This window comes from Xiphophorus hellerii, chromosome 7 (assembly GCF_003331165.1).
Source record: "Xiphophorus hellerii strain 12219 chromosome 7, Xiphophorus_hellerii-4.1, whole genome shotgun sequence".
NCBI classification, from domain to species: domain Eukaryota; kingdom Metazoa; phylum Chordata; class Actinopteri; order Cyprinodontiformes; family Poeciliidae; genus Xiphophorus; species Xiphophorus hellerii.
This window is the reverse complement of record NC_045678.1, coordinates 9,529,585-9,592,865: the sequence shown is the minus strand read 5'-3', so window position 1 is coordinate 9,592,865 and position 63,281 is coordinate 9,529,585. Positions and strand designations below refer to the sequence as shown.

Here is a 63,281-nt window from a genome sequence, read left to right as displayed (position 1 = left end):
ATGAATAAATACTTAATTCAAGTAATCTTCTATTGAATTGGTTTCTATGTGATGAATCTGTGAATTACTAAACAGATTTTAAGCAAGCCGCAGCTTAACCTAACAATTAAGCTGTTAAATATCTGAAGAGAGTTTCAAACTGCTTCTTTTCTAACTTTCCGCAGCAGCTGAGTAGGTTGTAAATGTAAATTTGTAATAGATGTACAGATTTTTTCTTAGTACCTACATTTAAATAATATTATTTTACTACTTGTTTTAAGCTATTTTAGTTGAGCTGCCTTGTCCTTTAGTAGTCAACAGAATTAATTAAATTTTCTTTAGTCTGTAAGGCTTTGATCACACAGGCAGAGCAAGCCTGAATTTTTTTTTTCAGTGTTTTTAACAATGTTAAATTAATTGTAATTTCATTCTCAGCTCTGACCTTTGACTTCAGTGACACACGAAATAAAGCAATAGCAAACGTCACAGAAAGAGCTCATATCAACAAACCATTCAGTCTCCAGTTCTTGCTGTTGATTCCTGATTGACACAATACTGTGTTTTTTTTCTGCAGCATACAACATTTGAACCAGTGGTTTCTGGGAAGTAAAACACTGCCCAGGACTTCTTAGGTTTTATTTTGAAAGAAACTGCTAGCCTTACAGGGTTATAGGATCCGTTTTATTTAGTCATTATCATGCAGCCTGTTTACAGTGAATGACTTTAAAACATGAACCGATAAAGACACAGCAGGTGTAGAGGACTGGGTTTATCTACAAAGGCCAAGCATTAACTATCTTGCTCCCCTTTAGGAAATCAGACGGGCTGCATCTGCTCTCACTCTCCAGAAAGAAGGATGTGGACTTTGGAGCAAGCGGCTTTGCAGTGCAGTGGTTGTTATAGTGATGACAGAGTGGCTGCTGAGTGGTAGCCAGGCAGCTTTGGAGGACTTTTGTATCTGTGCATCAATGTGGACCTGCTGACAGCTAATGGTTAACTTAAAATCAATGTCCTGCTTGGATTTGTCAAGGTACAACTTCACGTGCTATCAGGCAGATTGCTGACATCAGTAATAAAAATGAATCAGGAGCATTTTTATTTGGCTTAAATGCATCGCCTTATCTGTAAAATATTGAACAAAAGTAAAAGAAATGTAGTTTTTTTTGCTCTATAAAGCTAAAATAAACAAATCATTCAGCACTCTGTGTTAAATAATAATTATTACTCTACACTGTTGGCTGGGTGAATGGTGGTGTGTGTGTGTGTGTGTGTGTGTGTGAGGAGAAGGTCAGATCACCCTATTCATAAGGAAAACACCCACAGTAGAGTATCCAGTCACACCTGATGCCAAAATAAGAAATCCAGAATAAACTCTTCAGTATAATTCCCCCATAATAAACATAATTTCAAAACATTAGAACCAGTTCATTCTAGCATGCTTTACTGAAATCTTTAATGTTGTGTTTGTGTCGTGTTATCAAGCTGTTTCACGGTGTCTTTTAATTCTAATAGCACTTATGGTCTCAACAGCTATAGTATATGTAAAATTCAATGAAAACAATGTTAGAACCTCTGAAATTGTATGTTGCAGAACTGTTCATCAACAGAAGTAGCAGCAATTTGCCGTTTAGCAGCGTTTGGTTTCCACCTAGTGGTAAACCAAAACTACTGCAGGTACTAGTTGTTTTTGTACTTCCTCTCAGAAACTTTGTTTTTTTTTATATCGGTTATATGTTGTAATTGTTTGCATGTGTACCTTTGGATTTGGATTTTCGTCATTGCACAGACAACAAAAAAGGAGTTAAAAGTATTACAGAAAAAGTCTCTCATAAGCAAAAACAATTTAACTGGCTACAACTCAGAATGCTTGTCCTTTTCTGGATTTAAAAAATGTATTTTTACACCACAGTGAGCACATCTAAATATTTTCGCAGAGCAGAGGTAGTTTTGCTCAGATTTTAACCAGAGCTTCAGGAAGTAACGATATTTCTTACACCTATTTGATTCTAAATAAAACCAGCTCCACTTTGGTTTCAGCATTACGAAAGCTCAGATCACCCACCCCATGCCAGCAGGGGGCGCCCAAGTGTACTTGAATTGACACAAAAGTCAGGCTGAAAAAATGTGTTTTTGTAATTCATCATTGATATATCAAAAAGTACTATTGTGTTAATATTTGAGGTCTGGGAGATCAGACTAACGCTAAAAATAAAACCCTTTATAAATGTGCTGGGGGAAAAAAACCCCAATCTCAATCCAGCATACAAATCATGTGACGTTCTTGTCACACAATGAGTTGTGCCGTCTTTTAATTGTGGGTTATTACTGTCGTTAGTTGCTCTTGATGTTCAAAATATATTAATAGCTCCTCAGAAACCTCTAAAAGGCCCTCTACTATTATTTATTTATTAATTTTAGACCTTGATGTCAGTCATCCTTTCGTAGTTTTTTTTCCTCACTAGATTATTTGTGGTTGTGTATCTTCTCAGGTCTTCAGAATGAACCAAAATAAAAATTATGCTTCAATGTAGTCAAACAGTGAAATTATCTTTTCTTTTTCTGTTTTTCTGGATGATTCATTGCATTAGAATCACAAATCTGGAATGCCTTTAACCATTGCCTTTCATTTGAACCCACTATAAAGGTGATAGATTATTATATTTGCGCTTAGCACAAACGTTCAGACATGACTTATTTAAAGAAAACATCTTAAATTTGGCGAGCGAAATTTAACACGTTTACACAAAACATGAAGGTCTTTTTAAAATCACTCTTAATGTTGTAGTAGCAGCAGTAATCCAACAGGGGTCAGTGTTTCCTCGCTGCAGCGCCCAGAGGACACACCTCCTCTCTCCCTCCTTCTTCCCCTCCTCCTCCTCCTCCTCCTCCACCTCTCTGCATGTTGCCGCTGCTTCTGTTGCTGCAGCTGGTTTCAGGAAGCGGAAGCAGGAATGTTGGAGTGTTTTTTAGAAAAGTTTGGACACTTTTGACAGTTTGGGCTCAGACTCGATTGAACTGTGGAGAAACGTGACGGTGAGTAACCGGAGCTTGTCTACATGGCTCCACGCCGGGTGTTTAGTGTTTGTGTATGTGTGGAGAGTTTTAAACTGCGGCTGCTGTCACAGCGAGTCCTTCGAGCCAGGGCTGAGCAGCTGAAACAGCAGGTTGGGCTGACACAGTTAGGAGAAAAGTTTGTTTAATATCCACAGAGGCTGTGCATGTCGTGAAAATGTGAACTGAAGAAAGATTGGTCGCTGTAAAGAGACTTTATTTCAGCGAGTTGCGGTGTTTCTGTGTTGTATATGGTTACATGTGAAGTGTTGACTAACAGGCTGGATGGCTCAACTTTAGAATGCATGCTGACACATGGGACTCTTCCTGTTAAGTGTAAACTCTGCTGCGTAGCACCGTTTTAATACATATAGACAGAGTTTGAAAAGGCTAGTTGGATAAATTTAACAGATAACATTTGTGCAAAACCCAGAAATATAACCATAGGGAAATATTGTCAAGGATTTTTAAAGAAAATGCGAGAAAAAAGTTCAAATGAATCTTGTATTTTCTACATCTCAGGTGATTTAACTCTGGAATGAAACACTTGACGTGTTATTTTCCACTGACCACTCTTTAAAAATTACTACATTTCTATGTTTTCAGTCAAATGTTTGTATTTAATGTAAGAGCTCAGCTCAGAGCTCAATCTTTATTTTGTGTAAAGATTTTTATTTGAGGCTCTCGCTGCACAAATGTAGATTGCTAGCTGAAAAGGCTGGTGAATTTTTAAGACAAGTTTTATTTTTTACATTTTCAAACTCCATATTCCTTTCCCGGCTTAAAACGTAATCACATTCTTGAACTTTAATATATCTAAAAATGTGATTGATGAATTAATTTAACAGTTGAATTGAAAAAAAATAAAACTTTTATTTTTGTACCAAAAAAAAAAACTGTCTACTTTTAAGTATCACCCATGAAAAGAAGAAACCATCCTTTTTTTTTTAAAATCATAATGGAGTTCAATCTAATAAACTCAAATATTTCTGATACATTTCTGTTCTTAAGTTTGCTCATCTGTATTTTTAAAGGACTTTTTTGATTTGGTATGCAACCCCCTACCCAACGTTCTCATTGAAAGCAAATATCCCTGTACTGCAAATCTTTTCGAACCGTGGGCCGAGTGTGGCGCTAGGCTAACATTGGCTTGCTTCATCTCTGTTTTGATATTTTTTGTTGATAACTTGGCTTGTAGTTTCTTTTGTCATTCCAACTAAGCCTGGTGGAGAAAACTTACAAGTCTTCTGTTTCCAAAACCCAACCGCTTTGTGCGGCACTTTACTCAGGTCTCTCTCAAACTAGATCGTCTTTGTTTCTGTCCTGGATCCAGATTGGAGTCCGCACTGTGAGAATGATTTTCATCAACAATAACTAGACACAAGTCATGGACGTGGCAGCAATTTTGTGTTGGGTTCAGGAGAAAGCATGTATATCCTTTGGTTTATTTATTTATAATAAACCAAATCTTAACTCTAGGGAAAAAGCATAATTGCACAATTTAACCTTTATGACTTCTTGGATATTCTTCAGACTATAAAAGGTGACAAATTACACACCTCGGGGGCTGCCTCCATTTACCTGTGATGACAGGTGTGAGTAGGATTTTATTTTCTTTACAAACAGAAATAGTTGAACACATACCTTGAGACCGGTACCTCAATCAATTCCTGGCCAGCAAAGTAGTGAATGGTGAATGTGTGCTTCCGTCAGGTGACCGGATTTGTCCACATTGCTCCGCTGTCGATCAATACTAATCAACAGTGTTTAAAACTGCATCTTAGTCGGCTTCCTAGATGTGCTATTCAGCTTATCAGCGCTATTGATTATATTATATATATTTTTTAAAGTAGATTTTTCAGCTGGGAGCTTCCGTTAAACCGAAAGCTCAAGAATGCTTTGAATCACAAAGTTAACATGCAGGACGTATCTCCAAAGACAATTGGAGCTATTTGTATGTGCGCTCTGACGGGTAGTTTTAATTACTTTTTTAAAAAAATCATTGTAATTACTTTGCTCATAATGTTACAGTGAGGTTGTTTGATTAGTGTCTCCTGATAGCCACAGCTATAAGATCCACAAACTGGGTGCAGGAAATAATTTAGTACGACTTTTCTTTTGCTGCCGCACAGGAAAAAAGCAGACCACGGAAAACCTCTGAAAAAATACCTGCTTTAAAGTAAAGAACTGAAGGAAATGAGCCAGTGCATAGTTGCGGTTGTGGCAATGTACTGCTGGCTGGTTGTTTTTTTTTATTTCTTTTATTGAAGTAACTTCCTTTTCCACTGCTAGGATTGATCTGTACCTGAATGTTTATTAAACTTATACAGTATTTGTATTGTCTGTGTATTGGAGACAGCTGTCACATGATGCCTTATCGATGGAGCTGTATTTGTTTAGCAACGTTTCTGAAGGTCACAGCAGCTGGAACAGTTTTTATGGGAATCGACTAACAGTAAAACTGTCTGAGATAAACATACGGAAGAAGTAAGCTCAATACTGTTTGCGTTTGTTTGTTTTTTCAACATTTCTATTTTAATTTTATTCATTATGTGTAGATTAAGTGCATTTTAACCAAATGTCATTGTACATTTAAAGTAAATTTTAATAAAGTCAATTTGGATGTGAAAGGAAAACAAAACGTTATTTTTAACAATTAAAATATTTTTAGCTTTTGTGCCGAGATGCTGCTCCTATTTAATTTATTTCTACTAATTATTTATATGTTACACAAATTGGTGCCATTTGAGCTTAGTTTTCACTTTCAAAGTACAACCGAAAGTCAATATAAACACCACTCTATTATCAGATCGGTAAGTATACACATTTCTGAAGCAGTGAGTGATATGCAGCTGATGCTCACAGGATGTTCAGCTCAGTGAAAAACCGAATTGGTATGACATCGTTACTAACCCATAGAATGTTTTTGCTACTAATATCTATTTTATAGGTGTATAAAACTTGTCCACAGGCCAAAAAGTTGTCTCTCTCCAGTCAGTGCGCACACGGTGCTTTTTCAAGTAAACTGTTATCAGTAACACTTAGTAGTTTATTTGAAATGTCTGAGTACATAAATTCGACTGCTATGAAATGTCACCTCGATTACAATGTTCCTTAATTTCAGACACTAATCAAACAGTCTTTCTGCACTGGTGAAGGTTTATTCACCTCTGTATGCTGAAACCTTTTAGCAGTTGACATGATAGGGACGTTGAACTTGTGTTAGGATTAATTTAGCAAATAGCTATTTGGCGAAATATTTTATGTACAGGACTGAACTTTCAGCCCAAGATGGTCAAGCATGGAAAAAGAGAAAATGTAATTCAGTCTATGGTGTAAAATACTTTAATCTGAACACTGTAAATCTGTGTCATTTATCCCAATACATAACCACCATTTATGACAAAGACACAGCAAACTATCCATAGACCTCATATACATGACTGAAGTTAATATGTGGCAAAATATGGCTTTTTGCTTCACGTTCAAATCATATACATATGAGATAAACAGTGTGACAGCAGCTTGAAACTGTTCGTTTCTTTATGCATTTATTGATTTATTATAAAATTTGAAAAAAGGTTCAAAATGCTAAAAGAAATACCTAAGTTTGTTACACGCCAAACCTGCAGCCACAAATAGTTTCTTGTTTCTGCAGAAATAGTCTGGATGTGATGAATTGGTTGTCAAAATAGATCCACTTTTCTTTCGCTGATTATTGGGCCTCTTCTGAGTGTGTTTGGATTTTGTCTGCTGACTTTCAAAGCTGGATTTAAAATTCCTGCTTGTTATTTTTTGGGGGCAAAAATTTAGGCAATAGAGTGTTAACAGACCAGAACAAGAAAACTGGTGTTTGTAATTATAGTAGATATGTTCACAAGACAGATGATTACATTTCAGCCAACTTGTGTTGAAAGGAGCAACTTGTTTTGTACTTAAGATAACCGAAGGAAAATTAAAGTCACGACTAACCTGAGTTAGAAAATGTTTTCTGTAATTTTTTCTGAAATGTTACTAATGTCGGCTTGATGGTGAAAAAAGATGAAAACGACATACCTTTGTTTTTATGTGACCTGTTGAAGGATATAAATGTGGCTGACAGAGTGAAACGCCGACTTTATTCACATTCAAACTTTATGTCAAAATGAAATTTGTTGGACTGACTTGCTGTAAGTATCAGGCTTCAATAGTAGGAAAAATGTACAAAACTAAAGAAATTAAAAAAAAGAAGAACCCAATATCTATATTCAGAAATGGAAAAATAAATATATAAACTATGATGGATTTTGGAAATGGATTTAAGTAAAATAATTTAGTGTAATGTCTTTTTTTTTTTTAGCATGAATAAATCCAGCCGTAAATGTTTCCAATCAGCTGATTTGTAAGAAACAGTCGTTTTGTTTAATGAGGAAATGATTTTTCCAAAGCAATTGTACTGGCAATACTTATGCATGCCTGAAAAGTCAACAAAGTCATTGGAATAGTAAATATTTGCTTTGAATCAGACTCCGAAAGATGATCTTGACCTCGTGCTTACTTGATCAAGACGGTAAATGCAACCGTGCATGAATTTCATCTGTTTTCCCCATCGACTAAATAAATAATGTTGCATCTAGAAACTAACTGGTTTGTCGCCATCAGATTTTTATTTGTCTTTGGAGATAAGATAGAAGAGTTAAGCAGTTACACGTTTTGAGTTATTTTTTATGCTACACAATACATCTACAGTATAATACTGAGTAACAATGATCTTAAGAATGAAATGGAAAAACGTAATTTTTTGCCACCTGGGTTATTAGTCATGTCTAGTATGAGTTTTTATTGTTAAGCAGTTGCATTTGAACTTCTGTTAATAATTTCAGTCACTTTACATCCATATTTATCCATATAAATATTACCATCAATTCTTTTACTGATTTAGTTTTGAATAAATTTTATTTTAAGTTTTCAAAGTTTAGAACATACAGATAAACAAACAGGGCCCAGATGCACAGGTCAAAACATAAAACATTCCAGTTGACATATGGTGTACACACACAACACATACAGTATATACATAGTCACATTGCCATCAAATCTTAATGGAAGCTGAGTCTTTGTGCATCCTCCGGTCCTCTGCTGTAACATTGAGCTGGACTCCATTGATGGTATAACATTTGGGCAGAGCTAAACTCTTGAGCCTGGCTTCTGTCAGAGACGACGGGCTGACTTAACATCTTGGCTGGATATTCGTGCCATTAATGGGGCCCATCCTCTTCTCACAGTGACACCCAGTTTACAGTGAACTAAAACAGAGAAAGGACAGAAAATCCTCACATTTCAAATAGTTTATTGAACAAGTGTGTAACACAGATTTAGAGTTACTTAAGAACATATTTTCTCATATTTTCATGAGTAACATCTCGGGGCTAAATCTACATTTATGATCATAAATTATCTCTCTTTTTATTAATAATACCATTGTAAGATATTTGCATAAGCTGTAGTAATGTTCATAAACCAATCAGATTTTATCATCCCATAGAAATTGTTACGTGACACAGATGAGAATAATATCAGTGTAAGTTTTTCTTGTTGAACAAATACTAAAATTGATCAGTATTATTATTCAGTTTACCTACTGCTCCAATAATCAATTTGGCAAAATAAAAATAAACTAATATAATAACAAACAAAGATGAACAATACTCTGTGTACTCTGCAAATTGACTGAAAAGGGAAGTTTGACAGTGGAGTTGGAGTATAAATAAGAAAAAATTGATTAAACGCTGAAATTTGTCTTTCTTTTATTCTCGTATACACAGAAATCTGATTGCGGCAGCATTTAGTTTGTAGTATGAATCAGATTTCAACAAATAATAAATAAATAAAAATCAGATTTGAGCATCAAGACCTGCTTTGTGAAATGAGCTTTCTGAGATCAGTTCTGGAAAGTTCATGTAACCTTTTAGAATATTTTTTAATTTTTTTTTTGCTTTAACAGAAATTAATGTTTTTGTATAAATTTGAAAATTATATTTATATATATATATATATTTGTTCTTGGATATTTATGTATTGATGTTCCCTTTTGTGTTTTGTATGCAGCACTATAAAAATTTCTGGGTAGGCAGTGAATGCAGATAAAAATGCCAAAGAGATGACTATCAGTTTCAAGTGACACCAAATCAGTCTGATCTTCCAGTGAAACAGAGCAAAAATACGGGTTTTTGCTCTGCAAACGAGATTTCTGAGGTTTTAGTTACCATCAGGCTAGAAATCTACCAAAGCCATTTTCAGAGAGCTTAGTGTCCACAAAACTGTTTGTTGCTCAATCTGTATAATAAACACAAGCAGGAGGGATCAGTATTGATTCAAGATGTCACAGATTTACTACTACGCAATTGAAATGGGTGTCCACGTTCAAATTTACAGCCGTAAGGATATGGTGGTGGTTGTTGTTTGCTAAAAGAAAACCTTGATTGTTTTAAAGGTTGTTTGTTTTTACACAGAACAGTCATTTATCTTTACAAAAGGGAAATTCTGCAAAAAACAAAACAAGATGCTAAAGAATATCGAGCATGGCTGTGACAGTGCCACATTTATTACAAATGACTAGAAGGATGTCTCGCTAAAATCATTTTAGAAAATCCAGTTTAAAATGTTTACGGCAAGAACACCGTCTTAAGAGAAAAGTGGGACATGCACTAAGATGTTCACACACTCACACAAAAGAAAAAACTAAGTTAAAGAGAGGAAATCAAGTTATTGTTTTGGAATGGTCAAGTCGAAGTCCAGACCTCAATAAAATGAAAATATTATAGGAGGGACTAATTACGCAGTTCATGCGAATTTCCCGGAAGCCGAATTGTTTCAACGAGCTGAAATTCTCAGAAGCTGCAGGACTGGTCACCAGGTTCTGCAAGCATTTGGGTGTGGATTCTGTGGTGCAGGAAATTTACACCAGTAAATTCATGCGAGTGCTTATTCTAATCCCAGACACGAATTCAACTAAATCCTTGAAGTTGGATTTAGAAATAAATCCAACATCTGAAATAAAAAGTAGCGTTACCTACATTTTATTTCAGTTTTTTTTTGTTTTTCTTTGGCTCTACTTAAAACTTTTGTAAAAATCTTTAGGCAAATTGTTTGGTGCTTTGCCAAGCAACTTGAAATATGTTTTAGTGGAAAGGCGGCTGTACAGAATTTCTTGTAAATTTTCTGTCTAGTTCCTGGATTCTCTGTTTATGTGTGCAAGACAACATAAATTGAGCTGTATAAAAATATTTTAGGGTAAAAATAGACAATGGTAGCCTTTTGATACATATGTTTTCTTGAGTAATTCATTGATTACTGGTCCAGCAGACTTTCAGTGTTAATCACCAAAATGGTAAATTAATTTAGCTAATCTCTTAATTTTAGCTTATGTCTAAATTTAATAAAATGTGAGGAAGGAGACTGCTCTCCATTTCACCACTATGCTTGATTTTTAGTTGTCATGCCGAACACCTCGTTGTTTTAATGGGGTTTTTTTCAAGTGTCCCTGTGCTTTACTTTGTGATCTTGAAGTCAACTAAAGAACCTAAAGAACTTTAATTTAGTTCTTTCGTGTGAAAGCTGCTGCTGATGATGTGGAGGTAAATGGTCATGAAACTATTATTAAACATGATTCATCAGATTTCATCATGCAGCCTGTCAGACTGTTGTTGTTTTCCCCCTATCTAGTTTGTTTTGCATTTTCAGCAGAGCTCTAAAAATAAATGCATCCCTCTCTTATATCTATCTATCTCTCTCTCTTTTTCTCAGACAGGAAGTTATCCTGTTCTTTTCTCTAAACACTTGCTTCCTGTTTCACACGTTCTCATTGAGATTTGGCTGCACCCTCCTCTGGCTCTATCCATCTTCATCTCCTTTCTCTTCTTTCGTTCTTTCACTCCATCACATTTCCCTTCACCTTCCATGGTTAATGGCGGGCTGATTGAGTTCCTGTCTTATGTCCGGTGGGTTACATGAGCACATTGGCAGAACATTCACACATAATTTTCTTTTTTTTTCTTTTCTGTGCTGTGAAAAGGCTGAGCTGCAGAGCATTGGCATTGTTGGTTATTGTTCAAAAAATACAATAACTATTGCATTTTGAACAAATATAAACCTTATGAAGTAGGAACTAATCTGTCCTATAAGTTTTAACACAGTAGTTGTTACCAGTAGTTGTTTTGTTTAGTTACAAAATGAAAACCTAGAATTGGCCTCATGTTCCAGTTTATGCAAGCAAAATATATTGTTCGTAATTTCCAGAAATTAGCATTCGTAAAACCTTATTGTGTAGTAAGATGAGCTTTGAGGTTCCATCTTATGTCCTTTTTCTTTTCTCTTGTGGTTCATTTTAGAAAGAAATTGAATTCATATCAGTTGCAGCAATATTTAATTTCCCTTTGGAATCAACAAAATGTTTTTGATTTTGAATTCAGATTTTTATGTCTGGATGTTCATAAACATTCCCATGCATTGTGTCTGCAGAAAGAAATGAGCCTAAGCTACATGCTTTTTGCAAAAACTTGTATAAGTTAGAAATGGCATGGAAATATTAGACATCTCTGGCACAATGATTTATTATTCAATTAAAAAAGAAGCACATTAATTATCATCCCATTTTTCTCATGTTCTTCCTAGGGAACATTGCAGTTTTCTTTACAGTTTATGAATGAGCCTTGTGGAAAATCTTCTCGAAACTGGATTTATGCTTTGGCCTAAACCATTTTGTTGTAGCTGTGGATGGATTTTTACGGTTGTTGTATTACTGGAAGAGGAGCTTTTACTCTAAGCTCAGTTATTTCAACTGTATCTGTCCTTCCATCAACTCTGACCAGCTTCTCTGTTCTTGGTAAAGATAAAACATGGCGACAGCATGATACTGCGACCACTATGTTTACACGAAGGCCACCGTGTGTTCAGGGTGATCTGCAAGCAAGCTTTGCAGCCCATTGAAGCAGTTGGCTGCAGTGTTGCTGTGCTGCATGACTGTTGGGTCAGCTGGTCTCTTGTCCGAAGGTGTTTATGTGCATGGTTGTTTGTCCTGCATGTTTCTATATTGCTCGGCAATGGACTGGTGATCTGTGCAGAGTTTCCCCCGCCTCTCACCCAATGATTTCTAGAGCTGGGCATTGGCTCCCTGCACCCTGATGATGGTTTTAATAGCTCCTAGTTTCGCTTTAGCCCACTTTTAGTAAGACAGTGTGCGTAGTTGACAAATGACATGCAAATCAAGGAAGTTCCATATTTTTTTTCTTTTATGTAAACTCTTCCTTTGATGCTGCTTCCTTTGACGATGTCAGTCACAACATCCTCATAGTTTAAGAGCCCCGACATTGTGCCAAGTTTTTAACCGTTGGTTATTACGCTCATTCCTTTCAGAAGGTGCTTTTCCCGTCTCTCGGCGTGGCTTTACTTCCTCCAAAGCGCTACTGAGCTGTAGATATGCTGTCAGATTTCTTATGTACTGCTGCCTGTAAAATAAAGTTTCTAATGAATTACTTCTCCACTGGCATTTGAGTGTCACTTTTCAGTTTCTGTGGAATACAGTATTTGTTTTTCCACATGGTGCTGATACAAGGCACAGGTTCTTCTAGTCTAATGAGTCTCAGTTCTTGATGTTAAAAACGTTCCCATTCGCTTGAGTCTGAAGTTTGTGTACTAGCTATTTAGTGTCAGTGTGGCTAGGAAAGACTAGCCCGTTTTTATTTGCTCCTGCATTATATTGACCTATTATTGTTCCTCAGCTTATTCTGTTGTTAATGGAAATTGCGATGCAAATGATGATTTATTTCATAAAACTCATTAACAGTTGCCGCTGTGTGACAACTGTTGCCACACAGCGGCACCCACACACTGGTGCTGCTGTGTGTGGTTGTGTCTGTAATCTCAATCGACCTCCTGGTGGGTCATTTTGCCAATTCCAAGTTTAGAGCAGAGGTGACGTCACACTGTGTGAAAGGGAGAAAGCAGTCTCTGTAAAACAGTTTTCCCTCATCTTAAAGACAAAAATAACGTGGAGTGCACATTTTGAGCTGTTTTTTTATCCATTTATATTTGCAATTAACACATGTGGTACGGTTTGCATGCATCACTACGAACCTTAGTCACTATATTCACTGGAGAATGTTGACCTTTAACGCAGAGATGTCAGAAAGGTTGGCAGCATTTCCAAATCAACAACATTCCTTACCCGACAGATGAAAGCTTCAAACAATAAAGCAGAGCATCTTAAGATGTTTAGTTGTTGTTTTTTTTTGTTATCTGCTTAAGGCGGCTCTGTTTAAGTTCAGTCCTTTGCTAAGTCAATTCCTTTTAACTTCTTACAGCTTTGTGGTTCTCCTGAATTCATTTCAGCAGCTCTTTGATTACTTTAATTCCTACTTGATTACATCTGAGGGATGAAGACGGTAAGAGTGTTGTTGTCAGCATGACCTGTTAATTATTGGTTCACTAATCAGAAAAGATTGTATTTTCAAAAATTACATGTTCTGGTCCAGTCAAGGTGAAAACTGCCTGATTCTGGTCGGCAGTTGATTTCTTGGTGCTTCTCTCATAATTTCAGTTTTGTTTTCTTCCTCTAGTAAAGTAACCAGCAAGTACTTTTATTTCCCACAGCCATGCCACCTGTTGCAGATGTTGCTGCAGAGTCATCAGTCCTCTGACTGAATGACAAAAACAACACACACCAAAATGGACGTCGGCGTTCTTGACAGACAACCCACCGCTGCTCCAGGTACGTCTATCCGCTGTGCCAAACTTAAACTGCTGAAATAAGTTAACGAAGAACTGGAAAGTACTTGAAATACTTGGCTATATATTTAACAGATGTGCAGGTTAACAAAAATCTTCACACTTAATGTTGTTCAGCACATATTAGATGGACGTCCGAGCACTTTGTCATATCTCTGTTGTTTATTATCGACCTGACAGGCAGTAACGACACCAGTTAAAAAGCTATTATCATGGTGAGGAGTTATCGCTTATCCAAACTCGGAGGCTCTGCAAGCTTAAACGCACTCTGTTTTCGGTTGACTAGCTGCCAAACCTGACAGACAACATAGCATTCAGACAGGTTCTTCACTTTTCTTTGATTGATCCTCAGATCCCACTGTGGGGCACGCCACAATCGCCAATGAGCGCCGTCAAGCCTGGGCCAGAAGCAGGGACTCCTTTGGGCAAGGGTCGAAACCAGACCGCTTTGATGCCCAGCAGATCCAAAGTAATGGGACTGCACAGAGCCAAGAACCAGGTTAGACTGAGCTTAAGTGTCAGCAATGCTATGATGTGTAACAATCATATGTTTGGGGAAGAAATATTGAACCACTTGCAATTAAAATGTTAGCAAAAGAGTTATCCTCATATCTGATAATGTCATATTATCCTGTTTGTCTTAGTATTCTCTTTAATAGCTAAAAGCCAAAATACACTGTTCTAAACTGTAGGTGTATTGTGCTGGAAATAATCATATCAGTATCTTCAAATGCATGAAGTTTCTGCTGTATTGATTCACTCTGAATTGAAGTGAACGGGAAAACTTTAACATAGCCAGCAGTAAGATAAGAAAGTCGATTGCTAAATACGCCACCGTTATATCTTATTGGAACTAGTTTTTAATATATAAGTATAATATGGCAATCATTTTTTTAAAATACTGATTTTTCATTAAATTTGAGCCACATGTGAGGTGCCAAGAGTCGCATCTTCTTGGCACCCCAAACATTTCCTTTAAAGGGTAGTAAAATATTCATTTTCATTAGTTCTTTGTTTAAACCTATCAGTCTGCTAATATTTAACAGTAATCTGCTACATCCTGTTTCTCTGGTTTATGAATATGACACTGGCCAGTGTGTAGTACCTACTTTTAAAATGTGGAGAGGGTTGTAAGAGAATAAACAATAAAGTAAATGGGTGTTGATGTTCAAAAATCAGGAATTGGTTATAGGAAAGAGAGTCTCACTTAAAGGGTAAACAGGCAAAAACAAATGTTAAAGCTGCTTTAGAAAACTGCAGAAAAGATCGATATCTTGAGGTCGCTAACCCTGAAACCTGCTGGCTATTGTCTGGTGATGTAACCTCCAGCCAGTAACTCTAATGCTTGCGGCTTGAATGTCGGACCTTCCTAAGGTATGTTACACGCTTGCAGTAATATTATGGCCAATTCACATAGACAAAAAGTGTAGGAAATTGTTTTTCCTCAATGCAAATAACTAAACAGAAAAAGTCTTATCTGTGTGAATTATGCTGTGTGTAATGGATAAATTACAACCAGTGACCACTGTGATAATTTGTGATTTCAGGACTAAAACATTGTATACTGGAATTGGAGTATTGTATTTATAGAGGGTTGTAATTTCTGCAGAACATCTGCTGGATTATTGCTAACGTGCTAACATGTGTCTTTCTGCCAGGACAAGTTCCTAGCAAGATTGAAAACTGGCTGATTGACTGCAGGTACAGTATTCATTCACTAGAAGACCCTACCTGTTTTTTTTTAATTATTATTATTTTTTTTTCTGGTTTAGGTTGTTTATGAAGTGTCACACACACTTTTGACTTTATAAAGTAAAAAAAAAAATTCGCAAGCTGATTATCATAGAAGTTAATAAATAATTTGGCAATGACTTGCATAAATTTTGTGTGAAAACTGCTCAATTACTGAATCAAAATGTAAGATTTGTACTGGATGACCTTTAACATCGCAACTAACTGGTTGAGTGGCATTTCTCCTAAGTGTTTTTGTTATTCGTTAGACTATTTATTTTTTCTCACGGTGTCTAAAAACCCATGTGCGGTTTATTAGCTGCTGATGTTGGACTGACATAAAGCCAACGCCTAGGCATACAACACGCAGAACCTCTTGAAAAAAAAATGCACGTAAGGAGGAGACCAACGCCCAGAGATAAAGCACATGATCTTTAGGGAAGAGCTATGAGGCAGAGGGAGAAAGGAAGAACCCGACAGAAGACGGAAAGAGAGGCAGAAAAAGAAAGGGAGAGTAAACAGAGGAGGGGTTCCTCCTGCTGAGTCAACATTGTTATCATGCTCCCACACGGTTTCAGCCGCTGCCACTCAGAGCCCTCCACAGCGCTCTGACAGACATGACACAACATCCCTGTCTGCAGCGGAGTCTGGTTACTATAGCATTGGCTCTAGGAGCCCAAAGCTAACATGGCTGAACATGGAGAGTGGGACAAATTTCCATATTCTGCAGCTGTGCGTTGTTACACAACCCTTGGTGTGTGCGTGTGTCTGTGTGTGTTTAATGGTGACATAAAGTTTGCCCTATTGATAAGAGGTGCAGTTCGTGCAACAGCTCGGTGCTCTCAGCAACCAGCTGCTTGAAGTAACTGAATGTGTTAACTAGTTAACCCGGGTAAACTAGTTTTGCTGGCAGATGACCAAAAATGCAGCCTTTAAAAACGTCACATTTAAATTTAACCCAAGTCTTGGATATTTTCTCATCCTGACAGGCAGCTGAGGTCATTTATGGCAGACAGTAAAACTTGATTGCTTAGACACTGTGACAACCGCTTTAAATGGATTAGTTAGACATAGCATGACAGGCACTAAGCGCAGGTGAAGTGAGGCTTCCTTGCATCCACTGACCTTAGCATCGCAGCTCATTTGCCAAGTAGCTTTTTATCCTGTATCCTGTGCATTACTGGACTCTGATAAGTGTTCTGTTTAGAGTCCAGGTTTAAATTTAGATTTATACTTAACTCTGTCCTTTTTTTATGTCCAGAACTCCTCTTGGATCCTCTCTAGATGAAAGTTCTTCTCCCAGCAAAGGTAACCCATGTTTTCTCTTTTGGTTCATGATATCATAAGAAACCCAAAAAATACCCTTCTGACACAATTTTAACTCTTTCAACGTTTAATCATGTAAAAACAACTGATAATCACAACTTCTTCCTGCTCTAAAATCTGATCTAAAACCACCATTACTTTAGTAATACACTGACTTCTCATAACTACCCAAACTACCCCTGTAGGAGAGCAAAAAAGAGCAGTAGATGGCCCCTCTAAGTCGAGTTCTTGTATAGCAATGAAGCTATTCCATTACTTCACCACATCGTATTTATTCTGCAGTTATGTGTGTCTGTGTGTGAACAGGAGTGAAGATCGGCTGCAGCTTTGAAGATGACCTTTTATTGGGAGCTGACGGTCAGTTCAGATTAAAACTAACAATGCAAATCAGATTAGAAATGTTTGCATATTGTTAACAATTTCCTCCAATTCTGTATTTAAAATAGAATTAAAAAAAAATCACTTCTTATGCCAAATGGTAAGTGTAGCTGTTTTGTAACTGCTTAAAATCATAATCGCCGTTTCTTAATCTGCAGAGAGAGTTAAATGCTTGCCTCACTTTGTGTGGCTGTCTTATGTTTTGTTCAGTTTTCAGATAAAAAAAAAGTAAAACTCTACTTCAGATGTTTCCCAAGAACTTTTGGATTTCATTAGCGTTGTCCCTCAGGACTGCAGTGGGTCCAAAAAGTCAAACAATATAATTCCAGATGTAATTTAAAACATAGCCATAAACTGTTGTTTAAATAATTAGAAAGCAGAGTTGGAACAATTGTTAACATTGAGTTGTTTCAGAGCGTTGCGAGTATTTTTATTGGCTTCTTGGGCCGTCCTTCTTTTAATAAATGCAAATTTCCACTTTATTAGTTGCAGCATGTAAACATTGTGGCAAAAGCAATTACATCCTCAACTTTACACACATCGGTCCTTGGTGTGTGAAGGTGTTTAAATGAGGGTCAGATCTCTTCCAAACAAAACAGCGTCAGCAGAATAAACAGAACATCTTGTGGGACTGCACTCAGTTCCTCAGTCCTGTTTGTTCATGAAGGAAAAGTCAACAGTGGTTAGAAGTGTGGAAAGACACCACATGCATGGCTGGCCCTCCTCTGAAAGTGTGTGTACCTTCGTCATTCTTGTAATCTGCTGTGAATACATATGGTGAGGCTCCGGTGCTAAGAAGAGCAAAAGCACAATAGGCTGTAATGACCCGACTTTGATGCCGAGTGTGGGTTTATTGGCCAGCTAGGAGATTCTGGGCCTGAAAGAGTTAATTACTGGCTGGTTTGAGTTTATGCAGATTTAATCTGAAACATCCTGTAAAGAAACAACAGTTCTGAGAACTCGTATTTATTGTTCAACAACTGTTTATCTGGTCTCATATGAGTTAAAAACGATCAATTTAATCTATTTTAGAGCAATAAATGCAGCCTCAGGGTGTTTAGGTGTTGTTGATTGTACTAAATGCAGATTCTGTGGAAATGCTTTAACAGTGTTTTATTTTATTTAGTGATATTTGTGTAATCTTTATATACAATCCTCTCCAAAACGATTCTATATTAGGACTTCTACAGATTAGATATGGGTGAGTTAGTGATTGGTTGTACCTCTTGAGTAAAGATGAGCCAATCAGATTTTTTTTGTGGATTTCAAATCCAGCTTTTTTTAAAGTTTTGAGCTGCTGGTTCTTATTTGTCATTTGAAACTCTGACATGCATATAAGCGATATTACTTGTGGGTTCTTGCCATGACCCATCATTAATTATGTGTGTAGCATAGTAGCAGAGGCGATGTTACACTGCGTGAGAGAGAACAAAAACATAGACAGAATGATTGTGGAGTTGATGTTTTTGATTGTCTTTGATTTTATGTTCACCATTAATGTGACTGGTGCTATATTACATAGAGAAAAAAAAAGGCCGTCTCTGACTGGAGACCCTGATCATCTTGTTTTCTGCAAGGAGCCCTGCTCTCTCTCGCTCTTTTGCAGCCCAAATCACCAAAGAAAAGTTTTCATATGTCAAATTATTTCTCTCAGTTGCATTTTATTTTTAATACTTTTTCAGTGGTTTTGTTTTAAATTGAATGCCAAACAGAAGCGAAGTGTGACAAAAAGATTCAAACCATGTAGGAAAACAAAAGTAAATGGAGATTTTGGGCTTTTACTCAACAGTAATGTGATCTTCAAAAGTAGCTCAAGTTGAAGTTTGCCTTTTTTGTCCTTTTACTCTGTGAAACCATCTAGTGCTATTCTAGCTGTGACCATGCAGGTTGTTGTGTGGTGCATTTACTGACGGGGAAAAAGATCAAAGTGTGAGGTTTCCAACCAACCAAACTATGACTACTGGTATTTCTTTGCAACTATATATGTTTTCAAACAGCTAAAATTGTCAGTCTTGTAAGCGAGGGAAAAGTCTAGGAGTCAGCTTTCAGAAAACTGACCAGCAGAAGGCAGAAATAGATGCTGGAGGGGAAAGCACAGTTTTACTCCATCTTCCAAATGCCACTCTATTCTAGTCACTCTACAGTCTCATTAAAAAGACCTCACAACATCACAGTAGTATGATCTGTGTTTTTTTAAGGAGTTTTTTTTTTTTAACCTATAAAAAAAACACAAAACATAGAATACTGGTAACCGACCCATGCTTTCTATTCCTTGAACACATTCCTTGGAGTTTGGCTGTCTTTTATTTCTTTTATGTTCAGGCTGTGTTTTTACTTGAATAAATCAGAAGCAGTGGTCAGCTTGAGGACAAATTAAGGGATGGCAGAGCTACACATGATTTACAACATTTTACTAGCATGTGAAGGCCATGTCTTTGAGAACATCAAAAAATATCCTGCTAAGAACTGATAAGTAACCTTGTAGATGCATCATGCACATGTTGATGGTCTAATGCCAATTTTTAGTTCATTGTTCTTTGAAAATGACCGTTTTGGTGCTAAAATACAATTTTATGTCCAATTGTGACACTAGCAAAAAAAATTAAGTGCCTGGAGATTTAATATGAAATTGTCTCTTTGCCAAGTGATCTGTTATGTGTAGACACAACATTACACATTTTCCTTGTTTTGGGTGTATTTTTATACACTTGACTGATCCATTGTTCAGAGTTGAGCTACATATTAAGGCAAAAATACATTCCTCTAAAATGCCAAAACAAAATGAGTGAATATCTTTTTGGGGAAAAGGCTACTGAAGTCCAAAGAAGGAAGTTTAAAGAAATGAAGAGTAAAGAAAAAACATGTATTAGAGACCAGTGCAAATAAAATGAATGTTTTGCACTGTGTTTGGCAGTATAAAATAGAAAGAATTTTTCTATTTTATACTGCCAAAAGAAAGGATTTTGATGAAGCTCTTTGAAATTATTGCTATCAAACAGTATTGCAAAGATTTTTAGCAGATGCAATTGAAACCTAAACCAACATGGAGACCAGCTTGCGACTGAAATGAAATATTTTCAGTTTTTGTCAACACTAAGTTATGTTTTAACAGCCAGTTGGTGCAAATAAGCTAACCAAAAAACATCCAGCCAAGAACTGATACGTAACCATGCCCACTTTCATCTTAATATGTCTGTGATTTATGTTCTGTTAGTGCAGGTTTCTCTGTGCACTTCAGCTTATTAAGTCCTGGTTGCAAGTGCTGCGATTGTGCTCAGAGTGAATTCTGTTGAGGCAGCTAATGTCCAGTGTGAAGTAAAAGGTCTTTGTCGATGTCAAGTACGAACAGATCCTAATGGACCATAATGACATCAAGCAATATAAGGACGGGGTTGGAACAGATTAAAGTATTAGCGGCTGACGGGAATGGCAGTGAATTAGTAAATTAAATGGTTCGGGGTAGACGAGATGGAAGTGAATGAGCAAGTTTCCAGATGCAGCGCAACTTCGTTATCGTTTGCTCCCTTAATCCAGCCGTCTGCCAGAGAAGAAAACATGGGCTATTTAAACAGAAAGAAATGGAGAGACACTCAGGGATGGTGGCGAAGCTGCAGGTCTCAACAGGTTCTTTGGAAATGAAAATATCACTCATACTGCACTTTGGCTTTAAGTTCTCATAGACAATACAGTAAATGGTGGTTAAGCATAAAAAAACAGTTTTATATAACTCAAGTGTCACAGTAGGGAAGAAAGAATGCACTCCATATTAAATTTGATGTTGATTTGTAAGATACAGCATGGTAACACATGACAGTGCAGACGGCCAACGGTGACAGATTCTCCCGACCCGAGAACGGGTTTTTCCTCCTGCTGTACAAACAACTCTCACTAGTTCTGTTTTCAAATTGGGGCAGAGCTAAGCAGCTGCACTGCCTGTCAGCTGCCTTTTAAGGGAAGTGTTTTAGCTTTGGTGCATTCTGTAGCTATGGAGAATAATTATTTGAGAAGGTTTCAATATCCAAAAAATTACACTTGTCCAATTCCCGTTAAATCTGTAGAGAATTGTTCAAATAAGATCAGGTTTTAAGGGAAAGCAGTGCAGCAATCAGAAAATGACATTCTCTCCTGATGTATTGGGAATCTTGCATGCTTAAAACTCAATTTAACTACACTGCATGTCATCTCCAAGAACCAACCACAACCACTTGTTTACAATCTCATTTGGATTTCAAAGGGAAAGCTGCTATAGTAGTGTTTTTTGATGAGCGTTGCATTTGACCCTCTTGTTCAAAATCCAAAATACACTGACGGGTCAAATCTTAACTCATAAAACAGGTTTTCAAAGTTCAACTCAAATTTACCAAGATGTGTTCCAATAGCACTAAGGTATCTAAACCACTTCCCTCACTGCAGCAAATCATTCTGTCGGTTCTATTGACTCCTGATTCTCTTACATTTTTGTTTCTGCAGCCGATCATCTTCAGTCCAAAAATAATAAACCTGAAGCTTGGTGAGTTGTTTTTATTATTCACCCTCATCATTCAGTACGTGAGGTTTAGTTGGTCAGCCTCTCCTCTTACTCTAACAGTTCTTTGTAAGTCCTTGTTGCTCTGTGTTTTTATGTAGTTTTGATTTCGTGGCGGATCGGAAGAGGATTCAGTACAAAGAGAGGGGGAGAAGTATGAACTCCACAGGATCAGGGAAAAGCAGCACTGTCTCCAGGTCAGTTCATCCCATTACTCTTAAATCAGGATCGCTGAGGTTTTTCCAAGATGGAGACAAGTGGTTTCAAGTGGAAGAAAATAGAGACGCCGTGTGCTCTTGATGGCACTTAACATAAATGGCTCCCATTGACTCAGACACGTTAAATGAGGTTGAATACAAAATTTAGACCTGATTTATAACAAATGGATGAGTCCATGCCAAACAGAAAGTTTCTCTAATTTCTAAGCTGCAAATTGGGTCAATTCTCATGAATCCTGCAGATTTCTCAATATATTTTGGGCAATTAACTTTTTTTTACATCTCATCATTTCACAACTACAAACATTTGTGTTTTTTATTGAGATTTTAGGTGACACACAACATAGCAGATAACTAGGAATTCAAAGGATTTCAGTTCATGATTTTTAAAGTAGTTTGTAAATTGTTCTCAAAAGTGCTGTTTTTAATTTTATTCAGCCCCGTCTTTTTACTCTGAATAAACTCGATTTGCTTTCGATGTAAATCTCTAGATGTGCAAAACTGGTGGAGACATACTGCAAAGGATTTAGCAGCTTAAGATGCAGCAAAAAAATGTTTTTACAAAGCACTGACGCAGGGGTACTAAATAGAAATGCACGGTACATTCTTAAAAACTGTTTATTTTCCTTTCCACTTCAAAAGATTCTGTTCTTCATGTTGATCTATCACACTAAAACCTAAGAAAATACAATGAAGGTTGTGATCTGACAAAAATGTGCAATGTATGTGCAAGTAGTTCACCACATGGACTTAAATGCTCACTTTTGATCATTTTTAGAAATTTCCCTTTAAGTAGACCAACCAATAAACATATTAATTTGATGTCCTTCATGTTTCCACTTTAGAAATGGTATGTGAGCATGGTGGGTTCCTAACAGTCGGACTGTTAACAGTGTTTCAGAGTTGCTGGACCTGTACGAGGAAGACCCGGAGGAAATCCTTTTAAATCTGGGTTTCGGTCGAGAAGAACCTGACCTGTCCTCGAAAATTCCCCCACGGTTCTTCAACAGCACCTCTTCAGCGAGAGGCATTGACATCAAGGTAGTGCTGGTTTAAACTTAGGAGCATGTAGTGTCAAAAGAATGCATGAAACCGTGCACCTATATAGCAGTTTAAGTCTTTTCTGCATTATTAATGTTAACCGTTGATGTTGTTTTCTGTGGCTCACTCGTAGGTCTACCTAGGAGCTCAGCTGCAGCGCTTGGAAGTGGAAAACCCCAACTACGCTCTAACCAGTATGTACCTCTAACACCTTCTACACTCCTCTGTCCCCTTCGGTGTTTATGGGCTTACTGTGCACATCTCTAGCAGCTGAACGGCTCAGCTAGTGGGTGTTTGCACTGAGCGCTTCAGAGGTCTGCATCCTGAAACTGTAGACAGAGGAAGTGAAGCGCATTGACTGTGTGTGCGTGTCTTGTTCCCAATACTACTGTGGGATTTTGTGGGGGTCCTTCAGCATTTTTAGCTGTTCTGCCAACTGCCTGGACAACACTGCCAGAGAGAACAAAGATCTGTTTGTCCCAAACACACACACACGCGCACACACAGACCTGCTCCCTCTAACATCCTGGCCTCTTTTTGTTTTTAAAGTTTGGTCTACCTGGAGGTATTGGCTCCCCAATTGAGCGAACACACACACAGCTGATCCTCTTCATCTTGACAGTTTTACAGTCTAGTGCCTTAAAAAAACACACTTGGCAAGAACATTTGTCAAAACAAGAGTCTGTTTCAGTCTTCATGTTTGGGGAGATTTGAATTGCTTTGGTAACTAGAGCATAGTTAGAGCAGTTTATATCTCTTGGATCTGGTTAGTTTCAGGTAAGCAAGACCATCAGCAACTTTAGCACCTTATTGTTATGAGTGCAGTAAAAAGTGGGATTTTTTTTTGTTTTTCTAGCTGTGAATTTTTTTAGGTATGAATTATAAGTCCTGCATGTTTTCTTTGAAGCCCTTTGAACATGAACACGGATGTTTTGCAAAATATATCCGTGATTTTTCTGCTCTGTTTGCACCTCCTTGGCAGAGTTTTTGCTGAGATTTTTTTAACTCCATTTGTGATCCATCTGGCTGGACTGGACACCCATAGATGAATAGAAATGATGACCCAGAAGCCTACTTTGTACTCACCCACTGTCGTTTTTTGTGAAACCAAAACAAAGAAGCCATTTTGTGGATCACATCTTTCGGGATTTCTGCTGAATTGGTTTCCATTTAACTCCAAATGTGAGCTGTAGAAGTTAATTACATATAAAGAAAACGGTAAACATTGTGAGAGAAAACATGAGCTAATTTGTTTTTGGTATATTTTCTTTAAAATCTTTAGCCAAGTGTTGCTTTAGCCATAGCCAGAATGATCTTCTTTTGAAATATGCTGTTGCTTATCCAGCCTAGTGCCTCGGCATGGGTATTGAATTAGGCCCACAAAAAAACTCGGGTGTAACCTTACTTGAGCTAATGCTATCAAGGCTTCTAAAGAGAGAAGATTTTGGTCAAATGAGTTTTATGCATCGTCTCTCTGATATTTAATATTTGGTTGCTTTGCTGTCTGTAACTTTTAGCGTCCTAAAATAAAGGTGCCCAGATGTGAAAAAGGAAGCAGCTGGACTTAAGCTTGCTCCTAACCTAAGTGGCAGCACATGTTGCAAAAGAAAGCTGTATCCCATAATGAACAAAAATGAATAAATATACAGGTGCATCTTAATAAATTAGAATGACATCCAAATTGTAATTTAATTTAGCATTTCAAAAAGGTTCCTCAAAAAATTGGAACATTAAAGGAGAGTTTTTACTACTGAAATGTTAATGGGGAAGACTAGCGTGACATTTGTCCAGCAGACAAAGAGTTATTTCTTTAAAGGATTACAAACATGGCAGTTGAACTTGCTTTCTTAATTTCAAGGAAAAAAGATAAAAAGTCCAGTTGCCTTTTATTGAAGCCCATAGGATTGTCCTGTCCTGGATGCTTGAGAATCCACACCACCGTCTCTTTCTTTGAGCGTAATGTCCTGCTCGCCGAGCACGTGAACTATGCATCTCACTGGAGTATTTCCAGCTGTGAAAACAAATCCCAGCTCGGCCTCTCCAGCTGTGAGGTGCATCTGTTAAGAGCAACACAATCTGCCAAAAATGGCTTTGGTCTGGCTTGCTTTTATTAGTCTTTAGCTTTTAACTCACAGCCATTGCCTTGTAGCATTATAAAGTCCTGCATATTAATCTGTTAGTTTTTCCAGTTTGACCTCAGAATTTCTTTTTGTTGTTGTTGGCTCTTGCAAATGTGCATGGAAAGGCAGATATCTTATTAGCTTGCAAAGCAACTGGTCAGCTGTTAGGAGCTGATGTAGAACAATCTTGTCTGATAGAACCACATTAACACATTTATTCGATGATCTTTTGACACACTGGTGCTAAATCACTCAACAACCTTAGATCTCTAAGAACATGAATCTGACTTATCAGTGTGATGATGCACTGTAGGTTGTTAAGGTGGCTCAGAAAGATTTCTCTTTTTATCAGTGGCCTGCAGTATCACTTATAAACAGACCTTCCAGGGTACAGATTTGTCCAGCTGGTCAAAGGTCAGTCAACCCTCACTGTTAGATTTGTCGAACAAACAAGCTGGTAGAGCAGAATGGGTGTGGCTATTTTTGTATGGTTATTTTTCATCTAGTTCTCTGATTGTCATGGCTGACAAGTAACAAAGCATGTTTACTTAATGTAGCAAATGACAGAAGAGTGAAAGGAGCCAGTCATAAGTCCCAGAATTAAGTTATTGAACGACTGCACCGTTTTTTAAAGATCTGTTCAGGACAGAGCGGAAGAGGAAGATGCTCACAAACATTTGACAGCTTGTTTGATGGGAAATTAAAACTCTGTGTAGATGCCTCAGTATATATTTAGTTACATTAAAAATAGCAACTAGATTTTTTTTTTAATGTGCATAAAGCCGTGTTTTGCTTAGGTGGAGATGCAATCTATTTGCATGACTGCATTTCAGATATGGAGTGCTGATATGTTAAATGAAATGACGCTTTGCTTTGTTTTGTTTTGTTTTTTTTGTTTAGTTGCCCTGAGCAAGTGGGCTCGTCTATTCAGCCAGAAATAGCACTGCAGTGTGTTTGGAAACTGACAAGTTATTATTCAAGAATGCTTTATATTTAGAACATTATCTTGTTACCAGACTACATACTGATGTCCGGCTCTCACGCACTGATCTTAGGCATTCAGGGCTCTGATGATTTCTACTTATTTCTACAAGTTTATGACGCAGGCACTCTTTGTTTGAGTGCAAGGATACAGAGGTGTCTGCATCTTCTTTGGTGCAAGCACAGGACATGCCCACACATTCCCAAACATTCACATATTTTATGGTTTATGATCCAAACAAAGCAGAGTGCAGAGAAATTGCACTTTTGCCTCATTTTATGTCGCTGAGGCTCATGTTTTGGATCCTATTTATTTTCACAGAGCAACCACAGTTTTATTGCCTCTGGCTAATCAACACAAGTTCCCACACTTTGACATAGAGATACCTACATGACACCGTCTCAACTTGTTCCTGTTTATGGACAAACTGATGTTGGTATTGCAGTACAGCTGGCTTCTGCAGGAAGTTCAAAACGATTTAGCCTCAAGTTCAGGGATTTTTTGCGATCTCTTTGTATTCTTTTTGAAATGTGCAGCCATTATAAGAAATTAATATGGAGCATTTTCTGTAGTTTTCAGCATTGTTGTTGCTGAGGATGCTGCAATGTGTCTTGTCCCCTCTAAGGGCAATAGTTTGGATGAAGGATGCACCGATTAGAATTTTCTTCCCAATCATCGATCTTTAAAAAGCGCGACCTGCTGATTTTGATTTTGACAGATAACGATTTTTTTGTTGTAGCTGTTGTAAAAGTTGCTAGGTTGACAACAACGGAGTGACTATTGTTAACAGCATATGTGCAGATGTGACCTGGTGGGGAAAGTCTGTCAATCAGCATCTCTCACGAAAGAGCAAAAAGGGACAGTGACTGGTTTTTCAGACCTTTGTGGAAGTAGAAAAGATTGGTAGATTTTTCATGCAAGTATCCGCCGATCACCCACAACTAAGGAAATTGGGGCCGATTTATCGGTGCACCTCTACTTTGCACCTCCTGTTCACATCTAGTGTCTCCTGCATGTAATAAGTGCAGCTTGGTGTTTTAATTTACTGTTTGTTCATTGTGTTGCAGTATTTATATAGTTTTGATTTGAATACCTGTTACCTTGGCTAGGTGTCCCTTGAAAAATAAGTTTCTGATCTCAGTGGAAGATGTACCTGGTTTAAAAAAAAAGGCATGGCTAAAAAATGAGATGAGATAAATCAGTAGAAAATTACAGTTTTTGTGAGCAGTGGTCATTCCCCTCTATTGTAAATTAAAGGCAGACTTGGCTCAATACAGTGTCATTTCAAATCCCTCTTCAAGTTGCCGGTATGTTAAGTCTCCAAGCTACTGGTCTTATACAACTTTTCTCTGGGCATCCTCTGCTTCGCTGAGCAAATCATAAATCTTCACCGCATTAAGCATTGATGTCCAGACGTGGCGCAGTCACTGTTTAGCAACTGTTAGCTGCGTTCTCAGCTGTCTTGTGCTTACTTCTCTCACGCTTTTTCACATATTTATTGACTCGGACCTTGAAATGCTCTCGTTGGCTAGCAGCCTGGACATAGTTGAAAACGAAAGGCTTGTAAATTGATGGTCAATGCCCGTCCTTACGACTAGCTCGATAACATTGCTAACTTTAAGAAACTGTTCTGGACTGAACTGTTTCTCTGAGATCTGTGTGTAGTTTCTGGAAGCATTCTCATACTCTTCCATCGGTTCCCTGGATCCCAAACGCACACACAGACGTGTGTGTTGTTTTTTGTTATGTAAGCCCTGTTCTCACCACTAGAAAAAAAAAAAATCCCTCCAGGATGAAGAGAGAAAAAAGACGGAGTACGTGTCTTTGTGGCTTATCCCTCATTTCCTGTGAAAAAATCCCCAGAATGAGCATTAATGCAGAGTCAGCAGTCAGAAGGAAACACGCTGTTTTACTATTATCACACAAAACCAGCTGTGCATGTGAGCGATACAACTGTGACATGCCAATAACAGGCTTTTTGAGTACCAGAGAAACAAATTCAAAGTAGGAATATTAATAGTCGAGTCTGGTGAAAATATATTCCAGTCAGGCTGTCATATGTAGCAAAAGATATTGGATCTTATTTGTGTCCCAGAGTTTGAAGTCCAGGCTCCTTTTATTCCCGGGTTGGTCTATCGACTTCTTATAAAATATAGCATTTTTTAACAACTTGATATCCTTCTTTCTTCACCTACTGAGGTTGAAGTCAAGAGAATCCTTTTTTTATATTAGTGTTTTTGTTTGTTTTTTAAACCTTTAACTCCCTACTGGAATTGTAATTAATGAAAAAAGACCATTCTGCTGAAGTTAAGTGGATTACCAGGTTACTTGGTGAGTTCTTTTGGGTTGTCTGTGGGTTTTGTAGTGTTGGAAAAAATCAGATTTGGAAGATTAGATGGAGCTAACAAACCATTTGTGCAAAGACAACTTAAATTTTTTGATAAATATCTACGGCAGGACATTTGTGATCATTCCTAAAAAAACCTCCATTTGATTTTTAGTTTTTAAACCATAGAAAAACATAAAACATTTGCTAAAAAAGCATGAATACATTTTCTTGCATGGGATGTTGCCATTTGTAGAAAATTATTTAAACAACAAAAGTATTTAGTTTTCAATGTCATAATGAGAAATAAAATATGTCATTTTGTATTGAATAAATACATAAAAAAATGTAATAAATCCTGCAAATCTAAAAAAAAAAGCAAAATATATATACATATATAAATCCAACTACACAAAACTGCAAAATCTAAAACATCTGCAAAGTCTATTTTAAAAAGTAAATTCTAACAAAATCCCTAGAAAATCTAAAAATAACCTGACAAAATCTAAAAAGAATTTTTGAAAACCTAAAAAATACAAAAACTAAAACATTTTATTTCAGATAGCTACATCTGAAATATTGATATGTTATACCTATATAAAAAAAAAGTTGGTTCTTTATTATGCAAGATCCTGGAGTTTACTTTAGATCGAGGTTCACTTTCTCTAAACAGACTGGGACTTGGGATATGGTGTAGAGAGTTGGATAAAGCATTCTTTTTTTTTTCCTCACTTACTTTTTATTGGCATTTTCAGCACATGTGTGTTCATCATTTTAAAATAATGGACCTCAGCCTTTGTCTGAGTGCCTTCTTTTTCTACAAAGTATTGGCTAAAGGGGGCTCAACACAAAAGCATGTCACACTTTTCAAACTTTAAGCATCAGGGCATTCCAGTTGCAGCATCAGGTAAAAGCTACACGCCAACAATAAGGAATGTTTTTGCTTTGGACTTTGAAGTCAAAATATGCAAGAGCACTGCTCCCTTCCAGGTGACGACAGCGAAGTGTGTCGCAACGTTTCAGAGGGCGACAGAAGACAGAAGTCCGTGTTTCATAACCGACTGACAAGTATTTAAACAGTTGGGTGTGAAGCGGAGGAGGGGGAGGGAAGGCAGGAAAGCATGCAAGTCATTATCCTGTTCGAGATGACACTGACGGTGCATCTTACACAACTCCGGGAGGAGGGAGGAGAGGGGAGCGGCTCTGATGTCTGTCTTTAATTCCACCCTGAACCTTTTGCAGCAGAGCGTCACCGAATCTCAAAACTCTCACTTGTGGAATGTGTAAAAATAGACCAATAGGAAGGCGTACGTTTACAATACTATATAATAATCTGCCTCCAGGAGGCATCATGATGTAATCTTGAATTACTCATTTGACTCTTTGTTCCGGTCTCGTAAAATAATACATTTAGAGTTAGACTGACTTATAGCTAGGATAGCAGCTAGGAGTTTTATTATTGAATTGGTCAATATTTAATGTTTTATCACTAATTAAAGGTCACGTTGCATTGCTCTCTTAATCAAAGCCAAAGTACAAAGTAGCTAACTGCACAAGCTAGTATTTACAAGCACATTAGTCATTATGGGTGGGCATTTACCATATGGTTTATCATTTATTGTGATAAATTGTCATGATAACAATCATGATTTATTGTTATGATAAATTCCAATTGTTTAAAAACCTACAAAACTATCTGTATTGTCAGGATTTAATTTCAGTATTTTCTTCACTGTTTGTTCAAAGAGAATTACATATCAATAAATGTGAAAATGTGATTATTACCACAAATAATACTTCTGTACGTGACTGATGTCCTACAGAAGAATGAGTAGGTTTCTCTCAATTACCTAAAAAAAGCAGTATTCCTATCACAGTATTAATATGAAATATCGTGGTAAAACCTTCACTCCATATCGCCCACTTCTGTAGGTAATCCAATGTTTACTACTAAGGTTTCTATAATCCTATAAATCCCAAAGTTATGAAAATATCTCTTCTTCCATCAACTCATCGACCAAAAATCAAATGCACATGCTTATTTTGGATCTGCACCAAATAATTGAGCAACACTAAAGTTGTTTTTAACTTTTTGTCTCAGTGGTTGCTTTGCAGTTTCCTGAAACCGCTGGTCTCTGACTTTCTGCACAGACTTCTGTAGTTTATACCCTACAGCACCAATAACTCACATCAACCGTCCTTTCTAATATCCTGAACTGAAATGCGGCTCACATGCACAACCTTGAGGCGCATGGGCCACAACAGCAAAATATGCTTAGTTGAATCTCTTGTCGGTCTGTAAGTAAGGCAAAACCGAGGCTGTAATGCTCTTTCCAAAATTTTGACAGCAAGGAGTGGAAAAGTTTTCATGCTGAGGCTGCAGAGAGTTGATTAGTGGTTTCTACCATCAGTCTGAAGTCATTTAATAATGCTCCTTGTGCTCAATCCCGGCTTTTGTGGTGAGATGAATGTTTTTGCAAGCCTTTGACCTCTTTATTCTAATCGGCCAATGTAAAAAAGCTCCCAGGTCATTTGTACATTGCTGCTGGGTTCACGAGTTAAGCAGTGGAACATATTTCTTATGTGGTATCATGGAGAATTGGCACCGTGAGGAAGCAGCAGACACATCAGTAAGTGACAAGTATGTCAACATGTACCCGCATCCTAAAGGACAGCTTACAAACCACCATGTTCTGCTGCAGTTTAACTCTAGACCTAGGAGTTGGCCAGATTAACCAAACCAGTAGCCGTTGGCATCTGCTTTTCTTTTCATTTTAAACTTAATTTCTTTTGTTCTGATTCTACCTTGTCTTTAAAGGTATAAGCAATCAGTATAATGTTGCTTTGTTTTGCTCTGTTTCAGGTCGTTTCCGTCAGATTGAGGTCTTGACGACGGTTGCCAATGAGTTCTTCCAGCTCTACAGTCAGGTTTCTGGACAACCTGTGAACAAATTCACCAGCAAGGATCAAGGTGAGCCATGCAACAACACTTTGGTTTTTCTTCACTTGTCAAAAAAACACCATACTGCCAAATAACTTGTCTATCCAAGACAACGTCGACATTCAGTATTTGGCATTCACAGTGCACTTTTTTTTTTGATAAAAGTTTGACTTGTATATAAATAATAAAAGGTACAAAGAATAAGTTCATAATTTCAGGTGGAAAAAAACACATTTCGACTGTCAGTTAAATAGAGCTGTTTACTTTTCACTTGACAAAATAAATTATAAAACAGAGCTGACAATATTATTATTATTATTATTATTATTATTATTATTAATGTCATTGTGTTGTATCTCTCTCAGGTGGAGAAGGAGAAAAAGGAGAGCAACAAGGAAGTGCCGGTAAAGATCCATCTACTCTGAAGAGGACTAACTCGGCCAGGAACATGGCCAAACTCATAAAGAAAATTAGCAAACAGAACTTGCTCGGATCAACCGCAGAGTCTCCAGAGGGGATCTCGCCAAACAAGCGCGCACAGCTGAACGGACACACTGCTTCCCCCGATCCTGCACGTGTCAAAGACCATACTAGTAGCGGTACGGATCACGACCGCGCCAGCTCTGACCACCAGGTGGAGATGGTCAGCCAGAAACACATGCGCAGGAAAGATAATTTCCCCTTGGCTACCGTGAGGGAGGAGACCAATGGAGGCGGCGAGGCTGATCGGCTAATGGAGAGCAGGTAGGCCATGCTTCCTATGTATTCTATAAATGAGAATGAGGGGAAAAAATGCCTTTTAAATTCTGTTGAAATTTTAAAAGATGCCTCAAAGTGTAAAGATTTAGTACATGGTTAAAGTAAAGTCAGGTGTGGTCAATAGTCTGGAAGTCACTGTACTTTTTTTAGTCCCGAACACATAGCTTTTTATGATTTGATCTTTCTGAAAAAGATAAATAATCCTCGGAGAGTTGATGTCCTCCTGACAGAATGGACTTTGACAGCTCCGTCTCCAATGATGATCCGCGTTAGACCAGCTAGAATACGTCACACCTGTGACAAAAACGACCACTGACCAAGAATCAAAGTAGGATTGGCTGATCAATGTGTTATTCAATTTAAGACTTAAGGTAGGACAGGAGAATACCCCAAAGTAGATAAATTGCTTTATGTCTACAAGGAAGAATCTATGATAGGCTTTTTTTCCCCCTGAACTTAAAAGGCACAGCTCTTATTTCTGATCATTTCAATTCATTCTTTAAATGTGATGTTGTAATTCTTCATTCCTATTGTTATATTTTTTATTAATGTATTGTTAGGGCCTTCTATAAATACTTCGAACGCCCTGATGGCTTTCCACTCAATGAATTTATACAAATTCAAATACATTTTTTTATAAATTTTTTTTATTTTCCAATGATATTTAATGTTTTTTTATTTTAAAAGAAGATACAGTATTCATAAAATCTAGGAATATTTGGCTTTTGGGTGAAATCTAGGAATGAACTATAACCATCACAGGTGTACTTAATGTGACCTTTTCTAAACGTTTCCAGCTGTTCAGTGATTCAAACACTTCTTACACAACTTGCTGTTCTCTAACAATGAGCTTTAAGGCAAAATTCACAGCATGTGCTTGATTTATGAATCGACTAAATTTCCGGGTTCAAACGGAATCGAGATTTAAACAGTCCTCCTCATTATTGCTCACATTTTCACATCATAAGACCAAGACGACACCTAACAACAGATCAATAGCACCTCACCTCTGTGTGGCGTCAAACAGGATGTTCTCAGACAGAAGTGGCCACTGAGCTCAGAGTGTCAAGAGATTCAGGGAGACTAGAAGAGTCACAGAAAGACATAGAAGTTCACATCCCACACTGATGACTGCTTTATTGACAACAGTGCCTTGTTTAGCCAGATGACGAATGTCACCTTTAAAGGAGGTGAGAGGCACATGTGTTGTCACATCAAACCATTTGAAACCATACATCAACCGTACATCCATGTGCATGGCGCCTTGCAAGGGTACCTAACCACACCACCAGGCAGCAAAGTCTTGCATGGCCAGCATTTACGCTGGACAAGGAACCAGAGGATCCTAGTGCTTTTCTCTGAAAGGCTATTCACTTTGAGTTGAAATGATGGCTGCCAATAATGTTGGAGATGCTATTCATCAACCACTCTTGTCACCAGACAAGCCTTTGGTGGCGGTGGTGGTGTTTCAGTGTGGGCAGGTGTGTTTAGTCAATACAGAACTCCTCTATGTTAAAGTTTGACTACGGAGACATGAGTCCACTGATTCCTCTCCGGACATTTATTGGGAACATTAGAGCAGGTGAAAAAGGTTCAATTCCAGGTTGGAAAATGTTCTTAGAACATTTCAGATCTTAGATTGATGTCAAACAAGAGGACCACAGTGCCTTAAATATGTAGTTATTTCTTGCACCATCACTGATGCATAGTATAATCTATTGCATTGCCTAGGTGGTGGGTTTCCCATTGAGATACTCAACTGATGCACTTTATTATCAATATATATTGTCTGAGCATTATTCTGAACAATATGCACTTACATCTTATTCTCTGCTGTATTCAGTATTCTTGTTGTTGTATGGGAGTGTGGCAGATAAACCAGCCAGTTTTATGGCTGGTTTATCTGCCAGCCATAAAACTGGCAGATAGTTCTGTCCAGTCTGACCCCGCTGGTCATATTTATCTATACCAGTGGTGCCCAAAGTCGGTCCTCGAGGGCGGGCATCCTGTATGTTTTAGTTCTCTCCCTGGTTTAACGCACCTGGATCCAATGAAGGCTCATTAGAAGGCCTAAGAAGAACATTGACATGCTGATAAGGTTGTTTTTACCAGCAGGGAGAGAACTAAACCCTGCAGGATGCCGGGCCTCAAGGACCGACTTTGGGCACCCCTGATCTACACCACTGAGTCACAGCTGATTTTTCACTTATGGCTACATGGAAAATACCCTTGTACTGGTCTCTGGGCCTTTTTTTGTCTTAACACCTACACTTTGTGACAGGAACAGTGATAAGCCAATACTACCTGAATAAAATCATTTAACCAGTCAATGTGTCCCTGCATGAATAACCCAGGCCTAATTTCATCTTAATGGACAAGAATGTTTCAGGTCATCAAGGCCATGTAATGAGGGAACCACTGCTGGAGACTGGGTTACCTCGAATGGAGTGGCCTGCACGTTCTCCAGAACTAAAGTTGGCCACATGACACATTATGGAGACTTTAATGATTTAATGATGTTTCCTCTATGATTACTCTACTGCCATGACATATTGTAGTGTGTAGTTTTCATGTTTTCCACAATTTTCACTCAAAAGTTAGCCTGGACGTCATCTTAATACATAATTCTGCTCTATTCTGGTCTCGTTTCACTGCTCCCTCTGGGCTTTCTCCCACTGAAGTGGATTTCTCCAGTAGAATTTCAAACGAGCCAATCAGTGAACAAAACAAGTTATGAAAGATGGGTTTGGTTTTTTTGAGCAGTTTTAGAATTGTAATCTGCCTGTAGTTTTAGCGATGGCAGCGGAGGAAGTGAACGAAGCTGTTCAGTCAGTGTTACTTCCAAACATTCATTTAATAACAGCTTGTCTACTTCAGCTCGGCATTTCTCTTGTTGCAGCAGAGGATGGTTGTTTACAGTGCATGCAATTTCCGGTAAGCTTCATAGTGTCAAGCTGGCACATTACATACGTACCACTTCAACAGAGTCTACGGCTCCAGGATTGTTTCTCAATAGCCAAGAGTCTAGATTTTCTGCACAAAGCAAAGCAACAAGGGGCTGGTTTTTACCAGGCTACCTGAAAGCCAGATATCCCTAATGTTTTGTGAGCAATGTATTTAAAGTGACACTTAAATTGAGCATAAAAGTAGCTCAGTGCACCACTGCTATTGTTTTTGCTAACATTCATCCACCTATCAGTCCTGAACAGAGCAGCACTGGGCCAGAACACCAGCCAGCTTCAGCTGACCTTCACACAACCCATCAGAAAACAGAGGAGGAAGGTGATCAGGTGGCCAAAGATGAGACTGACCTCACCTTCACCCCTGAGAAAGCTCTCTCCATGCTCACCCCACCTTTACTCGCCCAGCTTCGCACAGAGAACGCAGACTCCTTCGACATGGAAGAGGTATGGGGATTTCCTGTGTTCCTCCTGCCTTCCTCATACTGTTTTTTTTTATCATTCAGAGGATAACCTCTTCCCACGCACAGGTGGCCCAATGACATCACTTAGGCCTTTTACCAGACCATCTTATTTTCATCTGCTCTCCCTGTGGTAACTCAACTCAGCCTGCGAAGCTACTCTCCCAGGCAAATGAATGCAAATAAAGGCAAAATTGCGTGCTTACACAACAACAACTGATCTAAAGTGAAAGCAGGGGTTATAGATCTGCACTGGGAATGAGATAATTACTGTCCAGTTGTAGAAGAAAAATGAGCTGATTAAATCTGTTTCTGACTAGAAAAGAATGATACAATATGTGCAAGCATGTTGAGTCAGCGTATGTCTGTGTTTGATCAGTAATTAAAACATTCTTTATTGTTTATCTTGCTTTCAAATGTCCCTTGCCTGTTTAGATTCAGACTAATGACGATGAAGCCCTGCCATCCAGAACATCCAGAATCACAGGTTGGTTCTAGTACACTCATTCTGGGCTTACATAATTAGTTTGTCTCTTCCTTCTTCTTCTTTTTTTTTTTTTTTTTAGCTATAATGCTTTTCTTTTTGTATAAAGCATTTATAATAATTGGTATTTTGAATATGTAATATTTTAAATGCTTGTTACTTGAAGCCTTATATTTAAAACATACGTTAACACTAGTTTTTGCCTGAATTGATTAATATAAAACATTCCCTTTTAACCAGTTTTTTATTAGTTTTAATCTAAAATTGACTCTCAAGAGAAGATAACCATATCTTAAAAGCCCAACAATATAAATTTGTGATTTAAAATGCCATGTTTGTGAATGTGGCAAATTCTGGCCTTGAGAACCTATAAAGCTTGATGAATTAGCATTTTTCCAATAAACTGCAATATTATGAATGTTTTCCTGTTTCCTGTTTCCTTCAGATGCTTTCAAGGACAGATTGTCCTGTGTTTTAGTGTCTCTGCGCCGCTTTCATTATTCATAGCTCTACCCTGCCACCTGCAGGTTAGAGTACAACAGAGATAATAGGTTTTCCCTTTTTTTCTTAGACCTCTCAAGGACCGTTAGTCAACAGTCTGACAGCAGTGGCTTTGCTGAGGAGCCTTCTGGTGATTCCAGCAGCTACCTTAAGGTTGGTTTAACTTTTATTTGGACTTTATTCTTCACTTCACTCTGTACCTCTATATCAGGGGTGTCAAACTCCAGTCCTCAAGGGCCGCTGTCCTGCAGATTTTAGATGTGCCACAGGTACAAAACACTGGAATAAAATGGTTTAATTACCTCCTCCTTGTGTAGATCAGTTCTCCAGAGCCTTAATGACCTAATTATTCTATTCAGGTGTGGTGCAGCAGAGGCACATCTAAACGTTGCAGGGCAGTGGCCCTTGAGGACTGGAGTTTGACGCCTGTGCTCTATATCGTAGAGCTGCAGCAAGAGATCGCTTACACGCTCAATAAGTAGGGTAGCTGGTCTAATCAGCTTAAAGTTAATACATACAATCACATGCACTTCCAAACAAAGGTATATTTTTATATTTTGCAAAAATTCAGCCACAATTTCCTTCCTTTTTTTTTTTCCATTTGATTGGAGATTTAATTTGTAGATCAACACGTCATATGTAGTTTTGAATTGGATGTAAAATAATTAATGGGTTTTAATGGTATTTAAAGGTATATGTTTCAATTTTCAGAAAGGACGGTGTGCGTTTCGTTTTAGCCCTCTTTATTCTGGTATCTCTAAATGAGTTTATCGAATTGTAGTTTTCTCAGTTTGAACTCCGCTGTTGTGTGAAGGCCTCAGAGGATCGAGGAACAAGGCGGACGGAGAACAAGTTTTAAGAAGTTTAAAGCAGGGGTAGGTTGTAAACAATATCTGAGTGACTGAAAGTGAAAATAGTTTGGCACGGCTGCAAATCTATCCAGACATGCCTTTCCACGTCAGCCCAGGGGAGCAATAATCAGAGAAGCAGCTAAGAGATTAATGTTAACTCTGGAGGAGCTGCAGAGGTCCACGGTTCAGGTGGAAGAACTTCAATTATATGCTACTTTTTGTTGGTGTGAAATCCACTGAGTGGTTATAAGGTGAGAAAATATGACGAGGTTCAAGGTGTGTGAATTTATTGGCAAAGAACTGTATATACAAACAAGGTTCGAGGATTTTTTTTAATATCCATTTCTGTATGTATAAGGGGAAAAAAACTCCCTGCAACATTTCATCAAGTCATATGTGAGTGTAAAGATTTTGTTCAAAATCTGCAACACTACTGAGAGTGCCAAGTTGATGCTTGTTAATCCAGTTTCACACAGAAAGCAGTAAGCTTTTAATTCTTTGCTGCATATGTGCCTGACTGCTTGTCTTGACATGTTGAGAGCAAAGCTGAAGGCTGACAGCTGCAGTCCGTCCAGTTTGTGCTAAAATGCAAGTAAAAAAAAAAACAGTCAGTCTTTCATCATTTGAACCTTCACACGACATCATTTGCTATTCATTATGTAAGCTAAAATTGTTTATTGAAAGAAAGTGTTAACTTGTCGATGAAACAATCAATACAGTTTCAAAATATTTAAACGATTGGCATTTACTCACTTCATGAGCTCTACTATTCTGTTCTTGCTTCATCTTGATATAGTTTCAAAGTACTGGACCTGTTGTGGTGGAAAGTTTTTGTTTTATTTTTTGTTTTGTTTTTTTGCCTCGTTTTGTGGCGCAGCCAGTTGGCCCTGGACAACTTAGTCAGAAGTTTGACAGTATGTTGTGTTTTGCTCTGGCAGGAGCATAAAAATGTACAAAAATCAAGTCTTGGGGCGTAAATATAAAGCAGACGTCCCACATACAGAGGCTAGAAGTCCTCAATGCAGCCATCCAGTGTTCAACTCTTGACCTAAGGACCTTTGCTTCGTATTTTCTCCCTCCTCTCTCTGTCAAATCTTAATTAAATAAACACATAATTTTGTCCTGACCTTGGCACAGTGGAACAAAATCTGTATGTCTTAAATTCTGAACTATGCAACTATCATAGTTTAATGACCTAATGTGATAAATGCAACATATTATTTAAACAATATTTCCTTAGTAGTAATAAGAAATGTCTTAAAGGGTACTAAAATGTGCGAGTGACTGAGTCTCTACACCAACAAAGCACAGACCCTATAATAGGAATGCTTTGATGGAGCAGACTTAAACATATTTAAATTGGAAATGGCTCCAGAAACTAATAAGTCAGAGACTCACGAACAACGCTAAACTGGATCCTGGCACACTGATTCCTGAGACTATAGAGGATGATCTGATCAAGTCATGCAACAGTACAACAGGACGTTTGAATCAGTATCACTTGAGTTGCTGAGAAGAGATGTTTTGCTTCAGTAAGCTGTATGAAAACCAAAACAAAGTCGATCAAAAAGGATATTTCTATTTAAAGAAGTTGCCTGCTTTTCCTCACTCTTCTCTAAAATCTTATAAATAAATTGTAATTTGGAGATTGGTCTATAGCTGCCAAGGACAGAGGGTTTAACTTGGCCTTTTTCTAGAGGCGGGTGAATGATTTATGAGATAGACTGGGCCTTGACCAGAGACTAGTGATGCAGTAATTACTGTCAACACACAGGAGCAGATTGATTAAAAGACATTCTTGAAAACAAAATCAGTAGAGTTTCTCTTCGCAGTCAAGAATAATGAACATAAACAAAGACAATTTGCTACATTTTTATATGTCAAATTGTAGAAATGTGACAATAAAACTTCAGTCTAGCAATAAAAAATATTTTTTTCTGTGAAGTTGACATACTGATGAACGGTATTGTACTGGGATCTAACTACCTCTTTCAGCAGATGTCTAAAATATGAATTTTATATATTCCTAACTAGGTGCAGGAGAGTTGTGACAGCTGTGACAGTGAGACCACCGTGACGTCACACCCATCACAAGACCTAGCCACACCTCAGCCACTTGACCAGCCTGCGTTTGAGCTTCCGGGTGGCAGAGAGGAGGAGCCAGGGTTCTCCACTCCTTTCAAGGCTGAACAGAGTGGCACTTCCATGGAAGAGGCGGTGCATGAAGAGAGTTTGGAGCAGGTTCCACTTTACGCAGTTCACCAACTTCCCGTGAGCAGACTTGCAGGGGAAGGGGAGCAACTGGATATTAAGGACAGAACTGATCCAGACACAGAACCACAACCAGATCAAACCCAGAGTACGGCTTATGAGCAAGAACCACAACCAGTGATGGAAAATACTGAGAATCAGCTTACTTCAGAAGAAGAACCGCAGCACACTGAGCCCCTGACTCTGATTGATGCAGAAAGAGCCACAGAGAGAGCTGAGGAAAAGACTGATTCTGTTCTCTCCGCACCAACGTCTCCGGTTCTTAGAGCACTGAATAGAGCCAAACAGAACCAGCTCAGGATGTTGGGCCAGCACAAGAGCATCCAGATCGACAACCCGTCCCAAACCCCCGGCAGAACAATAGGTAGACGTGGTTTGATCCCCATGCAAAGGTCGTCCTCCTTACCTTTGTCCCTCCTCTCACCTTCTAAAGTCGTGTCCTCTGTCAGGATCCAGTTCGGTCAAGGCCAAGCATTCTGTACCCCACCCAGGTACTCCATTAAATATGTTCAGGAGGATGGAGAGCAAAAGGAATATGAGGAGGAAGAGGAGCAAAGCAACTGTGTGTCCACTTTGATCATAAATCCTGGCTCTAAAGAAAACCCACCGCACGCCATTCCTCCTAAACCCATCCCTCGCCATCTGATGCGATCGTCTTATTCTTTGCAAAGCTCCAGTCCTCCCCCTGATGGCTCCCCGGACCAGGGCCATTCTTGGACCACCCAGAGTGTTCCCGATCTGTCATCCAGTAATCATGAACTCAACCCCTTCCAGCTGAACACCAACCAAAGCCAGCAAAGTGCTGGTTCTGGGCGCATGATGTTCCCAAGACACCATGCTCCAATGCTGGGCTCAGAACCCAACCATTTCCCCAGTCCTGCTACTTACCCTTATCCTCCTTACCACTACGCCAGTCCTCCTTATGGTTTTAATCATCACAGCCCTCCAGTGCATCACTATTCTAGTCTAACCAGTCTGCACCAGTCTGCAACTCCCCCAGTCCCACCACATGGCAGCCTCATCAACTTGCATCAGCCTTATTCTTCCTCAGCCCCACACTTCGATCTGGGTTGCTTACTTCCTGGAACTCCTCCGATGCACCTACCAGAATACTCATTCAGCCATCCACTACCTTTCCCTGCTGCTCCTCCAGCGCACCAGTTTGGTTCCCCTTACTACGGTACACATGGGTACACACACCTTCCCCCCGGGCTCCCTCCTACTGCAGCCCCAGGTTCAGGACGATATCCGTCCAGCACCGAGATGCAGCTGAGGAAGGTTCTGCACGAGATCAGGGGAACGGTTCAGAGTCTCGGTCAGGTTGGTCCTCCTCAGTCATTGACTGTTTGTCTAAAGAATAAGTTAGTTCCTGTTCCTAATTTTAAAGGTACACTAGTGTCACATTACAGCCATGGGTCATTCATTTACCAGTCGTAGCTTTCTCTCCTCTTGCTTCAACATATCATATTAGCTTGTTGCTTTTTTCTCATTATCTTTATTTCATCTTCCAGAGCCGGATCAATTCTCCTGATTTGTTTGGTGAGCTCAGAGCAGCTGCAACCAGCCAGCAGGTATATTTTATGTCTCTCTTTTTTTTTTTTTTTTTAAAGGAAAATAAATAGCTTTCTGTGAATTAGATCATTTAAGGCAAGAATTGTCAATTACAGGAACACAATAAGAATACTTTAAACTGTGAATCTTTGCTTTCAGTCTGTGGCAGAGTTCCAGCAGAAGAGGCGCAGTCTAAACATGTTCCGCAATCAGATGATGGACCTCGAGCTGTCGATCATGCGGCAGCAGGCTGTCGTTTACAAGCACCTGAGTCCCGCTGACAGGTGACGCTCAGAAACAAACACGGAAGTAACCTGGCTCTTTCCTTCTGTTCATGACTGTGTGTTTTGTTTTTCTTTTGTTTTTCTTGTGCTTGTTTTGCAGGATGGAGGCAGAGCAGCTTCAGTCCCTGAGGTCACAAGTCAGAGAGGAACTCCAGGAGGTGGAGCAACAGCTGGAGGACAGACTAATGGAGCTGACACCGCACTCAAACCTCAGAGTAAGAATATGTGTACAGAAGTTTAATAAATATATGTTACACATTCTAAACTGGACCTGACTTGGTTTGTGTATGCTCATCCACAAGCATCACATGCATATCTTGTTTTTCTCAGGGTCTTCATAGAGAGGGCAGCATTGACAGCCTGTCCACCGCCTCTGCACTGAGAGCCATGGAGCCGGTTAGCACACAAAATAACTCTCAATCCCTGATATGAAGACAAAAACATTTCATGCTTGACTGACTATTCTGCCTTTTCTATCTGATTTCCTGTCTGTCCAGGTATCAGACCTCCTCAGAGAACAGTTCTTCCTCCAATCAGAGCTGTGCTACGGTGGCCACGGCCCCTCCAGCGTCCCCTCCACCCGCTCGCCCAGTCCGGTCAGAATGGAGGGAGACGATGGCAAGCAGAGTCGAGGAGTGTATCGTGCATCAATCAACATTACCCCCGTCCCGCCTGCTCGACTTAACACACACACCGAGGAGGCGGAGGAGGGTCAGAGAGACGGTGAAGAGGTAGAGAGAGAAAAAGGACAAGAACACAAGACACCGGAGAGGGAAGGAGAGGCAGAAAAATTTAGACCCGACAACTTTCAACAACTTATTAGAGAGGTAAAAGTGCACTTGTTACCTGTTTTATAAAAGTAATAACTTGGAACGATTGGAGTTTTTCTTGGATGGCAGTTCCACCGTTTCACCATTTCTGCATCTTTTTTTCTACAAGATCCGAGAGAGCGTGGCCCAGGAGGTCCGACGGGAGATCTACAACGAGCTGCTAGCTGCTGCGTCTCCACAGGGCTCAACCTTTTCTGCCCGGCAACAGCCCATGTAGCCTGGCAGAACGCCGCCCGCCAGCCTTAGTAACCAGGACCTGAACAAAAACCACTGCCTGTCTTTAACACTGTACACCCGAGTAACACTGTGCGACACTATGTGCTTGTGACACTGTATGTTGGTAACACTGATGAGCCATCTATGAAAAACCCTGCTGCAGATGGGGGAGGCTTCCACTTTCTTGGAGCATCAGTGAAAATTTCTCAATTTCTCACCTCTTTTTCTTTATGTATAAAAAAGCTGTAGTCAACTTCCCTGACAATTCAGCTACCACTACTGCCACTATTACCACGAGTACTGCATCTAGAATCACCACTACGAACAGCATCTTGCACAATAGTAGCAACACAGTACTTCCTGTTTTCTTTCAGTTGCATCCATTTTAAAGATCTGTCTCCTATATCTGTGCCTCTAGCCAAACAGTTTAATATTAATTTAACTTTTAACATGTTTTTCCTCAACATTTTTTTTTTTATATTATGATTAATCATTAGCTCCTTAGATTCCATATCCAGTCTATACAGTCATATTTATGTTTATTTACCACCAAATAAAACAGCAGTTGGAAAATAAATCAGATCTTATTGAAATTCCTGTCGAGGTAGAGGCAGAAATTATTCAGACAGACGTTGAATAACCTAAAAGAGAACACGAGCTGTGATTTCATTTGCCATGAATAGAGTCTTTACCATCTCTTAACATCTTCTTAAATTGTCTTAATGGACATTTTTGTGAAAGTTTGCTTTGTTCAGTCTTTCTTTTTGTATTTTTGTTCAGTCTTTCTCAGACTCGCTGTGAGCGTTTTTGAATCCCTCCCCTCCCCACTCATTCCATGCACATTTCACCTTAGGAAAAACAGTTTTGGACAGTTTGATTGAGAAATTTGATGCATAATCATCCTCATCACCATCACCCTCATCATGCTTCTGCTCCAGTTGCCGCCTTTAAGTCGCCTTATGCAACACACTGTTGTTTCTGCCAGTTTATGCTCACAAGATGAAATAGGATACATCTATGAACTGATGAACAGAAAATAAACATTCCATTCTGATTCTGACATTTTTTCCTGCAACATAATAAAAAAAATCAACATTAACCTGCATTAAATTTCCTGGAAGATGCTCAGTTTGACAGTTTGAAGCCCATGGTTTGCGGGATAAAGAAAGTGGTCTGCGTGCGTTGCCGGGAGGTGCTGGGGGTTAAAGGTCAGAGGTTTTGGTAGGTTGAAGTGATGAGGATGACTATATGTCGACTGCTCGGATGTAAGAGCCTTCTTCGGCTTTTGCTGCGTTAGCATGTTGGTTTCACTTGGATGAAAAATGCGTGCAATAATGTGAACACGTTGAATATGTTTTGAGGTTTTTCTTTGCTTTATTTTTTAGGTTTTTGTTGGATCATTGCAAACATTTCAGAGGCCTCACTGGTTTTTGAACAGTCGGTAAATTAAGAAAGTACATGTGTAAGTTGAATGTGATTGGCTGAGGGAAACTGTCAGCTGTGAGACCTCTATTTTTTTTTTTTTCTCCCTCATCTTATTTGGACAATAGCTGTACAAATCTGTGCGCAAGATCACATTTGTTTGCTGAGAGCGGAGCTGTGTTGGTAGAATTTGTGTAAACTTTAAACTGTAGCTTAAAACTAGATTACTATTTCAAAACTGAGTTCTCAGTCTCATTTACAATGGTTCTACAGCATGTTAAGCTGGCTCAGGTGTTATCATCATGGGACCTTAATGCATATTCTTCCAGGAATGTGAATGCTCCAACTTTTTCAGCCTGCAGTCATGTTCACAATCACAAATCTGCTGGAGAAACACTCTTTATTACATTTAGATCAAGAATCCACTCTTAATTACACTTTACTGTCTGAATGTTGGTGGTTATGAATTACTGTCCATGTCTACTAATAATAATGATGATGATGATGATGTGCATTTTGTATTGTGTCCTAAGTCTGATGTAGGGAGGGGTCACTGTAGAGATAATAATAAAGATGTATTTATTTTCAGTACAAACATGTGAGTGCTTACATTTTACTTTTTACTTTACTGTGTTAATAAATTTAATAAGTTTTTATTAACAAAACTACTTGTAGGACATGTCAACTTACATCTATAATGTGGTGTTTTATTTATGCAGAAAATGAGTCTTAAATGGACCCTATAAATTAAAGTAATATAGAATAAGTCAAGTAAAACTAGAAAATTTGCATCTTTGTCCAAAAACTGAATTGTGGTTGCTGTAATTTGCTCAAATTACTCCAATGAACTGAAAAACAGAAGTGAAGCAGAAATCTTGAAACAACTTTAACCGTTAAAATTTTACCAGAAAACCTGTTAAAATCTAAGAAGTAAGAATTCAAACTGGTTAATCGCATGTAATAAAAAACAAATAATTGATGAATTTTAGGACTTATCAAATGTTATAATGGGAACAACGATTGTCCTTTTGTCAGGTACACAGCTGCAAGTTAAAGGCCATGATCCAGTGAACAGGTTTTGAAAAACCTAATTTGATTTATATATACTGTATATATATGTAAATATATATATATACTGTATATACACATCTCTGTATAGAAATGGTCACACGTTCATCCTTTTGAGGCCATATTGGCTTATGAAAGTTACAAATGTGAATGCCACCCTGTGAGAAATAGGATGAACTGGCAGAAAGAAGATTTTATGCTAAAATTGTGGAATGTAGGCTCAGCTGTGTAATGGAGCTTTATGCAATAAAAGATATTTGAACTAAAACTTTATCAGATTAGACTGATTTTATGAAAACCGAAATATATTAAAAACTGAATGATTTTTAAGCTTTTCTAACTATTTTCAATTGAACATTAAGATTAAATATTTTAACTTTTAAGGTAAAAATACCCAAGACTGAGATTTCAACCTCTCCAGGGGTCTCCAATATGTATGTTCTCCAATATGAATCCTTGAATTTTTTCAAATTTATTACTAAGGAATATATGGATCTTTCTCAAAATGACGTATTTTAATAAAACAAATACTCAATTTTTTCTTTGAGACAATTATCTCATTTTACACTCATTACTCACATTATCTTTGTCTGACATTTACAGTTTTTTAACACATCAACTCTTAAATTTATATTTCTTTACATTTCTTTCTTTTTCATTCCTTTCCCACAATTTGCTTTACATGACTCAATATTTCAAGGACACCTCGCTGCATCTCCAAGAATATTTCATGTTTCTTGGAAACTTTATTGTGAAATCCGGAAGCAGTTTTTTAACCCGGAAAAGGTTGCTGTTTACAGCGCAGCGTTTTCCGCCACAAAACGACAGTGATTTAAAGAAGTCTCAAGACTGCAACGGTAAGACATTGTTTAGAGGCTTTAAACTTTAAGTAAAGTATTAGTCCTTAACCAGAGACAGAGAATAAACGGGTTTCAGCCGCAGACTTTTATGCTAGCTCTACTTCAACTTGTTTTACAAATAAGGTAGAGTTAGCGTAGAAGCTAGCATTAGCTCACACAAATACACATGTGGATAAAACAATTCCCGTCTTCTGGGATTATTTATTTAGGCACTGATGTTGTTGTTGTTTAAGTAGGTCACCAACATTAACCCTAGTTCACAAATTACATATGTGTATAAGCTTCTTTAGGGATTTCCGGTCTCCTTTCTGGCCTTGTTCTTAAGCTGTAGGCAAATTCTCTTAACATGGCAAAAAAAAACAACAACAAGCAAACTGGAATTATGAGTAGTGTAATGTATCTCTAAATGGTCATTTTAATAAGATTAAAAATAAATGCGAAACCAAACTACGTGATGTGATAAATATGAAATATGATTACAAATGTCAGTGATCAGTGTTAACTTCACTGTTTTTGAGTGTCCAGCTATTAGTTAGATCTTTGGCTGCTGTGTACCTGGATTACTTAGGAGGGAAATGATACAGATCAAACCAGTTCTGAATCGTTCAAAAACAATTTTTAAAAAAATCTAACAATGGACCTTATGGACTGTACTAGTCAAGTGTCCAGTTCTGTAAGAAAAGTGGGCTGTTTTTCCCTTAAATTGTTCCAAAACTTCAAAACTGTCAAGTAATAAATCGATAATGGCATAATAATGTGAATTTTTTCCCTCTCAGAAGCCAATACACTTTAATTTAGCAAAGAACACTTAACACTGGAACCAGAAGATATTTTATATATCCAAAACAAAAGGGAACAGCAACAAAAAATAAAATAGAACGGAAATAATAATAAAAAAACACAACCGAAACTATCAACAAAAATGTATTATGATGTCTCTGTAAACAAAATTGCCCTTTAAAAAATATTCATCATCAGGATGGAAACTATTGAGCTCCTTTTAATTCATCGTGTGATCATTTGAGTACTGGTAATTGCTTATTGTGACAGGCGTTGCTGTAAACCAAAACCTGAAGTTACTGATTATCAAAAGGTGCTGTTCTCAGCAGAATCTTTGTGTTTACTTAATTTGTTCCTTTGTTTTATTGTTATTTCTAGAGGGATGGATTCTCCAGTCAGAAGTGAAAGCTCCAGTGCTAAACAAACAGAGAGAAATGGTAACATCTATTTCTTAGTCTCCTTTATTTCTAGTAGTTTATATATCTAATATATGTGTTGCTCTTTCTCTGTGTCTGTAGGACCTTCAGATGATGAGTCCAGTCCAGGAGCACAGGGGCCTCAGCCAGCTAATGCAAGGGAGAGATGCTCTAAGAAGGAATCCTCTCCAGAAGGCAGTAACAAATCTAAGAGCTCCACCGCAAGTAGCTCAGACGACAGCAGCAGTGATGATGATGCACATCAAAGTGCTCTAGTGAAGATTAGGAGCAGTGTGGCACAGTTACCAGTAAGATGACTTTCATCTTCCCACAATAGGAGCTAGAAAGTTAAAGTTCAAAGACACATTTTTTCTAAAGTAGCATGTTTTTCTGCTTGTCTGATGTTCCCAGGGTACCGGTAATTTAATTTCGTCCTGTTGTTCTGATTTGTATTACCAGTTGGAGGTTAGAAGAAATGGTACTTAAATGTTTATTTACTTTTCTGCTGTTCTTCCAGCGAGTCAGGTCCAAAGAGAGTGACAGATCCTCATCTAGAGAGAGTAAACGGTCCATGGAAGAAGACGGATCTGAGTCCAAAGAAAACAACCGATCCAAATCCAGAGAGAGAGACGGATTGAAGTCTAAAGGATGTGAAAGGTCGGGATCCAGATCCAGCCGAGAGGATAGATCCAGATCCAGGGAACGAAGAAGGTCCAGGTCCAAGTCCAGATCCAGAGAACGTGGAAGATCACGGTCTAGATCAAGAGGACGGGAAAGATCCAGATCTAAGGGGCGAGACAGATCCAGGTCAAGAGGACGGGATCGTTCCAGATCCAGAGAAAGAGACTGGAACAGAGACCGCTTCGATAGGAGACGCTACCCTCGGTAAGATACAGAGACACAGAGTACCAGTCAGACTTATAAACATGAGACTTTCTGTTTGACCGGTCCAAAGAGCCATATGTTCGACTTAAACCACATATAAAAACTTTTTTGATGAATAATCAACTTTGGCAAAATCCTATCAACAAAACATAAGACAAAACATTATTTATCTCTGTTACAAGAAGGTGTGGAAATGTTTTTGAGATTATTGTGTCATGATTGAATGCTTAAAATCTAAACTATGTGTGTAATTAACTTATTACAATATTCACACTATAAGACATTTAAATCTGATCTAAGTAAATAATCTGTGAAATATGTTTTATTGGAAATAATTTGTTGATGCTTGTAGCATATTCTTTGAAACCTAAGCGCACTGTACCACTAGTCTCGGTGATGGCAGCATCATGCTGAGCATTTGCTTCAATGCCAGTGGCTCAGCAGATAGAAGAAAGGAGGATGACCACTTCTAACATTTTCAACTTTATCTCAGATCAACAACCAAATCCTGACATTGTTTCAATGTTTGACATTGAGTCAAACATTGAAATGTGTTTTTGCAACAGATAAAGACAGCTAAACTTCCTAAAGCTCGTTCTCTTCCAGAAAACCAGTCAGTCTGAGTGAAGTTTACCATTTCTGGTGAGAAACATGCTCCAGTAGTGTGCTATGTTCCTCTGCAATTTACAAAAAGAACATTTCAAAAGCATGGGGTATGGGTCCGGTTTGCTTCTCTGCCTTTATAAATGACCTAAAAACTTCTCCTTTCATCTGTGTACAGAGATCGCTACGACGACCGACGCGACGACAGGGACAGACGTTTTGATCGGCGAGCCAACAGAGATGAAGATTCAGAGCGCAGGAGGCGGGGCCGGTCTGGCTCCCCTCCAGCAGACAAGGAGCCGGCTGCCGGCGAAGAGCCGCCGGTCAAGAAGAAAAAGGAGGAGCTGGACCCGATCCTGACGAGGACCGGCGGCGCTTACATCCCGCCGGCCAAACTGCGCATGATGCAACAGCAAATCACAGACAAGAGCAGGTAAGATTGGGTTTATTCCTTTTCACCTCCTGATCGTCGATTAGTCTTAATAAAACTACAAACCTTTTTTACTGTTTGTCTTCTGGTACTTTTGTTTCAAATTTTGTTGAATCATGTTGAACGGCAGGCTGCTACTGACATCAATTATCTCTATCCGTTGACATTGCATAATCACTGATGCCTCGCCCTTTTTCACAGCCTGGCCTATCAGAGGATGAGCTGGGAAGCTCTGAAGAAGTCCATCAACGGTCTGATCAACAAAGTCAACGTGTCCAACCTTGTGAACATCATCCAGGAGCTGCTGCAGGAAAACATTGTCAGGGGAAGGCAAGCAATTATTTAACTGTACAGTAGTGCAAATTCTGGTTTATGTTTTAATTTTCAAAATATTTCCTAGATGTAGAACATGTAATAGCAAGCAGAAAGAGGTTTGCCGTTTGTATGCTGCCCATTTGTAACTTTTCGACTGGTCCTCCGTCTGTCTGCTAGGGGCCTTCTGGCTCGGTCAGTGCTGCAGGCCCAAGCAGCTTCTCCCATCTTCACTCATGTGTACGCTTCCGTCGTGGCCATCATCAACTCAAAGTTCCCACAGATCGGCGAGCTGATCCTTAAACGCCTCATCTTAAGCTTCAGGAGGAGCTATCGGCGCAACCTCAAGGTATCCCGTCAGTCAGGCTTCAAGGATTAACAACCAATTACATTTCTGGCTTTTTTCTTTATCTTCTGTGGTGAAGTAATAAACTTCTTTGGAAATTTTGGGTTTTTAAATGGCATGCTTAAATGTAGTGATGATGTTCTGTGGCTTCTCCTAGTTGTGATCCATGTAGGACTGAAACGATTAATTGAATTAATTGTGATTAATCGATTTAGCAATCGATTAATCGTTACCTGGGGTATACAGACTCTAAAAATAGTAATTTGGTTTAATATCTTTCTTTGCTTTCTTTGCAGATATTATTATTTTTTTCCTTTATCTACAAATGGTCAAGCATAAACTACAGGGATGCTATCTTATTGCATTTCAGGCATTTACCGTACATTTTTATTTTCGAATTTTAGAAAATCATTGCAATATTTGCTTATTTGCACTTTTTAACATATTTGTAATATTGTGCAAAAAACGCTTTAGTGATGAAATGGATAAACCTGCAGAATGTGCCAATTTTTTTATGCAATCGATCGATTAATTGGTAAATAAAATCAGTTTTATTCGCAGTCCTACTTGTGACCCTTCTCAATAATGTTCTAGTCAATTCTAGCCTAGTTTAAATGTTCTTTCAGGTGAATTCATTCAGAGTCCTAAAAATAGCAAATGTGTCCTTTCAGAGAAGTGGTTTTCGAATGAATGAGCAGTTTGAATGTGACAGATTCACCTTTGTTCCCAGAGGTGGAAGTTTTCCAACATGAACAGGTGGAGGCGATGCGAGTCCAAATTACTGAGCAGAGAAGGATTTGGAGCTAAATGAGAGACATAACTGGCAGAGGAGGAAGCTTTAATCATAACCTAGAATGTGTTTTCATGTGCTGCTGTCGAAGTTTGTACAATCTGTTCGCTTTTTAAAGGAGATAATTCAGCAGAGGAACGCTATTCGCTCTCACCGTAAAACTTAATGCTTTGCAATGTTTATTGGTTTTGGAAAAAGTTGTTCATTAAAGCGTCTTCTTACAGCAACAGTGCCTGACGGCCTCAAAGTTTGTGGCTCATCTCATCAACCAGAACGTGGTAGGTCCCGATTTCTCCTTCCCATGCAGTTAGAGTGTCGATGAGCGAGTCTAACGAGGTCATTTGTGTGTGTGTGAGAGTTTGTGTTGCATCTCACTCCGCTCCTCCCTCAGGCCCACGAGGTTTTGTGTTTGGAGATGCTCACTCTGCTGCTGGAGCGTCCGACTGACGACAGCGTGGAGGTGGCCATCTCTTTCCTCAAGGAGTGTGGACTCAAATTGACCGAGGTCTCACCCCGTGGAATCAATGGTACACTCCATCAGCAGCTATTGACATTGTATCATCTGCATAGATAGGTCAGCACAGGTTTAGATATACCAGGGTTCCAACGCAGCGCAGAATAACATGAAACCTGATTCAGGTGTGTTCCAGATCTGGATAAGTAAAAAGAAAATAGTCTGTCAATATTTGCATTTCCAGACTCCATCTATCCATCCATTAATAATCGATCCATCCATCTTTCTGTTTTATTATCTCCCATCTATTCTTTTGTTCAACATCCATTAAATAATTGGTCCTTCCATCCTCAGTCCATTTGTTTTTCCATTATGGCAAGGCCTGGAAAAGTCAGGGATTTAATTGTTTTCACTACTTTTCAGATCTAAAATCTATCATCAATGGCTAAAAGCAGATTGGGAAATGTTTCTGTTTCCAAACTTTTCTTTTCTTTATCTCTCCTGTTCTCTGAAAGCTGTGTCCCCCCTTCTCTTTGTTTTTTCAAATGTTCATTCATCCATTCCTTTTACTTCTTATATCTTTCCTTCCTTCCTTTTTTCCTTTCTCCTGTCTTTTTCCTGCGATCTATCCTTTTTGTGCCTTGTTTCTTCCATCCTTTTTTCTCCGTCCTTCTTTCAATAATTTCTTCTTTGTGTCCTTCTTTTCTTTAAAAATCCCTCTTTGTTGTGTTCTTTCAGCCTTGCCTCCATCCTTCCTTGTCCATTTTCTTTCTTTCCTTTTGATCCTCCTTCCTCCTAGCTTCATGTTTTTGCAGATTAATTGTTTAAGGGCAGCAAGTTGTAGAAATATTTCCCCTAAATTTATAGGTACTTGATTATCTTACGTATTAATGTGAACTTAAATGACTAGGAAGTCTGGAAAAAATATGGAATTTTTACATGGATTAATGTATAGGACTCCTGTTATCTGCCCGTCTATTGAGCATTTCTGCTTTCAATTACAGAGTTTTAACCTTAAAACCTGCTGAATGTTTAAACAAAAAATGTCTTTCTTTCTTGCAGCAATATTTGAGCGTCTCAGGAATATCCTCCATGAATCGTCCATTGACAAAAGGGTCCAGTACATGATTGAGGTGATGTTTGCCATCAGGAAGGATGGTTTCAAAGATCATCCCGTCATCCCTGAAGGCCTGGACCTGGTGGACGAGGACGACCAGTTCACCCACATGCTGCCGCTGGATGACGAGTACAACCCAGAGGATATCCTCAGTAAGAAGAAGAGAAAGGGGAAGGGGTTGCTTCATCTAGACATGTGTTTGTGTAAGCATTATCGTCGTTTGTGTGTTCATGTAGACGTGTTCAAGTTGGACCCAGACTTCCTGGAGAACGAGGAGAAATACAAAACCATCAAGAGAGGTGAGAACGTCCTTCACTTTGAGGCGCAGTCCAGTTCACGGTGTCCTCTGCCACAGTTTGACCAATCAGCTGTGGCCTTCTGTCAGATATCCTGGATGAAGGCAGCAGCGATTCAGGAGAGGAGGGAGATGGCAGTGACGATGAAGAGGAGGAGGAAGATGAGAATGAGGAAGCGGGAGAAGGTAAGATTAACGAAGAGAAGTCGCTGCTGTTTTTAATTAAAGGTTATCCTAACAATGTTGAAATGATATAGATAAGTGTTTTAAATGATTTTGTCATTGTTATATTTTTGGGTTTAGGATTTAAGCATCTGCAGTTTTAAACTCCATATTAAAAGTAAAATGGCTTTTAAAAGAAAATTTAATGATGACATGGCTTCAATGTTTGTGTATAAAAAAAAATGTAAGATTCAGTGGTTTTTGTATCCAATCAGGAAAAAAAATTACTTTGTAGCTTTTTGTGACCGTTGCTCTAAAAAATAATTTGATCTGGTTTGTTGGGGAAAAAACTCCCTCTGGTCCTTATCATAAGAAGCTTTTTGATCTCAACCAGTGAAGAGTTATTAGCTGATCAGAAGTGTATATGTTATTAAATTTGATTACATTTGGGATGTTTACAACATAAGTGTGTGAATTAGTTTTATTTATATGATCTTTGTAATATTCTGATAAGCATTGGGTAAAAAACATTTATTAACTAGTCAAACTGCTCTTTCCCTCTCTCCCAGATGAGAAGGTCACCATCTTTGACAAGACAGAAGTCAACCTCGTCGCTTTCAGAAGAACCATTTATCTCGCTATTCAGTCCAGGTACACACACACAACTTCATATTTCTTCTATAGCAGGTCGATAAATATATTTTATCAAGTAGTCAAATTTTTGTTTTTTGAAAGTTTTAGATTTGGAAAATCTGGATTTTTTTTTTTTCCCCAACAATGACCATAGTTCAGAGTGATGTCAGCATGCCCTAAGTTTTTTAACAGATTCTATTTACTTGAATTCAAGTCAATTCAACAACTTTTTTTTAATTTTTTTACGGGAATAAAGTCTTAATATTACACAAATATTGCAGTCATGGTAAAATGAGAATAAAGTCATATGACAACAATTATAAAATAATATGAGAATAAATCAATAAATATTACCAGAATAAATCATATCTAAGAAAGATATTAGGAGGATGAGGTTATAATTTTATGAGAACACCCAACACAAAAAATAACCCAAAAATTAACTATCCAAGCTTTTATTTTTTTACATTAAAATTACTTTTTTGTTTTTATCATAATTTTAAGATGTTCTTTTTTTTGGTAATATTATGACTATATTCTCATAATTAAACAAAAATTATCATAGCCAAGCCCTAATACAGTGTTATACAACTCACAGAAGGGTTGATTGAAATAGAAGCCACTTTGTAGAAAATATTTTCTGTCATTTCTAATAAAAAATGTGATCTGGTATGAAAAACATCAATGATTTCCTTTTTAGTTGAAATCGCCCAGCCCTTTGTATTGGCATCCATTCATTTTAGTAACTGCATTTAAACCTAACCCTACAAAAACAGGGGGGTCCACTGCATTAGGCCTGGGCTTTGGCCCCCATAAGTCCCACCTATCTTGAGAACATTGATAAATATGCCAGAGCATGTCCTGAACAGAATAGCTAAACGACTACACACACACACACACACACACACACCTACCTAACTCTGCCTCAGAGATGCACATTGGCACAGTTGATGACTCAGTTTTGTCTCTGGGTGTTGGCAGTTACTCACAGCTCCTGCTATATTTGATTGAGTTGGACGGTTATTTAAGGCTGAGAGAGAGTGAGGCTGTTTTTGTGAGAGACAGTTTTAATATAAGACGACTGAAAATAGAGATTTTAGGAGTGCTGTTGCTTCCAGACATGCTTCTATAATGCTGTAATGATTGGTGTTTTGGTCACAGTGAATGTCATCTCCTTAATAAATATCCTCACAGAGGTGGCCCTAAACATGCTAGCCTGCACAGTTGCCCTGGTTTCCCCAAAGAAGATATGACAGGTTATAATGATAAAGATGAAATAGCTACGGAGGTCCATTATTGACACATTTGCAGTTTGGTTTATATGTGTGTTGTTTTTGCAGCTTGGACTTTGAGGAATGCGCTCACAAACTGATCAAGATGGACTTTCCTGACACCCAAACAGTAAGTCTATGAACAGAGAAAGGCTTGGGCTGATCAGTAATATAACCCACCTCATACACCTTTCAAAATCTGCTCTGGATTTATGTGAAAGACAAACACAAAGCAGTCCTTAATCATTGATAGTTGGTTCTTAAAATCATTATACAAATAGAAGTCTGATAGTTGCGGCATGCAGCTCATCGTTTGATCGGGCAGCAAAGATATTCCCGAAGGGTTTCGTGTTTTTATGTTCACTAAAAGGCGTTGTGACATTGCCAACGCGCACATGCTCCATGTTGCACCCAAGCATTTGTCTCAAGGGCCAATTTATGCCCTCAAGAGGCTCAGCTCAGCTAAATCAAATAGATGGCTTATTGCCAGGTTCGTGTTGAACTTCATGACATGCTGAGGAGGTAACTTCGCCAAAGTTGGAGCGGGGACCAATCTAAATCATGCAGGACACCCTGGCTTATGGTGGTCAGAGCTGGTTGCCCTACTTTTTTCTTCCTTAATTGTTGGTAATTATGCCTATTTTTTGTGTAAAAAGGTTTTGTACAGGGGTTTGACATCCTAAAAATGAAGCTAAATTGGTTTCGTTTTGCTTTAGCTGTCAACCAATCAGCATTAGTTTAACCAAAGAAACAGGACTGGGCTTTATTTGGTCTTTTTTTTTCACCCTCCTGTCAAAACAGTTGCACAGAGAGCTGCTAAATATCATAGCTACATTATGACGTCACTCTCTGTCTCCATGCTTCCCTTTATTATTTGACATTCTCTTCACATCAGCAGACGTAGAGGATGAATGATGCCACAGCGCTGTTGGACATCTTACTGTCTGAGGTTTCAGTCTTTTAAGTACTTAAATCCAAAGCCATGTTCTGTAATTGGTTACAGGTTATTTTGAATATTCTTTTATCACATTCTGAATCATTTTTTTAGTTTTAGCTTAAAAAAAGATTCAAGCTTTATTAAAAATCCACCTTACATTATTTTACTCAATGCAGCGTGAAATCTGCCGTCCTTCTGATTGATATATATGCAGACAAATTTATCATATATTTTTTTTACCACAGCTAAATGCCTCTCTATTCTACGCAACTATATTTTATGTAGCTTCTTCAGCTAATAGTTTGACGTCCTTTTGTGACCAGTTGTTAAAACTCCCAAAAAAAGGATTAACATTTTAACTGACTCCTCAGTCACATGACTTGCCATCCTTTGTGTCTGCAGCTTCATCTGTGTGTGTGGTCCTCGGGTCACATTAGTGTAATGATAATGGTTGGGTTCAGACGTTGATAGTTGCCGGTCAGCTGTGTGTGTCTGTCTGTATAATTGTGAGGATAAATTTGATTGCTTAATGGGCTTTAGATATAAACGCTGTCTTTTTTTCTAGACAGTTGGATTTAGTTTAAAGCACATGTGTCAAACTCAACGTCCGTGGGCCAAATCCGGCCCGCCATAGCTTTTTATGTGGCCCTCTGGATTCTAAACTAAACACTAAGTGTGATTTAAATATTATATTATCAGTCAAATCAATGCAGTTTTGATCTATTTACTGCTACATTATGTAATTTAGGGGGAATTTCCATGCAAAATCAACAAATTGTGCTAGCTATTGGGAGTTTATTGCAGATCTTTCCCAAAAACTGTCAAAAACTTTCTTACTTGTACTAAACAGCTGTCTCAACTTTAATTGATGTCAGACTATAGTCCACAATCTATACAGCGAGTAATAAAATGTCGCATTTACCGTCCAAATTAGTACCACAAACACTTCGATTTTTATTGCAATAACTGGCCCTTTAAGAGCATTCATGATCTTGATTTGGCCGAAAACGAAAATGAGTTTGACACACCTGGTTTAAAGTGTTTGAAAACGCTTGAAGCTGTTTTCTCAGGTGTAATTGGTTTTAGACTAATTGTCTTCTAGAAATGGTCTAAAGTGATAACTGGCCAAAAGCTTTCATCTTGAAAAGTAATCAAACTAGAACATCTTTTAACTTTTTTTTTTACTTCATAATATCTTAATTATGAATTGAAAACTATTGACGACGTAAAAATGTGACTGTGAGTTTGTTTATAGACGTCTAAGTGTGAAAAATCAGCATCAAAGGTGAAGGTTTTAATCTCCATGACAAAGTCGCTAAGTTGGCACTTGCAATGACGTCTTTGAAGGGAGGAATGGTCTTCACCTCTGGGACAGCTGGATAAAAGTCTCTGTGCCTAAGGTGAACATTTCAGAGCAGAAATTGTGTTCACCTTACACACAATGATCAACATAATGAATAACATGCTGTTTATTTAGCACTTTTAGGTTCAAATCCTGTCTTGAATTAGTTAATTCTGCATGTTCCAAACCCTAGATTGATTGTTTGTTGAAAGCAGAGAGGAATGAACGTCATGCTGTGTGTTTTTTCGTCCTCTTCTCCGACAGCCGCCCCCTCAGATGCAGCTTTACTATCTCAAACTTTGTTTTATACAGAATGTGTTTGAACAAGAGCAAACACCTGCTGTGCTCTGCAGTGACTCTCCGCGCAAACATTCAGACATAAAAGCCGCGTGTTTTTAAGAGAGGTCAGAGCTGTCGGCCTTGTCACTCATCATCAAGGCTGAATCACTCACAACAGCTGCGACACACACTTTCGAAGGCGCTTGTCCACCGACACGCCTTACCCGCTCCTGATGCCTCACGCTGCCGTGTCCGCTCAAGTGTTTACTGCACCAGAACTGCGCTGGTATTGAAGCTGTCACATCAAAGTCAAGAAAAATCAACGCGTCTCCTTTAACCCACTCTGCACAAATAGGCAGCTGATGAATCCTCATGAGACGCGTAGGACTGCTCCAGTCAGGCGGCGTTTTGCCAGCTCTCAGCAGAGTTTTAATTACACATTTAACTACCTGCTGTAGAGCCACAGAACTAAACTCATGCAGTTATCCTTGCAGCAGCGCTCAGAAGTGGGGAGCCAACCGTTGGCAGATATAACTATGCGTGGGACAGATGTTGCAGATGAGAAGGCTGTTAACGCAGAATCACATCACAGCCAGCCAGCTGGTTAATACTCTTGTGAAAATTACGGCATAACTGCTTTGTCTAGTTCACATTGCTGCATAAACTCTCTCTCTCTCTTTCTGCTTTGGTTTTAGAAGTTTTAAGAAGCTAAAGATCAGAATCTAGTTTATACATAGAAAACCAAGACAAATCGGTCGACCTTCGTTCCAGAACATTTCAGTAGTAAAGCAATAAAACCTCATCTGTTTGATCAGTTAATGGCAATTTGTAAAGCAGATTGTCTAAGGCAGAGGTGCCCAAAGTCGGTCCTCGAGGGCCGGCATCCTGCATTTTTTAGTTTTCTCCCTGGTTTAACGCACCTGGATCAAATGATGGCTCGTTAGAAGGCCTAAGAAGATCACTAACATGCTGAAAAGGTTGGTGGTACTACCAGGGAGAGAACTAAAACGTGCAGGATGCCGGCCCTCGAGGACCGACTTTGGACACCCCTGGTCTAAGGAAACCATGTTTCTGCAGTTCCTGCACCCTAAGCCAGGGGCCTCGAACTCCAGTCCTCAAGGGCCGATGTCCCGCAACTTTTAGATGTCTTTCTGCTTCAGCACACCTGGCTCCAATATTAGCTCATTAGCAGAGCTCTGTAGAGCTTGACTGCATGCTGGTGAGGCATTTCAGCCATTTAATACAAGTATGCAGGGCAAGGGACACATCTAAATGTTGCAGGATATCATCGGCCTTTGTGGACTGGAGTTTGAGACCACTTCAAAAAGCACTTATCTGGCACTTATAGTACTTTCTAAAAGTTTTTATAATTTCATTCAATAGCTATTACGTACTGTTGAGGGTAAAGTAAAAAGTTCTTCACGGTTAACTACTTTGTTTTGGTCTATCATAATAAATCAAGAACATTTTGAGTTGATTTATTTTTTTACGTTCTGTTTGAATCGCACGGCTTTCGGAGCAAACCGTAATAATTTGGGGAACCAACATTGAGATGGGGGAGAAAAATGTATGAAACTCATCAGACCACTTAACCAGGATGTAAATTATCAGACAAAGATCAAGCATTGTTTCTTTATTTCATTCTTAGTTTCTTTAAAAAATAAAACGTATTCCCTACATCGTTCTAAAAAAATAATGTTTTGAGATAAACTTGTATGTTTCTTGAAATCCAATAAAAACCTCCTGATTCTTTCATCTAAAGCAAAACTGACTTCAACAATTGTTCTTGTTGAATTTGCTATGTGATCAGACCTTTACAATACTTATTCATTTTGATATGAAACTCTATTTTGACTGTGCAGGCGTGACAGAAACATATTTGCTCGTATCAACGATGTTTTTTGTGTTTGTGTGTGAACAGAAAGAGCTGTGTAACATGATCCTGGACTGCTGTGCACAGCAGAGGACCTACGAGAAGTTCTTCGGTCTGCTTGCAGGGGTGAGACGCACAATCACCACACTCTGACATTAATACACTTAAAGTTGTTAAAGGTGATGAGTAGTTGTTTGAATTTGCATTTCTTTTGTAAATCTGGTGAAAATACTATTTGCCGATATGTGCGGATCATAACAAAAAGCAATATGCACTATGAGCTGAGCTAAAGCAGAAGCACTTGTTGAAGAATATTAGTGAAAAGATGCGTTAAAGTGATGGAGTAAAGGCATTAAATTAATCATGTAATTAATGAGTTACAGGCGTTAAGTCTAAGGGTTAAAACAGAGGTATAAGAAGTCGAAGTGAAAGCAGACACTTTCTTCTGAAGGTGAACGGTCTGCATATTCTTTGGCACATAAGAGAAAAGTTAAAAAAGCCTAGAAGGTTAAATCCATTGACATGCACAGTTTTGAATGAAGTAGCTTAAGAAAGGAAAACGACTACCTTTAATGTATTGTGAAAATGAATGCAAAGTCTATTATGTGCTAAAAGTAGATAGACAATTAAAAGTATGCACCGTTAGCTGGTATTCTTTTAACATATTATGTGCCAATATTGGTTCTAGTAATAACTTGAGCTAACATTAGCATTCTGGCTAACAATGGAAAAGTGATCTGTCATGATAAAATTAGGTTATTTTTTTTCCCCTATTCTTCCTGCTATTTTCTTCCAAGAAAAAAAAGAAAAGAAAGAAAAAGGAGAACAACTTTGGTAATATATTTACCTTAGCTAATATGCGACTGTTGGCTAACATGCTATGAATAGCATGCTAGCTTTCAGTAGCTTACACAGTCTGCTAAACTAGCAGCTTGTATGCCATTATTAGCTACACTATTCACATTAGCATTTATAGCTAACATGCTAACTTCACACTTTCTTTGGAAAACTGTTGTATAATTATTTCTGGTTAAGACGCATGTGACTCAATTATGTTTGCACTAAGAAAAATTAGAGCGTTGACATTTATTAAGCTGTGTGCGTGTTTGTCTGTCTGGGTGCGCGTGTGTGTGTGTCTTTGTGTGTGTTGTCCGTATATTTTCAGAGGTTCTGTCTGTTGAAGAAGGAGTACATGGAGAGCTTCGAGGCCATATTTTCTGAGCAGTACGACACAATCCACCGACTGGAGACCAACAAACTGAGGAACGTGGCCCGACTGTTCGCTCATCTGCTCTACACAGACTCCGTGCCGTGGAGTGTAAGGACACACAGTCCGGTTTCATCACACATCAGAAGGTCCATCTTGGTCTGAGTGAACCAGTAGTGACAATTTCTCTTTGTTTTAAATGAATGTTTATCAGGTGTTGGAGTGTATCCGAATGAGTGAGGAGACCACAACATCATCTAGCAGGATTTTTGTGAAAATCCTGTTTCAGGAGCTCTGCGCCTACATGGGCCTCCCAAAACTCAACCAGCGGCTCAAAGACCCGTACGAACACACACATGCACACACCCACTCACGCACAGTTCAGTGTCTTAATAGAAGAACATAGTTTCTGTCCAATTGTAGAGATAAACAGATTAAACTATGACAATATATGCCTCATTGCTTTTAATAAATAGTTCCGTTTTTGTTGGGTGTTGGTCAGTTTCAGAAACCTGAGAGTAATAAGACACAGCATGAATACCTTTGCAATTTATGACTGCTTTAATTTTTCTGCTCCAGAAAATATATTTTAAGAATTTAATTATAGCTTATGTTCTAATGTTTGTTTTGCAGAACCCTGCAAACCTTCTTTGAGGGTCTTTTTCCTCGTGATAACCCCAGAAACACTCGCTTTGCCATCAACTTCTTCACCTCCATTGGACTGGGAGGCTTGACGTAAGTTACATAAACCCAGCGAGGCCAGGTTCTCATGTCTGACACGTCACTTTATCTGTGCGTGGGATCGTTAATCGTTTGCGCATCGTTTTTGCCGTCAGCGAGTAAATCTTGTGCAAACTTTCTTTCTCAGCGACGAGTTGAGAGAACACCTGAAGAACGCACCAAAGATGATCATGACTCAAAACCAGGAAGTTGAATCATCTGACTCGTCGTCCTCATCGTCGTCCTCGTCGTCGTCAGACTCTTCCTCCTCCGATTCCTCCAGCGAATCAGATTCTGACTCCTCATCCAGCAGCAGCAGCTCAGGTACGTCAGGCTAGAGTTTGTTTCCAGATGTTGATTTCTGCCAGCATCTCCCCTCCAAACCCGCATTTAATGGGTCCTACAGTTTAGTAAAAGTCAGCGGATACATAAAGTATAAAGACGACTCCTCAGTTCCTGAAAAGTAATTCATACCTCATAAAATGCTGCATATTTTTTTTATGTCACGACAAATTTAAAGTATTTTTACTACACTAGATTTATTTGACAGTCTTAACACAAAGTGAGACTTGGTTTTCAAATTAATTTTACAAATAAACTTTGTAAACTTTTAATGGAACACTGTTGAATCTGTTTTTGGAAAATGGAAAAGTGCAACATTCTTGATTAATCTGAACATATCTGCATGGCAAAATATGATAGTGGATGTATTTGACGGGAAGAAACACAAATTTAAACAAAAATTGAAATATTTTTACTCCTCTTGTATTTCTGCTGCGCAGTTATGTTACTGACTCATAAAATCCCACTCAAGTAAAATGAAGTGTGCGGGTGTGACGTGACAAAAGCTAATGTTTTCAGGAGGTATAAGTTGTTTCTAAATGAAAGAAAATTGGATTATTAAAATATAAAGTCTCTACTAGAGTTTTACCTACTCACATTATTCAAAAATGAGTCTGGAACTACAATTTCATCAACAAATAAAAAGTTTATTAATAGAATTTAGCATTTTAGTGCGTATGTGAACATCTTGGTCTCTGTAGATTCTTCTTCTTCCATTTAAACTTTCCATTTAAACAGTTCATTTGTTATCTTTGTACAGATATTTGACTAAAGTAAAATTTTTCTTTATTGATCTAACTTTCTAAACTTTTTTTTTTATTTGACAGTTATTGTTGTTCAGGCTGGTGCATCGTCTGTAGTCTTCAGCTCTTTTATTTCCCTGCTTCATTTCTGCTGTAAAACACAGTGGAGCTGAGAACTTGTTTTCCGAGTCATTAGTTTCTCTTCCCTGCATGGCTGCGAAACGCATTTAAAAAGCCTTTGGGTTAAACAGACTACAAAGAAACTTTTAGAGCTGATTCTACGGAACGAGGATGGGTTGAGAACCTGCTGCAGCCTGACTGCAGACATAAAATCCTGCTGGTCAGGTCCAATATGTAGCCATAGACTTTGTTCAGTAGCAGTAAAGCTGCAGTTGTTATGCATGTGTGGAGCAACAAATTTAATTGGGCTTGCATATTGGTGTCTGTTCTTAGAATAAAGTTACATAATTTGCCTGTTTCTTACCAAATGATAATTTACACATTAAACTTTTTATTCATGGGAAGAATCTGTTATAATTCCTCTCCTTGTTTTGTCTTCCAGATGTTGACAGCAAACGCAAGAAGAAGAGAAAGGGACGCGTCGAAGAGAAGAAGAAGAAAGGAAAGGACAAGAAGAAGAAGGAGAAAGTGGACAAGAGGCGAAAAGGAGGCAGGAGCGACAACGACAATGACGTGGAGAAGCAGGCGAAGAAGGACAGGAGGGACCGTGAGCGTGAATTGGACGAGCGCGCACGCGGGGACGCCCCGGGACGAAGGCGTGAGGACAGGTCGGAGGAAGAGGAGCGGCAGGAGGAAGAGGGCCGGAGACGAAAAGCGGACAGACAAAGAGATGATGACAGTGAAAGAAACAGAGGAAGAGAAGGGGACAGAGGGAGAGACAGAGACAGTGGGCGAGGGAGAGAGAGAGAGTATGAAGACAAGAGAGAGAGGGAGGGAGACAGAGAAAGGGACAGAGAGAGGAATAAAGAGAACAGAGACAGGAACAGAGAGAGGGAGGAGAGGAAGAGGAGATGAAGTGATGGACTGATGACTGACAGATGAGGGGAAGCTTCCCTCTTTCTCTCCTGTCATCCTTCTTTACCCCCTGCTGACTTTATACTGTCATAAACTCGGACCCGTCGTTCTGTTTCCCCCTCAGCCTGTTTTCTATTGTTGATTTTTGATGTTTATTAAATCAGGAAAAAAAACATTAAAGTTGCTGTAGATGTTTTTGATTAATTTTGTTTCCAATTTCTTTGACTCTTAATTGGAGAAACAGTTGTTCTCACCGTTAGGATTGATCCGTTCAGTCTAGGGTTGACGGGACTGATACTGCTTCCCAGTTGCACTCAGAACTGGGAAATTCCAACTTCCCAGTCTGAAAAATCAACTGGAATGTTCTCAGATTTGAATTTCTCACTGGGAACCTGGGAGCAACTCTGAC

General features: G+C 38.5%; 2 protein-coding genes across 2 annotated transcripts; both read left to right on the top strand.

Annotated features, from left to right (window-relative positions):
- Nucleotides 1–2,876: 2,876 nt before the first annotated feature.
- itprid2 (ITPR interacting domain containing 2) lies at nt 2,877–44,567 on the top strand. Its single transcript, XM_032567300.1, has 22 exons — nt 2,877–3,012; nt 13,660–13,777; nt 14,147–14,293; nt 15,453–15,495; nt 16,787–16,833; nt 17,158–17,208; nt 21,700–21,739; nt 21,856–21,951; nt 22,866–23,013; nt 23,147–23,207; nt 31,305–31,412; nt 31,748–32,126; nt 35,341–35,548; nt 35,998–36,049; nt 36,618–36,700; nt 39,433–40,989; nt 41,181–41,240; nt 41,380–41,504; nt 41,605–41,719; nt 41,835–41,900; nt 42,002–42,331; nt 42,444–44,567. The coding sequence occupies exons 2-22, from the start codon at nt 13,711–13,713 to the stop codon at nt 42,549–42,551; spliced, it is 3,891 nt and encodes a 1,296-aa protein (XP_032423191.1). The 5' UTR covers nt 2,877–3,012; nt 13,660–13,710; the 3' UTR covers nt 42,552–44,567.
- Nucleotides 44,568–45,798: 1,231 nt separating this feature from the next.
- Nucleotides 45,799–63,076, top strand: cwc22 (CWC22 spliceosome associated protein homolog). The gene is made up of 20 exons (XM_032568101.1): nt 45,799–45,897; nt 47,059–47,117; nt 47,199–47,404; nt 47,614–47,981; nt 48,763–49,017; nt 49,216–49,344; nt 49,507–49,675; nt 50,687–50,740; nt 50,854–50,989; nt 51,979–52,185; nt 52,270–52,332; nt 52,419–52,514; nt 53,060–53,141; nt 54,464–54,524; nt 58,874–58,951; nt 59,991–60,143; nt 60,247–60,374; nt 60,666–60,767; nt 60,901–61,076; nt 62,400–63,076. Exons 2-20 carry the CDS (start codon nt 47,063–47,065, stop codon nt 62,870–62,872), a joined length of 2,991 nt encoding a protein of 996 aa, XP_032423992.1. The 5' UTR covers nt 45,799–45,897; nt 47,059–47,062; the 3' UTR covers nt 62,873–63,076.
- Nucleotides 63,077–63,281: the final 205 nt, after the last annotated feature.

Bases quoted from the DNA above. Each gene is read 5' to 3' on its own strand.
- cwc22 (XM_032568101.1), top strand. From the start codon at position 47,063: ATGGATTCTCCAGTCAGAAGTGAAAGCTCCAGTGCTAAACAAACAGAG. The intron at 49,018-49,215 runs GTAAGATTGGGT...CCTTTTTCACAG, and splicing joins CAAATCACAGACAAGAGCAG to CCTGGCCTATCAGAGGATGA. The intron at 60,375-60,665 runs GTACGAACACAC...TTTGTTTTGCAG, and splicing joins AACCAGCGGCTCAAAGACCC to AACCCTGCAAACCTTCTTTG.
- itprid2 (XM_032567300.1), top strand. From the start codon at position 13,711: ATGACAAAAACAACACACACCAAAATGGACGTCGGCGTTCTTGACAGA. The intron at 21,740-21,855 runs GTGAGTTGTTTT...GTTTTTATGTAG, and splicing joins AATAATAAACCTGAAGCTTG to TTTTGATTTCGTGGCGGATC. The intron at 31,413-31,747 runs GTGAGCCATGCA...TATCTCTCTCAG, and splicing joins ATTCACCAGCAAGGATCAAG to GTGGAGAAGGAGAAAAAGGA.